The sequence below is a fragment of the Rhinolophus hipposideros genome (assembly GCF_964194185.1).
Source record: "Rhinolophus hipposideros genome assembly, chromosome: 12".
Lineage (NCBI taxonomy): Eukaryota > Metazoa > Chordata > Mammalia > Chiroptera > Rhinolophidae > Rhinolophus > Rhinolophus hipposideros.
The window spans coordinates 64,130,463-64,202,551 of record NC_138058.1 but is presented as its reverse complement, the minus strand read 5'-3'; the positions used below and the strand labels follow the sequence as shown (position 1 = coordinate 64,202,551).

General features: G+C 36.6%; 1 protein-coding gene and 1 pseudogene across 2 annotated transcripts; one reads left to right on the top strand and one right to left on the bottom strand.

Moving 5' to 3' along the window:
- Positions 1–23,910: 23,910 nt before the first annotated feature.
- Positions 23,911–24,801, bottom strand: LOC308505881 (large ribosomal subunit protein uL18-like; annotated as a pseudogene). The gene has a single exon. The product of its transcript is annotated as a large ribosomal subunit protein uL18-like (transcript).
- Positions 24,802–31,212: 6,411 nt separating this feature from the next.
- On the top strand, positions 31,213–54,770 carry TDRD15 (tudor domain containing 15; the record flags this gene model as incomplete). The annotated part of the gene is given in 21 exon segments (XM_081068857.1): positions 31,213–35,637; positions 35,641–35,790; positions 35,794–35,825; positions 35,827–35,914; positions 35,916–35,975; positions 35,977–36,064; positions 36,067–36,083; positions 36,085–36,198; positions 36,202–36,252; positions 36,256–36,461; positions 36,463–36,553; positions 36,555–36,633; positions 36,636–36,745; positions 36,749–36,878; positions 36,881–36,933; positions 36,935–37,186; positions 37,190–37,386; positions 37,388–37,437; positions 43,819–43,873; positions 54,684–54,697; positions 54,700–54,770. Coding segments are annotated over 21 exon segments (6,333 nt in total).
- Between the last annotated feature and the right edge of the window lie 17,319 nt (positions 54,771–72,089).

Genomic DNA, 72,089 nt, shown 5'->3' with positions numbered 1-72,089 from the left:
CTATATCCTTTTCTTTCCTTTGCCATCCTTTGAAGTCCCCTTGTGGGGGGTCCTTACCTCCTACCCGGTAAATGGCAGGAGAAGAACTGGCTTCAAAGGGCAGTCACTGAAACATCTCTTCAGTAAGCAGCCCAGCTTTTCCAACAGGCCAGCACTGCTGGCCTGCAGGAGTGATCACACTGCTCCTGCCCAATGCTGGACGTTTAGTTTTAGAACCACAGAGCAGGGAATGCAGAGGTGGGGAGGGTACTCAGTGATGATCCCTGTAAACCAACAGTGTCACTGTGCAGATGACAAAACTGAAGCCAGAAGGGTGCCAATTCTTTTTCTTTAAACTTTCAAGTTGGACATTGAAGCAAGATAAAAAAGGCAAGGGTGTACCCATTAATCCCAGATTCAGAGAGCCATCATTTGTTAGTAGGCCTGTCTTCAGATGTCCCATAGGGTCTGCAAAGTTTACAGAACAACTAAAAATGAATCCAAATCCGGCATCGTCCCAATACATACATGGAGGTTTTTAAATGCCGAGAGAACCGGGCTTAGCACTTAGCTGATCCTTATTCTCACCAGAACTGTCTTCTGAGCCCAGATAACTTCACAGAATGTTAGAACCACCCTCTGAAGATCTGCCTCTTCACTTCTGCAGGGCAGCTGGAGGCTTCTATCAGCAGCCCTAATCAGTGCAAGATCAGCACAAACCACAATCACTCTGTTTTCACCCACTCTGGGGTGCTTTCTCTCAAATGTAATTGCCTGAATTTTTGTGTCTGTCATAAGAACTCAGGGGTAATATCACACACACCTAGAATCTCTCCACTGATTATGTGCTGTGCTGGGCAGGTGATGACAGCAGGATCTGGCCACTTCGGAGGACAAGGTTTTCTCTCACTGCCAGGGTCTTCGCAGAGAATGTCGTGTGGTGCACAGTCTCATGAAGCTGGCTTGATTTCACAGTTTTTCATATCCTATTGTAATATACTACCTATCTCAAGCAAGGAAGGTCCCTGTCTAAGTGTGCTTTGATGTCTTATGTCATAAGTTGCAAACATTCAAGATTTAAACATCAAAAAAGGAAAGCCACATTTTCCCTTTTTATTCTGCAAGGTTTACCATGTTAGTTTTATCTTTACTCGCAAAGAACATGGTCAACAAAATGTACTATGGTTGGATTAAATGTATTGTGGAAGGATTGTGAAAACTTTTTTTTTAATAGTTTTTTATAATTACAAATTTTCTACAATGAAAATTTATTATATTTATGAATCAGATAAATGTTTTAAAGAATCTTCCGTGTAGTAGGGACCTTTGGGCCTCTGAGGGGGCTTTGTGACATTGGATGGGAGTCACTCCCTCACCTCTCCCATGACGCAAAACACTGTGACCTCCAGGTTGCTGGCCACATGGACATTTATGCCTCCATGAAAGGTCTGAACTCATCATCATTCAAAATGGATCTGTAGGGCCTGAGGGATGATTTTTCATACTAGTTTTATTGTATAAAAATCCCAGATTTGGAGCTGGAATGCTCCATGAAATCTCTACTTGAGGAGTTGAAGAGAAGGCAGTTGGTCCTCCAGGAGGGGACGGGATAGGGAACGTTATGAACACTCCCATGGTTTCTGCATCTTTGGTGTTTTCCTCAGTGTGACTAATATGCTCTTTGTTCTTTGTTCCAGAGTCAGAGACATCCCTGCCACGCAGCACATAGATTTATAACTCTGGGCAAAGGTTTCAACAAATACGATTTCTTCACTCCAAAGTCCCCTGTCTGTGTGTTCCGGAAACACAGAACAGTACACTTCTGTCTGCTCGTCTCTAATCCCAGGAGCCTCAGCAGCAGAGCCAGGAGGAGTTCCAGAAATGTCTTCTTATAGCTCTGGAGGTAATGACCAACTCACGCAGGCTGGTGCTGCATGGGGACACCCATGGACTTTAGTGCTCTCTTTTATTTTTTCAAACTGATATTAGTGTCAGCACTGACACAGGCAATTCTGAGAAACAAAACTGTGTCTATTGTCATTTTTACTTAAGGGACACAAATGGAAAGATGATTACCCACAGATTTGGTGAAAACACATTTCTTATCCAGAGAATCCATTATATATTGCAATTGAAAAGTTCTACTCAGAAAAAGAGAGGGAGATTTAAAAAAAAAAAAAAAAGAAGACAAGATCTGAGATTAAGTCTGATCTGGAATATGCAAAGAACATAATAAAATTTCTGATTCCATATCTGGGATCTGGGTACGTGATCTGACACATAAATCAGAATCTTCAAAGGCTGTTGTACTCTGCCCTCACCCCCACCCCTCTCATGAAGACAGGCAACAGAGAAGGTGCTTGAATTCTTTTAGGCCTCATGGGTGTCACTAAGCAATTTGTTTCTTTAGCATCTCATATAAGCATGGCTGACATTGTTATAAATCTCACCTGGGGCCCCACTGGCGGAGTGCAGTTCAAGTGTCTGACCTCCATGTGACAATGCCATCTGAAAAACATTTGAATTGAAGCCAATGTAATGACACTGAACTCAGTCTAGTGAGCACTTTTGTATAAGACATTCAGTTTGGAGTGCCGCCCAAATACTGGTGGAACTCAGTATTACATTACAATGTGTCTTACCACAGGGTCTTGCTGCAGAGTTCAGGTATGTAGTTAACCTTTGAATTACCTAATTTGGGAAGGAGCCAATCGGCCTATGGAACATCTGAAAATGAAACTCAACCCACTAGAGATGGGAAAGTATGCCTGCCTTCGAAGCTCTGATAAGAGTCCCCTAAAAACTGAAAACCCCACAAATGCCAACAATGTCAGTGTTCTTGAGAAGTTTACTGTCTAGTGGGAAAAGCTGATAAAAAATAACAATCTTCCAAAAACAATTTAAATGTTATACTGAGAGTATGTCCAGGGTGCTGTCAGAACGCAGAAGAGGCACACCTCACGCAGACAGACTGTGAGGGACCGGGAAGACTGCCACTATATGTAGTTAGAAGAAATTTGGAGTTCAGTTGACGCATCTTGTTTTGAAGATGACACTTGTCCTCCAAGTAAATAAGACTCTTCCAGGATTGTTCCAAAAGACTTAGCTTTTCTCATACAAGCTCTATGTATTTATTCATTTGCATCCTCAGTGAATGGAAGGAAGGTAAAAAATGTGGCAATGCTCAGACACAAGCTGGGGTCCCTGCTTTTTACCTCTGGTCCACTGCTTGGTCTACTGACTGAGTTACTCAATCGATATTCCTCCCTATACTTTTTTCTTTCAAAAGCCAGTTCTTCCCTGTCTTCCAAACTGAGTCTTCACTTTTCTTTTCATAATTCTTAACAGATCTCTATCTAACCACTTAGACAAGCTGTTTAACTTCATGAGACATTATTTCTTCCAGAAGATAAAAGCATAACTGCCTTAGATGCATTCCTTTTTGGTTTACATGATGCAAAATCTCACCTCATTTGCTATTTGCTATTTGCTGTCTTCTGCGTATTTCAAGTTCTTCTGAGGAGTCTGTGTCAAGCAGCATAAGCCTGACAGTATCAGCTCTCATTTTAGAACTCAAAAAATACACACATATTCACTTCCTATATAGTTATCTGAGTGGGATGAGCTGAAAACTGGAGAATAGGCACTCGCTGGGGGCTACTTGGAGAGCCCAAGGTCCTAACAGTGAACATCTAATTATCTGACGAAGCTGTTTCTCTTCTGTGGCTTAGCACTCCAGGACAGGGTCTGACCAACCTGACTCATGACAAAATTAGGCTGGATATTGGCATTGTTTTGTCTTTTGATCTTTTCCCATTGAGAGTGTTCATGTGTCCATTGTTCCTCTGGACTAGAGAGGCCAAAGGGGCTCAGGAATTACAAGGATGGGCCTTTTCCATTGCAGGCTGGGATTATGCCAAGAGTACTCATTGTCTTACAGTGTGTCTCCTGGAGTGGGATGATATGTTGTTAATTAAGGACCATACTCAAGGATTTTCAGCCTGAATTTGGATACAATGCAGTGTCCCTTCAATTATCTTGAAAATATGGGTGGTGGTATCCAGGGGAGAGACTATTTTGGAATAAGATAATAACTTTATCTTTTAAAGCCACTTTCAGTTCAAAATAAATATTAGGCCTCAATGGATATGATCGTGCAGATTTTCTTGTTAGATTTGTTAATGTGGTGAACTATCCTGACAATTTTTAATCTGCTCTTTTGAGATATAATTCACATACCAATTCACCTAATTACAGTGTATAATTCCACAGTTTTTAATCACAGAATTATGTAGCCCTCAACAAAATTTAATTTTAAAAGATTGTCATCATATCTGAAAGAAACCCAGTAGCCATCATCATCCCCTGTGTCCATTTCACCCCAATCCTAGGCAACCATTAAATGTACTTCCTGTCTCTATAGATTTATCTATTATAGATAGTTCATATAAATGGAATCATACAATATGTGGTCTTTTGTGACTGGCTTCTTTCATTTAGCATAATATTTTAAAGGTTCTTTTGTGGAGACATATATATGGTCTAGCCTTTTGGTCCTAGGCTACAAATCTGTGTAGCGTGTTACTGTACTGAATACTGTATGCAATTGTAACACAGTGGTAAGAATGTATGTATCTACACATACCTAAACATAGAAAAGGTACAGTAAAAATGCAGTGTAAAAGATAAAAAATGGTACACGTGTATAGGCACTTCCCATGCGTGGAGCTTGCAGGACTGAAGTTGCTCTGGGAGAGTCAGTGAGTGGGTGGTGAGTGAATGTGAAGGCCTAGGACATCACTGTGCACCACTGGAACTTTATAAACACTGTCCCTGCTTCCTTCCCACAAGGTCAGAGGTAGAACTTGGAAGCTGTCCATGCTGCTCCATGAACAGGCATGTAGGCTGGATTGATTGGAAATATTGAGGAGAATCTGGCTGGGTAAGGAGTAGATCACCATCATAGCGACTGTCAGGAGGGAGTAAAAGGTGGCCTGAAGACCAGGAGGAATAAGGAATAAAACAGGGAGGTAAAGGAGCGTAGAGTGTTGTCACGGCAGCATGGTTTTGGCTCTCCCATGGTGCAGCAGTGTACAGAGTAAGATACTCCGTGATGTTCATAAAAAAAGAGGGTGTTTAATATGGAGAAGATGTAGAACTGAGGACTCAATATTTTGACTTTGGAAATTTGTTTTTGATTCCATCAATCCTGTCTGGCAGAAAGGACTGTCTCTGACATGGAAATGATGGAAGAAATAAAACATATCTATGCTTTACCTCATTGCAACCTGAAAATATTTCCAAAGTACAGGGACAGGCTGGCTCCCCACCACCACAGAAAGCTTTTACTAAACTGGCCATGGCACTTAATCCTTGTTAAGGTAGCTCCAGTGGACCTGTGTCCTTGTGCAGGATCTTAGGTCCTCAACAAAGAATTTACAGCAGTTTATTCTGAAGACCACCATGCTGGACCTGGGAGGGCTGCAGCGTCCTCTGCACACGTGGCACTGTGGGGACAGGCTCCCCCGTGCTGAAACAGGTCAGTGGCTACCTGATTGGGATGTAATCTGTGTGCTCAAAATTGAGGTGCTCTGAGTGGAAGGGAGTCTATTGCCAAGTCCCGCAGGTATTACTCTCATCAGAGGAAAAAAATTCTCCTGAACCACACATTCTTTCATTTCTTACAGGAAATTCAGCTCCATTATAATCTTATGGGATCACTGTCATATATGCAGTCCATCAATGACCGAAATGTCGTTAAGCAGGACCATGTGCACAGAGCAGTCTCTACAACAATTAGCCATCCAAAAATGTCCGTAGCGCTAAGATTGACAACTGTTCCAAAGCAATGATGTCCAAACCTGGCTAGCTTTTTATCAGAAAATCAAAAGTATCACCTGTCCAGCTTTTTAATAATCTATGTTACCTGAGTCCCACCTCTAAGATCCTGAGTAAGGAAGTATGAAAAGAACACAGGGATCCATGTTGTACAAAAACTTTCCACGTGATTCTTATGACTGGCCAGATTCCAGAACTGTTGTGTGAAAGTCGACTGACTCTCAGCTCCTAATTCAGAAGAAAATCACCTTGTAAACCTTAGTAATACTCCCAGAATAGATTAATGGCTCCAAGGCCATTACCTCTCCTGTTTATTTTCACCATTACTTATCTTTCAATTAATTAATGGGCTCATTAAGCACTTAAGACTTGCATTAAGTTCCTTCCTCTTTTTTTTTAAACTTCTTTCATTCTGTGTAAACCCTGTTTACAAAGGATTACATCTTGTTAAGTATTATACATTTTCTGTTTACAAACAGAACAAATGATGTGGAAAATGTTTGGCAGCTATCTTTGTTCACTGGGAAATAGCTGAGCAAAGAGGTTCACTGGCCTTGTCAGTGTTGTGGCATGACGTGGTAGTGTCCATCCTTTGCTACCAACTGACTGAATGCGTGCAAGTGGAATTCATTTTAATTTGTTTGAAGTGGCATACTTTCAGGTCACTATAATGCTGCTGAACTTAGAGAAGTGTAAAAATGAATTAATTTTAGCTTGAAGACATTTTTTTCCCACTTTCCATCACTCTGTAATAAATTACAAAAATAGTCTCTGCTCTTAAGAAACTTAAAAATAGTATCATGTGGCAAATAGAAATGAGACATAAACATGAGGAACTGTAAGAAAAGCTGTTAAATATTTTAGGAGGATACCCATTAGAGAAGAAGAGATTCTTCTGGCTGGAGAGAATGGGAAATTTTCATGGAAGTAGCCACAACTGCTGCTCATGCATATCTGATGCTATATGCAGCATATTAGAGTTGGGAATAATCCCCCTACAGTCTCATGGAATTTCATTTCCTGGAGACGAGTCAGTCCGTCAACTATTATTCATTGTGTGCCTAGCTTACAGACAGGCAATGATGACTCAGAATGATTAGTGTTAAGGTATGAAAGGACATGGTCCAATTAATTACTGACTGGATTTTTATCACACTGAATCCTCCTCTCTAAGCGCAGATATCTCTCCAGCTTCATTTGCAAGGCCAGGATCACAGGGCACTAACTCACCCTTAGCAGTAATTTAATCCTGACATTAATTTAGCAGCAGCTGTTGAGTAAAAAGTTGCAATCATCTAGTGGATCACTGGTGTTAACTCCAGCATCGTCCACCCACTGACATAATCCTCAGTTTGTTAAATTTTCTGAGGAAGTGTTCTGATAGAACTGAACCTAGTAGCAGTGTCAATTGTGAGATTATTCAGAAATATGGTCACTAGACAGTGCCCTTTGTTGTATGAAGATTTATAGTATGGTTGGCTTTGTTTAACCGCCAAATAATTTAAAGTTATAATACATTTTAAACATATCAAAACTACAGAAAATAATATAACAAACATCTACATATCCTCCCCTTAATGCCTAATAAAAGACGATAATATTTTGCTTTCCTGGCCTTTAGATCTCTTTCTGTCTCTTCATCATTTTCTCTGATACAAACTAAAGAAAACATTGAAGATATAGCTAAAGTCCCCTTTGCACCCTTTCACCCCATCCTTCAAGCTTCTTTCCTCCCAGAGGAAACCGATATCTTGAAGTTGTGAAATTGGCATTCTAATTCTCATGTATTAAATGAGAATTTAAAATTGAAAAATGAAATTATAAATTAAAAATTTTTTTGTACATATGATTGCAGGCATAAGCAACAGAGACTATTGTTTGTTTAACATTTATACAAATGGGCAACATTTTACATATCCTTTTACAACTTGTTATTTTAATTTAAAGTTACATTTTCAAGATTTTTAGTTATATGTAGATTCAGTTTATTCATTTCACTGCTGAATAGGAGTCCATTCATTCAACCTCATCTGTAGTTTAGGTCTTTTTTCCTTGTAATATTTCTTATGGGCCTTTCCTTCTATTTTCTTCATTAGTCCTGCAAGAAGTCTGTCCGTCTTACTAGTTTTTTCAAAGTTATGGATCTATTGTTTTTTCTATCCCATTAGTTCTTGTTCTTTATTGTTTTCGAATGCTTAAAAGGTTCCATCTTTATTTTTTGTCAGTTTCATTGAGGTACAATTCACATATAATAAAATTCACAGATTTAAGTGTATGATTCAATGAATTTTGACAAACGGATACAGTGGTGTAATCACCAACCCAATCAAAATATAAAACATTTCTATCGCGCCGAAAAGTTCCCTCATTACCATTTGCAGTCAGTTCCTCCTGCCTACCTGTGAGTCCTGGGGACTACTATTCTGTTTTCTGTTATGATAGCTGTTTTTTAAATTTCATGTAAATATAAGTAAACAGTATGTAGTAAGTACTTTGTGTATGCTTACTTTCAGTTAGGATAATGCTGCTGAGATATACCCATGTGGTTATATGCATCAGTAGTTTTTTCTTTGTAGTGCTGAATGGTATTCCATTGTCAAAAGTGACTCTACTTTGTTCCATGGATCCACTGACCTTTTTAATGTCTACTTACAAATTTTTTACTCATTTTATCTTTTCCAGAATGTCATATAGTTGGAATTATATAGTATGCATTCTTTTCCTGTTGGCTTCTTTCACTTACTGATATGCATTCAGGTTTCCTCCAGGTCTTTTCATGGCTTGATTCTGTCTCTCTCTCTCTCTCTCTCTCTCTCTCTCTCTCTCTCTCTAGCTCTCTCTCTCTCCCCCTCCCTCTTTCCCTTCCTCCCTCCCTCCTTCCCTTCCTTCTTTCTTCCTTCCTTTCTTTTTTTCTAAAGATTTTTATTAAAATATAGCTAATATACAATATTATATTATATTAGTTTCAGGTATACATCCATAGTTAGTCAACATTTATGTACCTAAAGAAGTGATCACCATGACAAGTCCAGCAACCATGTGACACTACCGCGCTATCACAATATTATTGACTATATTCCCCATGCTGTGCATTATATCCCCATGACTTACTTGTTTTATACCTGGAAATTTGAACCAATTATTCCCCTTGACCCCTTCCCCCTTTTAATTTTTCAATTATATTTGACATTCAATATTATTTTATATTAATTTCAGGTGTACAGCATAGTGGTTATAAATTTATATAAGAAGTGGTCACCCTGACTAGTCTAGTACCCACTTGGCACGATACATAGTTATTAGCATATTATTGACTCTATTCCCTATGCTGTACTTTACATCCCAATGACTATTTTGTAAATACCAATTAATACTTCTTAATCCCTTCAACTTTTTCACCCTGACCCCAACCACCCTCCCAAATATCATTCAATAAATCTAGTACCCATCTAACACCACACATAGTTATTACAATATTGTTGACTACATTTCTTATGTTATAGCCTACATCCCCATGACTAGTTTGTAACAACAAACTTGTACTTCTTAATCCTTTCCCCTTTTCATCCATCTCCCAAACCACCTCCCATCTGGCAACCATCAAAATGTTCTCTGAATCTATGAGTTTGTTTCTGATTTTTTTTGTTTGTTTTGTTCTTTAGATTCCACATATAAGCAAAATCTCATTGCATCCGTCTTTCCCTGTCTGACACATTTCACTCAGCACAGTCTCCTCCAGGTCCATCCATGCCACCACAGATGGCAAGAACCCATTCCCTTCTATGGCTGAGAAATAGTCCATTGTACATATGTACTGCCTACTTTTTAACTCTTCATCCATTGACAAACACCCAGGCTGCCTGCACATCTTGGCCTTTGTAAACAATGCTGCAAAGAACATGGATTCACACATCCCCTCAAAGAAGAGTTTTAGGTATCTTCAGATAAATACTCAGAAGTGGGATTACCGGGTCCTTCTTTGTCTCTTGTTATAGCCTTTGTCTTAAAGTCTATTTTATCTGGTATAAGTATTCCTACCCCAGATATTTTGTTTGTTTGTTTCCATTTTCATGAGATATCTTTTTCCTCATCCCTTTATTTTCAGCCTGTGTATGCCTTTTGATCTGAAGTGTGTCTCTTGTAGGCAGCATATGTAAGGGTCTTGTTTTCTTATCCACCAGACACCCTATCTTTTGATGGTAACATTTAATCTATTCACATTTAAAGGAATTGTTGATAGATATGTTGTTATTGTCATTTTATTATTTGTATTTTTGACTTTTTTGTCTTAAAGAAGTCTCTCTAAGATTCCTTGTAATACTGTTTTGGTGGTGAGGAACGCCTTTAGCTTTTTCTTGTCTGGGAAGCTCTTTATCTGTCCTTCAATTCTAAATGATAGCTTTTCTTGGTAGAATGATCCTGGTTGTAGATACTTGCTTTTCATTACTTTGAATATTTTATGCCAATCCCTTCTGGCCAGCAAAGGTTCTGTTGAGAAATTAGTGGTGAGTTTCGTAGGATCTCCTTTGTAGGTAACTTATTGTTTTTCTCTTGCTGCTTTTAAGATTCTCTCTTTGTTTTTAACCTTTGGCATTTTAATTAATGTGTATCTTGGTATGGGCCTCTTTGGGTTCATCTTGTTTGGGAATCTCTGAGTTTTCTGGGCTTGTATATCTATTTCCTTCACCAGGTTAGTGAAGTTTTCCATCATTATTTCTTCAAATATGTTTTTAATTCCTTGCTCTCTCTCTCCTCTCTTTCTGGTACCCCTATGATATTGGTACGCTTGATATTGTCCCAGGGGTCCCTTAAATCATCCTCATTTTTTTGGACTCTTTTCTCTTTTTGCTGTTCTGATTGGGTGTTTTCTACTACCTAATTTTCTAAATCACTTATTCAATTCTCTGCTTCATCTAATCTGCTGTTTTTTTCTAATATATTCTTCATTTCAGTTATTGCATTATTTACTTCTGACTGGCTCATTTTTATGTTTCCTATCTCTTTGTTGAAGTTCTCCCCGGGATTACTGAGCATTCTTATAACTAGTGTTTTGAACTCTGTGTCTGTTAGATTGCTTGTCTCTATTTTGTTTAGTTCTTCTGGAGCTTTGTTCATTTGGGACATGTTTCTTTGTCTCCCCATTTTGGCTACCTCCCATGTTTGTTTCTATGTATTAGGTATGGCTGCTATGCCCCTCATTTTAGTAGAGTGGCCTTATGTAGGAGGTGTCCTGTGGAATGCAGTGGCACAGTCTTCCTGGGCACCAGAGCCAGATGCTCCAGTTGTGTCCCTTGTGTGGGTTATGTGTGTCCTCCTGTTGTATTGAGCCTTGGCTGCTGTTTGCATGTCAATAGAAAAGATTGACATTCAGGCTGATTAGCTGTGAGAACTGGCCATGACTACACTGGGGCAGCTGTGGTGCAGGGACAGAGCAGGATTCCCTTTAGCAGGTCTCTGGTGCCTGTCTAGCCTATCCTTTGGTTGTGTTCTTTTTGGAGGTGGTCAGGTGATTCTCTGGCTGGGTCTGAAGCTGGCCAGTGGGTGTGCCAGCCCTGGAGCCTCCTGTGAGGGGACATGCTGCAGGCCAAGTTCTGCTGCAGCCTGTGCCCTGCCTGGGGCCACCTGGCATGAAGCACAAAGCAATCCATAGATGGTCACCACTCATGCTAGGCTTGGAGGTGCCTTGGGAGTTCAAGCTGTGAACTGAGGCTGTCTGTTGCTAATGCTGGGCTTAGGATTGGACTTAATGCTGCTCAGCCAGAGGTAGATGCTGCGTGTTTGGGTTTTGTGAACACGAGAGATTTTAGGAAAGTCCAACACAACCTAAGACAGGCTGTTTGTATTGAAAAGCCTCTGGAAGCAGCTTGGGTGTGCCCAAAAGTTGGGTGTGGTGGGGTCTCAGGTAATCAGCAGGGCAGAGAGAAGGAGAGGTATTAGCCAGGTTAATGGAGACTCTGATATGGCAGCTGCCTGCACCTGCATACCAGAAAGGGGGATGGCTCAACAAAGAAACAATGGCTTCCACCAGTTCCTCTGGTTGGGAGAAAGCTGCCCTTGCAGCCCTCACTGGGTAGCCAGACGATTCAGTTCCTCTCCATATTTTCTGGCTCCTTTCAAGCTGATGTGCCCATGCTGGAGCTCAGAGCAAGTGAGTCCACCAGTGAGTAAGTCTGTATGCAGGTACTTTAGGAGGAGCATCTGAGAATGCAGCCACACTGATTTCTCTGAGCCACAATCTCCACTGGTTTTCACAGCCACAATTTATGGGGACTTCTCTTCCTGGCACTGAAACCCTGGCCTGGAGAGCCTGGTTTGGGGCTGGGACCCCTTGCTCCTGGGGGGAGGTAGGACCACCAGAGCCAAGATATCCCTCCTAATTTTTAATGGTCACACACAGGTTTGGGACCAGCCTGTCTTGTGCCTCTGCCCATCCTACCAATGTCCAGATGGCTTCTTCTGTATGTCCTTAGTTGTAGAACTTTGGTTCAGTTAGACTTCAGGTGATTCTCAATGATGGTTGTTCCGTAGCTTATTTGTAATTTTGATGTGCTCATGAGAGGAGGTAAACACATTTACCTACTCTAGCATCTTGACTGGAAATTCTCCAATAGCTCTTTTTTTTGTCACTGAATAATATTCCATTTTTTGGATGTACCACGGTTTATTTACCGATTCAGCTACTGAAGAAAATCTTGGCTACTTCCACATTTTGGCATTTATGAATAAAGCTGCTTAAACATCTGTGTGCAGATTTTTTGTAGACATAAGTTTTCAGAAATTGTATTTTTATCTCTAGAAATTCAAGGAGTTTCATTTAAATCTTCTATTTCTTTCCTCATATTCATGTTTTTGTTTATCTTCTTAAAATATGGACTTGATTTTTAAAAGCTATTCTAACATCCTTATTTGTTAATTTTATCATCTGTCATTTCTGAGCATATTTTATTGATTTTTTACCCTCTGGTTACAGGTTGTATTTTCTTGCCTACTTGCATAATTGAGTTTTCATGGGATTCTGGTCACTGATGAGTACTGGGTTTTGTCATATTTCTTACATATCTCAAAGATAGAGATAGCTTTGGGCTTTATTCTGTAGTTAAGTTACTTGAAATGAATTAGATATTTTCAAGGCTTGTTTTAAATCCTTGCTTAGGTGATTTCAGAGAAGTCTTTAGTTCAGGGTAAATTAGCTCCCACTGCTGAAGCAATACCTTTCTGAGGATTCTATGTGATGCTCCAGGTATTAGGAAGTCTTCTCACTCTGGTTGGTTTGCCCACGAACTATTACCAACCCTAATTGTGCAGAAAACCTAGACAAGCCTTTAATATTAATCATATTTTGTTACAAAGATCTGTTTGGGTGTCTGCATTCTTCACCAAGCTGAACTTAAGAGAGCTTCCAACTATTGTTCACCTTACATTCCCCTGGCCCTTACATATTTTTAGGTACATACATAATCAATACATGTTTGCTAAAACTGTAAATAAAACAGCAAATTGGAAGGTAGATATCAAGAATCTTGAAGGGTCTGAGATTTCACCCTACTGCAAGCTATTAATAACAAGTCAGCTTGCCACAGTGTCATAGATGCTGAAAGAAGGCATGAGACTCCTTGAGTCAGACTAAAAAAACTATTACTCACAGCAAAAGCAGTAGCTAGAGTATCAGCATGGTTGCAGTGGTTCCTTGAATTCTAATCCCATGAGGTAGTGCAGGTGGTTCTGTCCATACTGCACATATAATGGGTTGTATTATAGGAGAGGAACAATGAGCCTGGGAAAGCTGATTCTTTACAGCAGCCTTGGTCTGGGAGCAGAGGTTACCACATCTCTCAAGGTTACTTGCTGCAAACACAACCTTGAGAGATGTCCAGATAAAAAGTAGTCAGGGACTTACATTTTTGGCATAACCAGTAAGACATTTAGGAGCTTAAGAGACCAATGAAATAGTGTTTCCCAACAGTAGAGAGAGTAGTTAGATGCAGACATGGTGTCTTGTACTGTTATAACAGCAAAAGAATAAAAAGCAGACCCAAGAACTCTATCATTTTCCCTTGCTGGGGCCATTTATTAAAGGGGTTAAGAGTCCCCTCCTTGGCCTCCACTGTACCATGCTGGAAACTCATGATGAAGATCTTGAATTATCCAGTAAAAGCTAAACCATTTAAGAAGACAGGAAACGTATAAAAGTACAAATACCTTTAATAAAAATTCTATCCAAAACTGCTTAAAGATTTTATTCTTAAAGAAATAAGGTTCATAAATCTAGGAAGTTATATGGAACTACTCTGTTGTTGATAATGGTGGATAAAAATGTTTCAAATCACTTGTGAGATTTAAGGTAATGACATGTTGCCAAAGCTGATGTGTATCCATATAAAAATTTTGTTTTTCCTAAACTTGCCAGATGCTTATGTATATCTCTGGCTACTGAATGCCATACTTCCAATACATTTGGTATTTTATTCACCATGACATTTTTAGAAGCTAGTAAGATTAGCAGCTAAGGTAGCTGCTCTTCTGCCTAATCATCAGTAATGTGACCAATAGCAATGATTATTTGTACTTAAAGCAATCCTTTGTAAGAGACACTATAGCTCTGATACGAATGTTAGACATGTTATTTTTCAACTTGTTATTTTTCACAGTTCAATTTCTGACTTCTAAAATAATCCTGTCCCACAAAGATTACAATGAATTTCAAGCAAGATTTTAAGTTCTGATTTAAATAAGTTAGAAAAATGTTTACTTGTAGTCTGCCTTATTTTTCTTCTGTTTTACCACTCTGCTCTAAATCATAGAGCTCATAGGAAATATTTACTACTTTTTAATTTCCACTTGAGAAATTCACCAGTTCTATAAATCCTGTTCTGTGAATTATAGCTCACTTCCTACATGTTTACAGAAATTGGCTTGCCACATATTTGTGGCTATCATGAAAAAAATGAACACTTTAACCTCGTCACTGTGGGAGGAATATATCTGGGTGACATTTATATTTGCTTTTTAAATACCAAACAAGATATTTGAGGAAGCTGTACTTAACAGGTTGAATGGAGAGAAAACTTCCGTCCGAAGTGAGGAGGGATAAAAGAGAAGAAAGAAATAGGGACAGAACATAACAGAGCCAGCATATAAAAAATTGAAGGGCCCAAGGGAGAACATTTGCTAGGCTGGTGAAGCAAAGGCTAAAGCTTCAGGATCAGAGGCAGTGGCAAGGGGAAGGGTACTGGGGCCTTCCATGGAAGCGAGGGGTGAGAGTTATGCAGGTTAGAAACGATTAGGAAAGACTTCTCTAAGGGATATGTGCCAGAAATTGATAGAACAGAAATGTCTAATGGGAGTTTTGGAGAAGAAGCAGAGTTGGGGATTTCAGGAAATATTATAAAACAGGACTTGAAGGCAGTGAGACCTGGCTGCCAGACCGAGGAGGGCTGTGCTGGCAAATAGAAAATAAGCTGGACCCACGATGGCAGGCCAAAGCCTGGGTCTTGGAGAAGGAACAGGACAGGGATTGATTTAAATTGTCCTGTGTACCACATCTTGTGATATATGTGTATCATATTTTTGGAAAACATTTCAACAATATCATTTTTAACAGCCACATAGTATTCCATGCTATGATCTAAATTTCTTATGGTTTACACTATTTCTAGTTTATGTTATTATAAGCAATACTGTATTGAATGTCCCTATAGCAAGATCTGTGCTGACAGCCACAATAATTTCCTTAAGAGAAATTACTGGGGGTGGGAGAGTGGTTGTGGGAAAGGGGAATGCCAGAACAAAAGATTGAACATTTTTAAGGCTTAAGATATGTAGTTTTTAAATTGCTCCATGAACACTTATACCACAAGTATACTGCAGTTCTTCTCTTCCACTTCCTCATTACCACTAGGTATTATTTGAAAAAGAAAATGGTGAGGTTTAATTACATCTTAAGCAGAAATGACATCTTCCCTTAGGGTGTGACAGAATGTAAATGTACAGGCCTTTAGAATGAGAGTGTCATTAAGTTTGTGCTGCCTCCTCCTGGTGGTACCTAAAAAACTGACAAGACAAAAAATAGTCAAACTGAAAACAATCTGAACAAGTCATAAATGTTTATTTATGGCTAAAATTCTATAAAGTGGGTGGCAGAAACAGAAAAAAATGGACCTTACTTTAGGACATTGGATTTTATGGGAAGTAGAGGGAAAATATTACCCACAAGTATTGCACCGTGGCAAGATGTACATTATGTACTCATAGATGGTTTATTGAACTGAATTATAACACAAGAAAATTCATGTTTAAATAGTAAGTTTTGCAGAGGGATCACATGCAGCTTCCTTGAAGGGACAATGGAAACTACTGTATTTTATGTATTTAATATCCATTTCTCCTACAAGGTGGTGAAGGCAGTGAGGCACAAAGACATGAAGATACTTGTCCAGTATCAGTCTTCTAGAGTAATTGTTTCACTTGAAAAGAACACTCTTAACAGTAATTATGTACTCTGAATCTTAGATTGGTTTGGGGAAGCAGGGTTATTTTCACTTTTGTATTGTTCCTGTGTGCAAACACTATGCTCCCTATTAGGGACAAAGGAGTAAAGGAAAAGGAAGGCAAAAGCTCCAAAGGCAAATGCCTGAGTTGTTGCTGTAAAACAAGTTGTTAATCCCTTGCTGTTTTCCAGAGTTCCACCTTCTGCTCTGCTCACATGTTCCCGGTAATCTCATCTGCTCCCAGGACTGCAAATACCACCTGCATAGTAATGCATCTTCTCATTCAATCTTTCATTTAAGATTCACTGAGGAAAACAAGATGCTCAATGTTGCTTCTATGAGACTTGACATTGCAAGAGAAACAGATATCAAATTGTCACATAAATAAATATATATTTGCATTTTATAAAGAAGGGAAAAAATTTGCATTTTATAAATAAGGTTGCTATGAGAAAATATAACTTAGTAGTTCAGTGGTTCTTAATTTATTTTTCCTTTCATACCCTAATGGCTGATAAATTGAGGACTGATTAGCTTTTTCAATCTAAATATAAGGACACAGAAAGTTAGTAGGTAAAATGATAGAAAAAGATAAATGAAGGCAAATATCAATTAAATGAAAGTTGGCATGGCTAAACCAATATCAGGCAAAATAAGAGTTTAAACCAAAAATTTTCTGAACATGAAGCAAGTTATTACAAATTGACAAAATGGTAAATTCACCAGGAAGAAATTTTAAAACTTTATGTACTTTATAAAATAGATTTAAAGTATAGAAAGAAATAATGAGTAGAGTTATCAGAAGCTGACAAAAATCAGTTTCTATACCTGACACAGCTGACAGAAACATCAGTAAGCACATAGAGCATTTGAACATAGTTAACAACTTGATCTAATGGATATATATTTTAAAAATGACCAGATACTAGGCCATGAAGCAAGTCTCAAGAAATTATAAGTAATCGGTATCAGACCACATTTTCTGACTACAGTGCAATTAATGCAAGTAAGTTACAAATGAATGTAAAAAAAGCTAACTAACAATATACTTTCATGTATCTGGACATTAAGAAAAATTATCTTCCACCCATAGACGACAAAAGAGATCTCAATAGGAGTTAAATTTTTTTTAAATTAAGTGATAATGAAAATATTCCATAAAAACATAAGGGATACAACTAAAGCAGTACTTACAGAAAAATTCATAGCTTACATACATAATGGGGTACCCAAAAAAATGGATATACATGACTTGTATTCATCTTTTGTCATCGGTATATATTACTACAATTTTAATACAGTGTAAAATATGTATACATTTTTTGGCATCCTCTGTATTTTAGGAAATGAGAGGTTAAAAATATAGACGGTAAATAATGGGAAAAGTTGAAAATAAGTAATATAATTAATTCAAAGAAATTTTAAAAGAGGAAAGAATACAGATGAAGAAAAGAATATGAAACAGAAAACAATTTGAACACAAAATACCAATAGAGAATATTTGTCAAAAAAAGTGAGAAGATATAAACAAAATACAGAGTAAAGGAAGAAATGGTCACACATAGATTTTAAGATAATATTTTGTATTATTAAAATTGTACATTAATAAATTTAAAAAACTAGGGTAAATAGATCAATTGATAGAAAAAATAAAATGACAAAATTCATGCAAGGAATAGAAAATCTGACTAGAGCTGAGCATGAAAGAATTTATGTGGAAGTCAAAGAATTTTTCTTCCCCCAAATACCCATGCCTAGATAACTTTATAGCTGAGTTCCTATTCTTTTGAGGAACCATAATTACTGTATAATATAAATTGCTACAGAATATAGAAAAATAGAGCTGCTTAGCTCATTTTATGAGCCTATTGTAATTTTTAAATTAACTTTTTTTCTTTATTTTTTGAAATAATTTCATATTTACAGGAAAGGTACAAGTAGAAAGAACACAACACTCTAACTTGAAAGTAAATTTCTGACAACATACCCAATTACCCCCAATACTTTAGAGTCTATGTTGCGGAGGGTGATCTGCGCGGTCTCTGCTCCCACTCCCCCATAAAAATGCAGGACATGGTGAGGCCAAAAAGGAACACCCACGGAGCCATAGGTAGGGGAGTCATACTACTATATTCTCACTGGCGGCTAGGTTGGAGAAATAAGAAGCAGGAGCGACACTGTTTGCAACTCTCACTGCACCGTTTGCAGGCTCAGCTACCATCTTCTTGCTAGCCCCCATCTTCTGCTAGCATAGCCACAGCAGTTCTGTTAGTGGCCAATGGCTCACTGGTTACAGCTGATGGCCAACTAGCCACAGCAGATGGCCATCCAATCACAGTTGATGGCCATTTACTACCTGAGCCAGCACCTTTCCACGTGAGGCTGAGAGCCTGGAAACTGCAGTCCTGGCTCTGTCCACACAGTCAATATTCTACAAGCAAGGGCTTTCTCCTAGTACCCCAATACTGTCATTGGGATCAGGAAATTAGCATCATAAATTACTACTATCTAATGCATAGATCCAATTCAAGTTTCTCCAAAGTGCTTATACAAAATACTTATACAAAGTACTTATACAAAGTAATTATACAGAAATATAATTAGATGCAATAACATACATAAATAGCTGATTAACAGGTGTTCAAATACTGGCAATTACTTCCACTAATGTGTATATACACTGGGGCCTCCTGGGTTTCTATTTTGGGCAGCCATAATCTGTGCTCTGTAATCCTTTGCACAATAAGACAAGGGGGTGACCCTACCTCAATGTCCCACAACCTCCTACAAACTATACATCCTTTATCACCCTAGCCCTGCACAGATAGCCACCCCTCAATCCATTCCCCCCAAGGCTCTAATCCAGGCGGTGTTTTCCTCAGAGACAAGGCTGTGACAATGCCCACCTGGAGCTTGGAGCTCAGATTGGGCACCGCCCTTCCAGGTCCTCAAGCAGCCTAGCACCTCAGGGCGGGAGAAACTGCGCCCAGCTGCAAGCCTGCAGCTCTGCCCTCGGCCCCATGCTCTGCGCATGCGCCTCGGGACCTGCGAGGGGCGACAACGGGCATCATCTTTGCCGCCATGTTGGCTCTTATAGTCTTACAGCTTCGGGAAGAACGGCCTGACCTGCGCTGGGGGCTCTCGGTAAGTCCAAGCTCTTGTTATGTATGGTCAGCTTGCTCTGGGTGGTATTATTTTCAGTGGTGTTGTGACCCTGCCCCCATCCCTTTGTCCCTTTAACCATCGTGGCTGTGGCTTCGGGAGTGGGCCCTGCCCTCCGCAGCCTGCAGTGGATTCCCCTTGGCTCCCGCTTCCCTCCTTACGGCCTAACGGCCTCTGCTGCTCAGCCTCCCGGTGGGTACCGGGTTTCCCGGACCTGAAAAATTGCGGGGTCCAGAGGTTATGCCCCAGGGTCGGTTCAGTGATGGCTGATACAGTTGCGGGTCAGTTTTACCTGTGGAGATCAAAAGACGTAAATTCAGAGTATGGGAATGCTCAGAAGAAATTGACTTTTGCAGAGTCAATTATTGCAATACTTGAATACACCTTCAAAACTAACTTTTTACCTTTTGGAATTTAAAATAGACACACAAGTCCTTTGCTGCATGTTGGCTAAATGGAAGGTAAAGTAGTAATTAAAAGAATTAAAGAGCTCTATAATTTATTCTAATATCCCACCATTGATAAACATTTGGCTTGTGTGGGACGTGTGTGTTTTACAGCTTATGTATAATTGAAGTACAACAATGTGCACATTAAGTGTACAGTTGGTGACACTTGACACATATATGCCCCCATGAAAGCACTGTACTCGAGATAATAAACATATCCATGACCCCCAAAAGTTTCTCCTGCCCTCCGTTCCTGCAATACTGATCTGCTTTCTGTGACTATAGATTAGTTTGCATTTTCTAGAATTTCGTATAGAGGGTGTTAGCCAAAGAAGAGATACAGACTAATAAAGAACAAAAGGCATTTGAGCAAAAGGAGATGGAACCCAGGAGACACAGATTCAGGTACCAACTCGAACTGCACTCTGGAGAGAACAAAGAAAGGGTTTATAAAGGCAAAAGCCACAAAGTATATTCTTTCATGCAAATGAAATATTGCTGGCTATGTTAACAGGATTGATTAGTTCCAATATGCAAACAAGGGAGGTGAAAACTACTAGGAAGGAAGTAAAGTCCGTACGTGTTCACTGCAGCAGTGCTAGAATGTTTATAGCTCATCATTAGCTGAATTTAGTAACAGGTTTAGCAAATATACAGCTCAGCTCTGAAACTGAGGCACAAGATGTGCACAGACTCCACTTCTTTAATGGCTTCCTGATTCTATTTTAAGTGACTCTTAGCAATGCTTATTCCATTTCATTTTTTCCATTATCAATGGAATACAGTGTATATTTTCTCTCAGCTTTCTTTCACTCAGAATAATTATTTTGAGATTCATCAATGTTGTATATCAACACTTTGCTGCTCCCTTTTATTGCTGAGTAGTTTCCATTATATGGCATACAACCATTGTGTGGTCTCATTGTTACTTCAGTAAAAACTATGGTTATTCAGATTTGGATATTTCGCAGACAATTTTTTTTGGTGGGGGGGATGAGTAAAGCAAGCTTGACACTTTAAGAGAAACAACTGACAGTGTTTGTCAATGATACAATTCAAGCCTTAAAAAGGCAAAATTAGAAAGTCAGAAAACTTGTGCCTCTTACTGCAAGCTTGGTGGCTTCCCAGTCGCTGAGTTTTCTGATGAAGTTGGTGGTGATATTAATTTGATTTTGAGATGTTCGGTAATGCAATATATCAATATATGGAAGCTCTTAATAATTCTGAATCAAAATTTTCAAATGAATGTAATTTGGCAGGCGAGAACCCTACCGCCGCACCACTGGGGGAGCACTAAATGAATGTAATTTGAATCAATGTAATGTCTTTAAAATAATTCATTTTAGAAATGCCATCAAAATGCAAGATAGACCAAGGGATTTTAAGGTAACAGTACCAAAATTTCATTTATATGGTTTAATATTTCATTTTGTAATACCTTCTAAGATATTATCATTCATTGAGTTTTTGTGAATATCAAAGAAGAACATCCTCAGTTATGTGAAAAAGTTATTAAAATATCCCTCCCTTCTTTAAGTACATAACTGTGGGTGGTCAGATTTCATTCACATACTCTACCCAAAACAGCCTATTGCATCACATCGAATGCAGAAGCAGCTATGAGAATCCAGCTATTTCCTGTTAAGCAGACATTGAAATTTACAAAAATTTATAAAACCACGTAAATCTTCTCACTAATTTTTTTTTCGGTTTTGAAAAATATAATTATCTTTCATGAAAATATTTGTTAACATTTATAGGCTTACTGTTATTTTAAACAATAAATATTTTAAAAGTTGGTTTTATTTCAAATATAGTAAATGTTGACCCCTAGAAGCCACATAAACACTCTTTAGGGTCGGTCTTAGCTTGGTTGCTGTAACAAAATTTTTAAAACTAGATAGCCAATAAACAATATAAATTTATATTGCACAGTTCAGCCGTCTGAGAAGTCAAAGATCAAGGTGCTAGCTGATCAGGTGTTCTGGTGAGAGCCCACTTCCTGGCTGATAGATGACGGTGTTCTTATATCCTCATATGGCAGACAGCAGAGAGAAGCAAGCTCCCTTGTGACTGTTATAAGGGCACTAATTACATTCTTGAGGGCTCCATCCTCATGACCTCATCTAATCCTGATTACCTCCCAAGGCCCCACTTTCTAATGCCATCACATTGGGAGGTAGAGATTCAACATAAGGATTTTGGAGGGCAAACACAAACTTGGTCTATAATAGTATCCTCATTAATTTTTAGGAGTATAAAAGGGTCCTGAGACCAAATATTTGAGAAGCAGTGGTTTAATAGAACTCTTCCAGTGCTACAGAGAGAGATTAAGGAGGTGCCGAGAGAACACTATTAGGTTGGTGCAAAGGTAATTGCAGTTTATAAGGTTAAAAATAATTTGCAGAAACGAATTACTTTTGCACCACACTAATAAATTAGGGGAAGCTTGCAGTTTTAGATAGTGTGGTAAAGAGAATGCTTCACCTAGAAGGAAACATTCTGACAAAAACATGAAGGAAGTGAGAGAGTAAGCTGTGCTCTGGGAGCAAAAAGCCCAAACCCAAAGATAAGAAGTTCAAGGAACAGTGAGGCACTTTAGCTAAAGTAATGAGGAATAAGGTAAGAGAAAAGGGGGTGGGGATGTCCTGATGACAGTGGTAGTGGTTAGATCTTTACGATTTTATAAGCCTTTGTGATGGCTTTAGTTTTCACTTGGAATGAAATTAGAAGCTACTGAATGTTTTGAGCTGAGAATAATCGTGGGTATGCATAGGGTAGGGTTAAGGATAGAAGCAGGAAGACAAAGGAGTAATCTGGTATTACAGACGACAGAGGAAGGTAGTTTGGACCTGGGTTGTAGCAGCAGAACTGGAAGAAAGTGTCCGATTTTTCATATGTTCTGAAGATGAACCCAGTAGGATTTCCCGGTGGACTGTGTGCAGGATGCAAGAAAGTGGAGCCAAAGGTGATTGAATATATTTGGCCTGAGCACATTTTTTGTGTGGTAGATTATATTGGTTTTAATTTTGTCGTAGCTTTATGTTTTTGATTCAAACATTTCTAATTTTCATTTTTTTTTGGTAGCCTCTAGGTTTTATCTCTTGAAGAAAGCCTTCTTCAATGTAAGACAGAAAAAAAAATTGTCATATTTTCTCCTAATTCTTTTAGGTAGTTAAAAAAATTGGTTCTTTTGTCTGTCTGGTATTTGTTTTTGCTTTCAGTGAAGCAGTTTCTCATCTTATGCACTACAGCCATTTTGAGAATTCTTTCTGTGTGGGAGGCTCTTCTGTGCACGTTTAGCAGCATCTCTGGCCTCTACTTATTTTGTGCCAATAACAACCCCTGCCTCCACCCCGGTCCAGTTATGACAGCACATAAAGCTCCAGACATTGCCAAATATTTCTGGTGCAACAAAATTGCCTCTGGGTGAGGACTGCCTTAATAAAGAATGTCAACAAATTGAAGCCCTCATTTTGAAATATGAAGATTAAAAATATTCTAACTTATTTTATTTCAACTGCATCAATATCCTTAAGGACCTGAATCCAGAAACTGCTCTGAATATATGGAGACAATAGAAGGGTGAAAACCAGGGGAAAATGCTCAACTTGAGTCAGTCTTTTGGAACATGGTAACCTTATCATTACTAGTCAGAGTTTCACCAAAACTATCTTAAATCTTGGGAAAGGAAGAATTAATAAGTTGATTCTATTCAAGGAGGGTGCTTTGCCTATTTCTGTTTGTTTGTACTTTTGTTTTTGGATTAGTATCTTTCACTTTTATTTTAGTTCTTGTTTAGTTGAAAAAGCAGTGTGAAACAGTGGGAGTAATGTATATAGAGAACTGGACTCAACCAGAAAACCTAAATTCAAGGCCCTGAATCTCGTTTATCTTCTATGTTTTTTTCTGAAAAATGAAAATCTTTTTTTTTTAGTTGCTTAAGTTTATTATTGCCTATGTGAAAAATCTTCATAGAAAACTTGTTTGGTTTATTAGCTCTCAGCAGCCCGTTCCTGAGCTCTGAGGAAGCTTGCTTTCTTCTGCGCTACCCAATCTTTCTTCTGGGCAAGTGACATTTTGGGACGGTTCCACCTCTTCTTTTTAACTTCTGTCTTAGGCTTCTTTCTTCTCATAAACTAGATTCTCCCATATAGCAGCATGAGCTTTCTTATACATCTCCTCCATCATGTCTGGAGTTACATTGTTCTTTATGTATCGACAGGATTGTTTCTTGTAAGTGTCTTCATCTTCTTCCATTAGATAATGCATATAATCTGCAACATTCCGGCCCATGATGTGTTTCTGATGTACTGCTGCATTGAATTCCTTGCTTTCTGAATCATAACCAGGGAATCGTTTGGTACTGTGAGGGATAGACAAGCCTCCGTCCACAGCTCCCTTCAGGGCCCCAAAAACTTTATTTCCAGAGGATGCAAGCCCTGCATCCAAATAGGAGGTGAAGACACTGGTTGACCATCAATGCTTTCCATATTGTATTCATCTCCAGTCACCTCCACTTGACCTTCATAGATCTTGTCCATGCCAAACCTATTGAGAAGCCTGCGGGCCAGCAGCAGGCCAGTACAATATGCTGCAGCATAATTTGTCAGACCAACGTTCACACTGTACTTGGGGAGTTCATGAGCATAAGCTGCACAAACTATCATATCTCCTTCTATACGGGCATAAGCAATCTGACAAATGATATCTCTGTTGGCTACCCAAACAATCATCTTATATTTGGGTGTGTTGTACTTATCTTTATACTGGATTACAAAGAGTTTCTGGGCATAGTAATCAGTTTTACCCTCATGGAGTCTTCTAAATTTCACTTGGTATCTCTTGAAGTATGCTTTATTCTTGACAACTTGAACAAATCCCATCCTGGTGAACAGAGCCCCGCGTTACCACAGAGGGGAGAAAAGCTGAAAAATGAAAATCTTAATGTGAAGATGTAGCTAATGAACTGTAGTGAAATCTTTGAAAATTTTTTGAAGCATTATAAGGAGCTCTGAATATAAGAAATTTAAATTTCTTTTAGAACTGAAGTGAAATCTTTAAAAAAATTTTTGAAGCATTATAAGGAGATCTGAATATAAGGAAAGAAATTTAAATTTTTTTTAGAAAATTTAAAATTATGTGTATAAGTGGGATTCATTCCTGGTATGCAAGGTTGGTTCAATATCCACAAATCAATTAATAGGATACACCACATTAACAAAATGAAATCTAAAAATCATTTGATCATATCAATAGATGCAGAAAAAGCATTTGACAAAATCCAGCAGTCATTTATGATAAAAACTCTTAAGAAAATGGAAATAGAGGGACCATATCTCAACGTAATAAAGGCCATATATGATAAACCCACAGCTAACATCCTACTCAATTGGGAAAAGCTGAAACCTTTCCCTTTAAGATCAGGAACAAGGCAAGGTTGCCTACTTTCTCCACTTCTATTCAACATAATTCTGGAAGTTCTAGCCATAGCAGTCAGACAAGTAAAAGAAATAAAAGGTATCCAAATTGATAAGGAGGAAGTAACATTGTCATTATATGCAGATGACATGATACTATACATAGAGAACCCTAAAGATTCTACCAAAAATTATGAGAACTGATAAATGAATTTAGTAAAGTAGCAGGTTACAAAATTAATATTCAGAAATCAGTTGCATTTGTATATACCAATAATAAAATATCAGAAGGAGAAATTAAGAAAACAATCCCATTTACGATTGCTTCAAAGACTATAAAATACCTAGGAATAAATTTAACCAAAGAAGTAAAAGATCTGTACTCAGAAAATTATAAGACACTGAAGCGAGAAATTAAAGAAGATACAAATAAGTGGAAACACATACCATGCTCATGGATAGGAAGAATTAATATCGTTAAAATGTCCATACTGCCGAAGGCAATATACAGATTCAACACAGTTCCTATCAAACTACCAAGGACATTTTTCACAGAAATAGAACATATAATCCAAAAATTTATATGGGACCATGAGAGACCCCAGATAGCCTCAATAATCTTGAGAAATAATAACAAAGTGGGAGGTACCATGGTACCTGACATCAAATTATACTGCAAGGCTACAGTAATCAAAACAGCATGGTACTGGCATAAAAACAGACACATAGATCAATGGAATAGAATAGAGAGCCCAGAAATAAATCCATGCCTATGTGGTCATTTAATCTATGACAATGGAAGCAAGAATTTATGGTGCGGTAAAGATAGTTTATTCAATAAATGGTGCTGGGAAACCTGGACAGACACACGCAAAAAAGTGAAGCTGGGTCACCTCCTTACACCATATACAAGAATAAATTCAAAATAGATTAAAGACTTAAATGTAAGACCTGAAACCATAAAACTCCTAGAAGAAAATATAGGAAGAAAGTTTACAGACATTACCCCGAGTAAGGTTTTTACTGATATATTCCTTCGGACAAGGGAAGTAAGAGAAAAAATAAACATGTGGGATTACGTCAAACTAAAAAGTTTTTTCACAGCAAAGGAAACCATCAGTAAAACAAAAAGGGATCCTATTGAATGGGAGAAGATGTTTGTCAATGATATATCCGATAAGGGGTTAATATCCAAAATTTATAAAAACTCAACTCCAAAAAAACAAACAACCCAATTAAAAAATGGGCAGAGGACATGAAGAGACATTTTTCTAAAGAGGACATACAGATGGCAAACAGACACATGAAAATGAGCTCACCCTCACTAATCATTAGAGAAATGCAAATAAAAACCACAGTGAGTTACCAACTCACTCCAGTCAGAATGGCTATCATCAATACATCAACAAACAACAAGTGCTGGCGAGGATGTAGAGAAAAGGGAACCCTTATGCACTGTTGGTGGGATTGCGGATTGGTGCATCCACTATGGAAATCAGTATGGAGATATCTCAAAAAACTGAAAATGGAACTACCTTATGACCCAGCAGTTCCACTCCTAGGTATCTATCCAGAGAAATCCAAAACTCTAATTCAAAACAATTTTTGTACCCCTATGTTTATTGCAGCACTACACACAATAGCCAAAACATGGAAACAACCAAAATGCCCATCGGTAGACGACTGGATTAAGAAACTGTGGTACATTTATACAATGGATTATTACACAGCCATAAAGAAGAATGAAATCTTACCATTTGCAACAATAGGGATGGACCTAGAGAACGTTATGCTAAGTGAAAGAAGTCAGACAGAGAAAGACAAATACAATATGATCTCACTTATATGTGGAATCTAAAGAAAAGAATAAATGAACTAATCAGAAACAGCCTCAGAGATATAGAGGAAAAACTGAGGGTTGCTAGATGAGAGAAGGGATGGAGATGAGGGAGAAGGTGAGGGGGTTAGAAAGCACAGTCGGTAACCACAAGATTGCCAAGGGGATATGAAAGTCAGCTTCGGGAATACAACCAATAATGTTATAAAGATTTTGTAGGGTGTCTGACGGACACTTGTCTTATTAGGGAGACCACTTCAGGGATAGTGTAGATGCCTGATCACTGCACTGTACACCTGAAGCTGAAGCTGAACAATAATGAATGTCAACTATATTATATATATATATATATGTATATATATATATACATATATATATATACAAATATATATATATACATATATGTATATATATGTATGTATATATTCACAAAAAGTGGCGTACAGCATTAGGAATAGAGATAGTGGAAATGTAACGGCTGTACTCTATGTCAGAGGGGTAGTAGATTGGGGGAGGGGAGTTATCACTTTGTGAGGGATATAAATGATAAATGTGTAACTATTACATTGTTTTGTATCCCTGAAAGTAAAAAAAAAAAAAAAAAAAAAGTAAAAATAAAATAAAATGTGTATATTCAACTATATTTCTGTTGGACCCCACTGGTCTAGGCTTATTAGGTGTGAATTCGTAGAAGACAAATCCCAAAACAGTAAGAGTGACATTATCTGTTGTATGTATTCTGTAGAATCGGGGAATTTTAATATAGGAAGGGTTTTTCATATGAATTTTAATAGTGTTGTAGATTGTATTATCTGCAAACCTCATGAGAACTGTGATTGCTGTGAAGTTTTTATTTAAATTCAGGAGTTTGTGAACTATTGATTGGAATTTAATTTCTTGAAATATATAGTCTTATTTTTTAAAAAAGAAATAAAACATTCAAATATGATATACTAAATTTAAAAACAAAGGCAAGTACTAACTTGTGCCATCAGATTAACCTTTTTATTATTTAAGTTGTGGCTCTACCGTATCTTTATTGGAAGCTATCTGTGTTGGATCATGTATAATAGAGAAACTATTACATATTTCTGAGCCTGATTTGCTCAATACTGTGCTACCAAATACAATAATGCAAATTATATGATGAAGCTGCTATAAGACTGTGTTCATCTGAATGGTTTTATTCTCACTTATTGGCTTTATAATAAGTAAATGGTATAAATTTATGAAATTATTAGAACACTGCTTATGAATCCAATTTATAGATATTTTATGTTTCCTATTCTTTTGCATCTTATATTAGGATAAGAAGAATTTTTGTTGCTGCTGCTGCACCTTGCTGCTGCTGCATAAAGGATTGTTTGAAAATCCCTAATTTAATTCAACCTTCTCATTTTACAGATTTAGAATCTGATTCTAAGAAAAAACACAGTTCCCAAATTTCACACAATTTATTGAATGTCAGATAAAATTCAAGTTTTCTGATGTCTCAATCTTGTACACACAGAGTAAGTACTTTCTATGAATACAGTAATATTCTAAGGAATATAATATTGAGTAAAGATTGTTGGATTCGGAACATCTTGATTTTAAGTTGTGTCTTTAGATAATATAATTGTGCATAGTACAGAATAATTGGTTTGGTTTTAAAATCCCTGCTTATGTTTTTTCCCTAATTTTTCTGACTGGTTGCAGTCTGATATTCAGACACAAAATGGTAGGAGCTTTATCTACGACACTGGAGACTTTCTTCATGATTCTATTGAGCAAGCATTGGAGAGGCAGATGGAGGAGGCTGAGTGACATCCACAGAATAGGTGGCTCTGTCGACCTGAATAAGAATGTTTTCCACAGGCCCTTGGCTGAGCATCACGTGGGACCTACACATTTTCTTTTTATTGGTCAATTCTTAGAGGCTAATCCACATGTTTCTTCTTCAGACTTCTTTGTAATAAGTCCTCCTGTCTTGCTTCTTCAGAATTACTAATCATCCTGTAGAAACTATTAGCTATTGCCAGTTAATATGCATAGTTTCTTAACTCAAGCAATTTCTTTTTGGGGGAAAGTAGATGCACAGGTAGAGGTAGTGAAAATAGTGACTAGTTCCTTTTTTCCTCAGACAAGGCCTCCCCTAGGTGGGGATGCAGTGCTTCAGCAGTCTCTTTATGGAGGTTACTGGGATTAGGTGAGAGCATGTGCAAACCAAACTCTGTTTTTTTCACTTTCTTCTGTGAAACTCCCCATGAGGCCATTTGTATTGTTTGAGGTGAGGGATACAGGGCAGAGGAGTAGGCTTCTGGTATTTGAGTAACCTGATCATGCAACTTTCCTGTATCTTTGGGTTTTCTTTGGCTTATATTGCATATACCACCTTCATTTAAAGGAAGACCCTTTCAGGCTACATCTGCTTTCTATTCTTAAAAAGAGTGGTGTGGCTCCTGAAGGACTTATCCATTTTTTTTTTTTTTTGCTTTTCCTATTTGCTCAGGTGGATGGTCACATGACCCTTTGGGTGAATGTCAAAAAGAATGTTCTTGGTATAATCCAGCATGGGATCCTTTTTAAAGAGGACCTGGTCTTCATTCATGTAAGGAATTAGAGGTTTATAAACTGGCTAAAGTCTGGAAATTGAGTAAAGGCCTGTGACTTGAAGAAGGCCCTTCTTGTCCTGAAATATTTCGGTTTCTTCTAATGAAAGTCTTGACTGTGTTCCTCATTGATTTTATTCTTAGAGACTCCAGGATCAAGTAAGCAGAGCATGGAATCTCTGTAGATCAGACTATGATGATTAGCATACCAAATTCTAGGATGAAATAAAAACCATACTACCCAGATGTTCCTAAACCTCTTTCTCTAGTTGCCTAGTTCAGTTTGTGGAGTTGGGTATTAAGTCTTAGAGAGGTCTCCTGTTCTGTTGTTTTATCTCTGAAATAACATTTATACTTTGATAAGATTTTATATTCCTGTCCTCCATACTCTTTCATCTTTTTATTCTTTTCCTCAGAATTTTGGGGTATTCTCTCAAAATTTTCTTCTACTCCATTTATCTTTATTTTGTGTTAACTTTCCCCATGCAGTTTTAACTTTCTTCTTTGTATGTAGTTCTTCCTAATCTCAGTTGTGGTATCTTAATAACTACTTAGCCATATGAAAATGCATTATTCGCTTTTGACCTTTTTGACCACAGGAATCAGACCTTTGAAAAACAATTCTTTGCTGTTTCTTCAGTATGTTTAAAACTCCTAATAATCTAGAGAAAATAAACAGAGCTATACAGTAGAGATCTTTGCCTCTGTGCTATTGTCCTTTTCTTCTCTCTCCATACTTTTTAGGCCTAGATGTACCTAACCTGTCTCAGGGTCTTTCAATGACTGGCTTTCCTTAGTGCTGTCCAGGACTCAGTCTGTTGCGCTTGATGAGGGAAGAATCTTGGAGTTGTGTAATGAAGCTGATCGGGTCCAAATAATGCTAATTGACACAGAGTGGGGAGTGGAGATAGCAGTGTCCCCTGCTGGTTCTTCATTTGCCCTTGTTTATAGCACTCACCCCTCTCTGAGTTATGGGTTGTTGGAAAAAGTCTACAATGAGGGAAAGTAGTTTTCTCACAGGAGGAGAAGGAGGTCACTAGTGGGCTTTTTTTGGCTTCCTTCTGTTACACCACATTGTCTAATGTCTAGTACAAATTTGTTAGTTTCTTGAAAATAAAGATTGTTCTTTGTTTTACAGTGACTATATATATATATATATATACACATATGTATATATACATATATTCTCCCTATTTATTATGTTCTCTTGGTTATTTCAATAGAATTTTTTGAAAGTGGAAAGGCAATGAACAGTTAGATGCATTTTGTTTATCTCTCCATCTTGTCCAGTGTATTTAACTTTTATTACCATGTTCAATTTGATAAATACAGGCATAGAATTATTTTTAAGGTTTTTGTTTGCATACCAAATTTATATAAGGCTAATTTCATTTAATTTTGACAGTTGTCTGTGCAGAAGCTAATTAGTACTTACTTTCCTTTTAGAAAATGGACTCTGCATCTCTATTACCAACATTTTCAGATGTGGATTTGACAATATCACATATAGAATGTCTTCCCAAGGACATTCTGGTGAAATTTCAAGGCAGAAATAATATTGAATGTGAGTTTGACTACCACATACTGCAACGGGAAATACAATATATTCCAAAATTAAAAAATAATGTGGACATTGATGAATTTTGTTTGGTAGAAGAAAGAGTATCTGGAGAATGGCAGAGAGGAAGAGTTTTGGAAAAGAAAAATGAACTCTATACAGTACTCCTCATAGATCGTGGAGAAAAACTAAGAGTTGATAGTACGCAGGTTGCTTCAGCCTGTGGCAACTTATTTGAACTACCACCACGTGTAGTAATTGGTGTTTTTGCCAACATACTACCAGTTGGGGAAAAATGGTCTCCTAAGGCATTGAATTATTTCAAGTCATTAGTAGGACTACAAACGAAAGGTTGTGTACAAGCTATTTTGCCTTTTCAAATGATTCTTCTTGAAGTGCCAAAAATTATATCCCAGGTTCTTGAATTACAGTTAGGAAGACTTATTGATGGAGATTCATTTTGTCTTCTTGTGGAAATGTTAAAAGAATTCCCACGACAAATGCCCTATTTATTGCACCATAAGAAACCTGAAGTATCAATAAGTAATAATGATACTTTACAAGATATCCAACATGTTCTGGATAATTTGCAGCCATCTTTGTCAATAGGTAGTATTGAAAGTGTAAAGGTATCCTCTGCATTGAGTCCAAGCAAATTTTATTGTCAATTAATTAAATGGATTCCAGAGTTGGAAAACTTCACAGTGTGTATGAATTTGCATTATGATATTATCAGTCAAGAAAGTAGTCCTACATATGATAATTTTGGACTACTCTGTGTTGCCAAAAGGAGAAGTGGACAGTGGCATAGAGGAATCCTTCAGAAGCTCTTGCCCAATAACCAAGTGAAAATTTGGTTTATGGATTATGGCAGTAGTGAGTCTGTACCCTCAATTCATGTAAAGAAACTTAAACAGGATTTTATTTTAGTACCACTATTTTCATTTCCATGTTCTCTGACATATTTACATAGTTCAGATGAAGATGCAAGAAAACTTCAACTGAGTATATTTAAGCAAGCTTTGTTAGGACAAATAGTATATGCACACATTGATAGGTTCAATAAGGATGAGCATTTGTATTATGTAACATTACAAACTCAAGAGTCTACAGTTAATTCTAAGACTCTGTTGAAGACTGTAGGCACACAAGTACTTTGTCCAGTGTCTGATTTAAAAACCTCCACTATGCTGAGAGAGACTAGTGCTTCTGATGCAAAGAGTTTTGCAATTGAGAGTTTTATTGGAAATACTAAACACTTGATAGACTCTCTAAATAAAAAAGATACTTTAAAAGTAGGTTTTCCTATTAAAACTGTAGAAATGGAGATAGAGACTGCCTACATAGTTTTAATAGCATATGTATTAAACCCATCCAATTTCTGGGTACGCACCAAGGAACATCACAAGGAATTTCAAGATATAATGAAAAATATAAACAGACTTTATGATTTGTGTGAAAATGATGAATTGATTCTAAGAAATCCAGAACCTGGATTCTTTTGTTGTGCAAGATACAGCAAGGACAGATGTTTTTACAGAGCTATGATCACTGAAATTAATGATTATACAATTAATGTTTATTTTTTGGATTATGGAAATACTGATTCTATACCATTTTTTGATGTAAAAATTTTGCTTCCAGAGTTTTGTGAGTTGCCTGCCTTAGCCATGTGCTGTTCACTTGCACATATATTTCCTATTGAAGATTTATGGGTGAAGGCAGCAATTGATTATTTTAAAAAAATTGTCTTGAACAAAGCAGTTTTGCTTCAAGTTATAGCAAAAAAAGATGACAAATATACTGTAAATATTCAGAATATTGAAGCCTCAGAAAATAGTGATGTTGTCTCTCTTATGGTAAAAGCTGGATATGCGGAATATTGGGAAATGGAACCAGAATGTTATCCAAAATCTGCAAGTGAATATTCAGTATTAAATTTAAAATCTAAAAACAAAGTTAAGAAGGTCTTATCTGCCATTCTTGCAGGACCTAAACCTAAAAAGTATCATTCAAATAAGCCAAAAGAAAGTAATTTGTCTTTATTAAAGTCTCCATCTGTTAATTTCTCAAATTTAAAACATCCTTTCACCTTGTCTGTGGGACGTGAGTCTCCATGGCCTTATAAAGAATATATGTTTAAACCAGGAACAGTTCTTGAAGTTAAGTGTTCTTACTATTATGGTCCAAGTGACTTTTCATGCCAGCTTCAATGTAAGTTAGAAGACCTAAAATTGCTAATGGAACAAATTCAGAATTATTACAGTATTCATTCTGATCCTTATCAGATTGGGCAGATTGCTTGTGTTGCTAAGTATTCCAAAGATGGGAAGTGGTATAGAGCTGCTATTTTGACTCAAGCATCAAAAAAAGAAGTTGACGTAGTATTTGTTGATTATGGTTACCAGGAAAGAGTTTTTATTAAAGATCTTTGTGCTATTAACCCACATTTTCTTTTTTTAGAAGGCCAGGCCTTCAGATGTAGTCTTAACCATTTAGTTGAACCCATTAGTTGTAAATTATTAAGTTGGAAAAGAGAAGCATGCAGAGAGTTTGGGAATTTTATTTCTTCATCTAGAGGGTTATTGACTTGTGTCATTTATGCCTTAGTTCTTATAGAACCAAACAATTTATGTAATTTAGTGAATTTACGATCTCCATTTACTAGTGCAAAAGAATTTCTTATTAATCACGGTTCTGCACAATATAGTACATTTTCAAAGCCATTTCCATCTTCAGCTAGTCTTTACAGTTATTTTTATTCCTCCTTTAATGTAAAAATTGGAAGTGAGGAAGAAATATATATATCTCATATATATAGTCCCCAAAAGTTTTATTGCCAACTTAGTAGAAATAGTAAAGACCTAGAGATGATAGAAACAAAAATCACAGAAATTAGTAACCTCAAAAATTGTCCAGAACATTCTAGTAAAATGAGATTGTGTCTGTCTAAGTACGTGGAGGATGGTCTTTCTTATAGAGCTTTAGCAATGCCAACAGATTCATTATCTGACTTTCTGGTCTATTTTGTGGACTTTGGAAATACGCAATTAGTAGAAGAAAGTATGTTGAGGGCTATTTCAGATCAGTTTCCAGAGTTGCTATTTACACCTATGCAAGCTATTAGGTGTTTTTTGTCAGATCTTAGAGATGTATATATTCCAGCAGAAATCAATAGCTGGTTTGAAGATAATTATTTGGGAAAACAATTAAGGGCAATAATATTGTCCAGGGAGTCAGATGGCCAGCTTGGTATAGAATTGTATGATGGATATCAACACATAAATCAGAAAATTCGAATGTTGCTTCATGCTTATGGAAAAAAACACTGTGACCAAGTACACTGTGTGGAAAAGAGTCATAAAATAAATGAGAAGAGACTTGCTGTTTCTTTGAAAGGCAAAACAGAAAGCAACTATCACCATAATATGATAAATAAAACTAGTCTAGTAACGTATTCTGAAAGCAAAATAGATCAATCAGTGAATCCCAAAAGTCTATGTGGCAGACTTTTGAAGCCTTCGGTTTGTTATAAAATAGAACCCGTGTCCAAAAACAAAATGAAGCAATCTTTGAATGATAGATTTAAAGGTGTGAAAATTGTCCCTGGATCTTTACATAGTCTTGATGAAAGTGATGTGGGTGAGAAATCAGTAAGGATTATGTCACAATCCTTTATCAGAGAATTCAATCAAGCAGCCCCACAAAACCTGTATAATCTTACGAGACCACAGATCAAAGATCTTCCTCAACCCATAATTTACTTGAATGCCAAAGTTAAAGGATATGTTTCTAATATCAATAATCCAGCAAGTTTCCATATTCAGCTTGCCGAGAATGAAAACGTAATCATCCAACTTGCAGATGCTCTAAATGAAAAAAGAGCATATAGAGTGAATGAGAGAAAATCAGTTAAACTGATGGTGGGAGATCTTGTAGGTGCAGAATACTCTACTGACAATGCCATTTACAGAGCAGTTATAAAGAAAATTTTGCCAGGAAATTCTTTTGAAGTGGAATTTATTGACTATGGTAACACTGCAGTAGTAAACACATCTAAAATGTATCAACTTAAGAGAGAATTCTTAACTATTCCTAAGCTAGGAATCCATTCTTTTCTTAGTGGAGTAAAGTGGAATGTGCCTGATGAAATATGGGACAGCAAAACTGTGGATTATTTTGCTTCAAGAGTAAGTAACAAAACAGTTTCTTGTGAATTTTTGAAAAAGCATGGACAGAAATGGGAAGTAAATATAATTTGTGATGAAAAATGTGTCATCAATGAACTACTAAAATGGACAGCACGTTCAAAACTATAGAAAACAGTGTTGCAAATGCCTCAGGTTGTCTTTCAGAAGGTGAGCCCTGGTGATAATGAAATGAAGAAAGGGAGACCAAATGAATATGAAGGTTCTGTGATCCTTCGACCATCATCCTACCAACAGCTGGTTAATATTCCTTTTGAACAGTAAAAACCTGGACAACTTGAAAAGGCTGAAATGCTTTGTTTCAAAAAGTGGGACATTTTATGTGAAGTTATCAAAAAATAAAAAATTACCAGATTTAACAATATTAATTACTAAAGAAGTAAAGCCAACACCTCTTTTTTTTATCAATGGAAAATATTGAAAAAGGCTTAGAATGCTTGGCAAAATATAAAAAAAACTTTGAAGTGGTATCGATCAAAAGTAGGACAAAAGTATATGGATAAGAAAGTGCTTTGTTTTTTTCAGTATTGTGATCGTATGAAGTAGTGCCTTTACTGTAATCCTAAGGTGCTTAATGATGAACTCAGAAGGATTCCAAGACAAGCTGTGCCTTGTAAATGGATTTGGTTTGAAAATTTTGGTAACATGCCATTTGAATCCATTGTGTGTTAATGTGCACATTTGGAAATAAACATCCTTTTTTGGAAATATTTAGACTCTGCCTAGGAAGCAGGAATTTTGGTTGATGGCCTTTTCCTTTTGGAATATTTAAATTTAAATATAGTTCATGTTGAAGAAAACAGACCTAGATCTTCAAACATTGTTTTCAACATGGAATCTAAGACTCCTATGTCATCATGTCCAGTAAGATCATTTACTTGGGCACAACTCCAGAATGGTAGGCAATACTGTGGTAGTGTCACTGCTGTTTCTGCCATCAGACTTCAGTGTTCAGTTAGAAAATTTCTTTGACACAGTGAAATCTCTCTTTACGTTGCTTTCTGATCTACCAGAAAACTTAAACAAAAGTGCCTCACGAGCGCACAATTCCTGGTTCTGGTTGTTTGTTCAAATATGAATTGGGAGATCAGTGGAATAGAGTGGAAATTCTCAAGTCTCTGATCAGTCTTTACTTATTGTGTTGATTGACTATGGATTTTCCATTTACATACCTTCTTCCATTATAAAAAATCTTAAACTTGTTCCTGAGGGACTTTAGAGTTTGCCAAAGCTAAGTTATCCTTGTATCCTGTATGGTATCTTACCTGCTAAAGGGAAACATTGGAGTGAAGCAGCCAAAGGTTTTTATCAAGACCTAAGTAAACCAGCCTTAGTTTTTCAGTTTAGGGAAATAGTTTGAAGCTGAAAGTAGATGTCATTTATGAGAAAAACAATTTGGCAGATAATGTTAGTTGCATCTGCTCTTGGAATGTATTCTAAAGATTCAGATCATCTTGATTCAGTTACTACTACTAGATCTACTAAAAGGAATGTAAATTACAGTCAGCCTATTTGCCCATTGTCAGATCAAAATTGTTACAAAAGAGAAAATGTAAAACGTACATGCACTGAGAAACAGAAGCTAAAAAAGCAGGAAACTTTAAAGAGGAAAGATGTCTATGAGAACCTCTTAAAGAAAAGCCGTATTAGTAAGAGATGATATTCTAGAAATTTCACGCTGAGGAAGAAGGTTGATAGTGGAAAACATAATCTCCAAAGTACCATTACATTTGATAAATGTTCAGCAACTTTATTTTGGGAAATACCTAATAGTGTGAAGAATAATGTCAATTGCGTTGAAAACATTTTTGAAAAGCTACCAACTGAAGGAACACGGGAAAATAGCACAATAGTCTTGAGTCAAAGCACCGCCTGTTAACGAAAAAATATCAGAACAACACTTAAAAGGTAAGTAGCCATTTTTGAAAAGTAGATTCTATTTTTGATTCTTTAAAAGTTTGCTATACTGTACTAAAATTATCCAAATTGAAAATACTGTTTGGCAAGAAAACTTAACTAGAAAATGTGAATAAATGGATTAATTGAGAGTGATCATCATTTGAATGATAAAATGATGCTTTGCTATCTACCTTTTTTGAATGGTAACCTTCGCAAATGTAGTCAGAGTGTTAAGGATTTTAACCATATGTGCAAGTATATGCATGACATTTTACAAATAATTTCAAGGGTTTCCCAAAAGTCCTTATGGTCTATAGATCTCAAATTAATAAATCTTGCTACTGTTACTGAGCTTCCTGGGCTCATTTTGAAGAATCAATTTTCTATTTTCTATTTTTCTTATCAGATGAAATATATATTTAGGTTTTTTGAATGTGCTGGTAGCATATTGCTAATGCAGTTAAATTTATAGAATCAACGGACTAGCATATTTCCTCTTAAAACTTTTAGACATCAAACTTATTCTACAATATAAAATTTTAATATTTTGTGTGCTATAACATTGTCTGATTTTGCTTATGCACAGTATATTTCATTTTCTGTACAGAATAGTTACTGAGGATTTTATAGGCTGTAAAGAATGCTCCCTGCTTAAATTAAAGAATGTTTGCTCTGACTTTAGAAATGTGTATGTTATTCCTTGTTATAAACAATAACAGGTTATGTTCTTTCAATGAGTGGAGGTTTCTTGTTTTTATTGATGCATTTTAGAGTATTACATTTGAATTCATATTTAGAAATGTGTATGTTATTCCTTGTTATAAACAATAACAGGTTATGTTCTTTCAATGAGTGGAGGTTTCTTGTTTTTATTGATGCATTTTAGAGTATTACATTTGAATTCATATTTACATGTTTTATAGTGAATTGATAAACTCTTTAAAATTGGCCTTTTTACCTTTTTTTTGAGTCTGTTATTTTAGTAGCTGTTACAGTAGAATGCTTTCTATGTTTCAGGTACTGTGCTAAAAGTTTTATATGTATTATCTCATTTAAAGCTTATGACAGCTCTTTAAAGTGGTTAATACTAAGGTTTAAATGGAGTGTAATAATTAGTATCCAGGTTCTTCTACTGAATTCTAAACCACTTTAGAGATAGACAAGGAGCAAGACCATTGTTGAGCAAAATAATCACTTTTAAAATAAACCCCAAAACAGTATTGATGAATGTGGTGTATGTCCATTGGCAAATAGGTTTATCAGTACTGAATCATTTGTCTTTGTCTGACTTATTTCATTTAACCTAATACTCTCTAGGTCCATCCATGTTGTCACAAATGGTAAGATTTCATTTTTTATATGAATTCACTTACATGTGGAATCTAAAATACGACCGAACAAACAGCAGAAACTCATAGATACAGAACAAACTCATAGTTGCCAGGTGGAAGGGGAACTGGTCTTGGTAAAAAAGGTTAAGGGATTAAGAAGTACAAATTAGCAGTTGCAAAATAATCACAGGGATGCAAAGTACAACATAGGGAATATAGTCAGTGATATTGTAATAACTATATATGGTATTGGGGGTACTAGACTTATGGGGGGAATCACATCGTAAGTTATATAAATGTCTAACTATTCTGCACACCTGAAACTAATATAACATTGAATGTAAACTATAATTGAAAAATTAAAAAAAGAACTGAATTATTAATTTAGACTTACCCACATAAGCAGAGAGAGCTTCTTTTTTAAATTTATTGGGGTGACAATTGTTAGTAAAATTACATAGATTTCAGGTGTACAATTCTGTGTTACATCATCTGTAAATCCCATTGTGTGTTCACCACCCAGAGTCAGTTCTCCTTCCATCACCATATATTTGATACCCCTTACCCTCATCTCCCTACCCCGACCCCCCTTACCCTCTGGTAACCACTGAACTATTGTCTGTGTCTATGAGTTTTTGTTTCTCTTTTGTTTGTCTTGTTCTTTTGTTGTTTTTGGTTTATATACCACATATCAGTGAAATCATAGGATTCTCTGCTTTTTCTGTCTGACTTATTTCGCTTAGAATTATACTCTCAAGATCCTATATCATCTTTCCTTACTGCCGAATAGTATTCCATTGTGTATATATACCACAACTTCTTTTTTTGGGGGGGGAACTTTTTCATTCCCAATTTGGATGCCTTTTATTTCTTTCTCTTGCCTGATTGCTCTGGCAAGGACTTCCAACACTATGTTGAAAAGCAGAAGTGATAGGGGCAGCCCTGTCGTGTTCCTGAACGTAGAGCAAAGGGCTTCAGTTTTTCACCATTAATTATGAGATTAGCTGAGGGCTTGTCATATATGGCCTTTATTATGTTAAGGTATTTTCCTTCTATACGTATTTTATTAAGTGTTTTAATCATAAATGGATGTTGTATCTTGTCAAATGTTTTTTCTGTATCAATTGATATAATCATATGATTTTGGTCCTTTATTTTGTTTATGTGATGTATCACATTGATGGATTTGCGGATGTTGAACCATCCTTGTGCCCTGGGGATGAAACCAACTTGGTCATGATGAATAATCTTTTTAATGCATTGTTGTATTCAATTTGCTAGAAGTTTGTTTAAGATTTTTGTGTCTGTATTCATCAGACATATTGGTCTGTAGTTTTCTTTTTTTGTGTTGTCCTTACCAGGTTTTGGTATCAGCGTAATGTTGGCCTCATAAAATGAGTTAGGGAGTACTGTCTCTTCTTCAATTTTTTTGGAACAGTTTGAGCAGGATTGGTATTAGAACGTTTTTAAAGGTTTGGTAGAATTCACTAGTGAAGCCATCTGGTCCCGGACTTTTGCTTTTGGGAAGATTTTGGATGACTGATTCAATTTTCTTACTGGTGATTGGTCTGTTTCAATTTTCCAGTTCTTCATGGTTCAGCCTTGGAAGGCTATATGTTTCTAAGAACTTGTCCATTTCTTGTAGGTTATTGAATTTGGTGGCATATAGTCCTTCATAGTATTCTTGCATGATCCTTTGTATTTCTGTGGTGTACGTTGTAACTTCCCCATTTTAATTTCTGATTTTGTTAATTAGTGTCTTCTCTCTTTTTATCTTAGTGAGTCTAGCCAAGGGTTTGTCGATTTTGTTAATCTTTTCAAAGAACCAGCTCTTTGTCACATTAATTTTTTCTATTGTCTTTTTGTTCTCTATTTCATTTAGTTCTGCTCTGATTTTTGTTATTTCCTTTCTTCTGCTGACCTTGGGTTTCACTTGTTTTTCTTTTTCTAGTTCTTTAAGATGTAACATGAGGTTATTTATTTGGATTTTTCTTGTTTCTTGAGATAGGCCTGTAATGATATAAATTTCCCTCTTAAAACTGCTTTCGCTGCATCCCCAAAATTTTGGTAGGATGTATTTTCATTGTCATTTGTTTCTATGTATCTTTTGGTCTCTCCTCTAATTTCTTCTTTGACCCAGTTGTTCTTTAAAAGTATGTTGTTTAATCTCCATGTATTTGTGTTTTTTCCTGCTTTCTTTTTGCAGTTGATATCCAATTTCAAAGCTTTGTTATCAGAGAATATGCTTGGTATGATTTCAATCTTCTTAAATTTGCTGAGGGTGATTTTATGTCCCAATATATGGTCTATCCTTGAGAATGTTCATGTACACTCGAAAAGAATGTATAGTCTGATGTTTTAGGATGAAGTGCTCTATGTATGTCAATGCTGTCCATTTCATCTAATGTGTCATTTAGGGCTGCTATTTCATTATTTATTTTCTGTTTGGATGATCTATCCATAGCTGTCAATGATGTATTTAAGTCCCCTAGTATAATTGTGTTTTGGTCAATTTCTCCCTTTAGTTCTGTTAGTAGTTGCTTGGTATATTTCGGTGCTCCCTGATTGGGGGCATAAATATTGATGACTGTTATGTCTTCTTGTTGTATAGTCCCCTTTACCATTATGAAATGTCCATCTTGTCTCTTGTTATCTTTTTCACCCTGAGGTCTGTTTCATCTGATGTCATTATGTCTACACCTGATTTTCTCTGGGTACTATTTGCTTGGAGTGTCAATTTCCTCCCTTTCACTTTGAGTCTATGCTTGTCCTTGTAGCTGAGATGTGTCTCTTGGAGATAGCATATGGTTGGGTTTAGTTTTTTGATCCAGTCTGCTACTCCGTGCCTTTTTATTGGTGATTTCAGTCCATTTACATTTAGGGTGGTTATTTATATGTGAGGATTTCCTGTCATTCTATCTTTAGTTTTCTGGTAAGGCTGTGTCTCCATTGTTTTTTTGCCTTTTTGTTGTTGTCTGTTATTTCTGTGTGGTGGTATTCTATGATGTGTTCCTCTGTTTCTTATTTTATTACTGTATATATTTCAGTTCTGGATTTTTTTTTGAATGGTTACCCTTAAGCATATGTAAAATGAAGTTTGATATTTAGAGTATTCCATTTTCTTCAGCACGCTTACTTTCTCCATTCCCATATTCAGTTTCAGGACTTACTCTCCCCCTTTTTATGTTTTGGTTGCCACAAATTGTCCCTGTTTATGGTGGTCGAATAGCCTCCTTTAGTATTTCTTGTAGTGCAGGTCGTGTATTAGAAAATTCCCTCAGCTTCTGTATATCTGGAAAGGTCTTTATTCCTCCTTCATATCTAAAGGATATCTTTGCTGGATTCTTGTCTCATATTTTCTCTCTTTCAATAGTTTGAATATTTGATTCCACTTCCTCCTGGCTTGTAGAGTTTCTGCTAAAAAGTCTGATGATAATCTAATGGGCTTTCCTTTGCAGGTTACCGTCTTCTTTTCCCTGGCTGCCTTGAGGATTCTTTTTTTGTCGTTGATTTTAGACAGCTTCAATACAGTGTGCCTTGGAGAAGGCCTGTTGGGATTGAGAAGTAGGTGTTCTATTTGCTTCTTGGATCGAGGATCCAGTTCTGTCCACACGTTTGGGAAGTTCTCATCAATAATTTGTTTGAATATATTCTCTGTTCCCTTCTCTCTTTCTTCTCCTTCTGGCATGCCCATTATTCTTATATTGCTCTTTCTGATGGATTCAGAAAGTTCTTGTAGAGTTCTTTCATTTCTTTTAAATCTCAAGTCTCTTTCTTCTTCCATCTGTGTAATTTCCAGGTTTCTATCTTTGATGTCACTGCTTCTTTCCTCCATCTGGTCAACTCTACTACTACCTAAGCTGGTTATTTCACTCTTAATTTCTTCTATTAAGTTCTTAATCTCCAGAAATTCCATTTGGTTCTTTTTTAAAATTTCAATCTTTTTTGTAAAATGCTCATGTTGTTCTTTGATTACATTTCTGAGTTCATTAAATTGCCTTTCTGTGTTTTCTTGCATCTCGTTGAGTTTTTTCAGAACTGCAATCTTTAATTCTCTGCATTTAAGTCACATATTTCCATATCTTTAAGTTCCTTTTCTGGAGACTTTTCACTTTCTTTCTGAGCTGTCTTGTTGCCTTGGTTATTCATGGCATGGTTATTCATGATTATTACTGGTTTATTATTTCTCTTCCTAGACTGCCTTGGTTATTCATGGTATGGTTATTCATGGTTATTACTGATTTATTATTTCTTTTCCTAGACATCTTTAGGAATGGTTTCTGCAACAGGTTGATAGGAAGAGGTCTTCTGTTTTCCAGTACTTGTTGGTAGAATGTTTTATTTTCTCTCTGACTGCAGCCTTTTTTTTCCTCTCTCACACAGTAGTGCTATGTTTTTTCTGCACTATTCCAGCTTCTCACACAATGGGGAATTCCCTGGGAAACGGGCTTCTCCTCTGTTAAAATTACGCCTGGGTCATAGGGCGCCACGTCCCTTTAGCTGAATTCAGTAGTGGACCTGTTCGTCTTGCCTGTGTGCTGTGCAGGGAGTATTTTGTGGAGTTATTGTTGTTCGATTAGTTGTAAATTCCACGGGAGCGTTACAGAGATTCACCTCATGCCACCATTTTGATGACGTCTCCCTAAATTTCTATTTTGAAGATAGGATTTATGAATAAGGGAAATTATATATGCAGTTTTAAATAAAGACTAGAATAGGTTATATGTATTTTCCAAATTGGACACATATTTCTAATTTTTTAAGAAAAAATGTTTTTAGTGTACTATATGTATAATTATACGTACGAGTATATGTTTTAGTGTGCCATATTTATGGCATATTTATGGCATATTGAGTGTGCCATATTTAGTGTGCCATACTTGTGCCATGTTTTATTTTTTCTGTACTTTTTGTATTGTGACTTCTAGGAATTAAGTAAAAAGAAATTCTGTTTATAGTAGGACTTTTCAAAATAAAGTCTCGAGTAATTCTTAATGAAACATACAATGCTTTGAAAATTATAGTACACCATACTCATTAATTTTTGCTTGTTTTTTAGGAGAGGGAGATGAAAGCTCAGATCGTTTATGCATCTGTTTGGCAACAAATGATACGTAGGATACCCAGAAATTACTGTTTTGTTTTAGATGTTCCAGATACATAATAAAAGTGGTAAGCATAGGGCAACTTTTAATATTAAAGCACATTGAAGGAACCTAGATTGTTGAGATTATTTCCCCAGGAGATAATGATTGGAAACCTACAGAAATTTTATGTGACCAGGAATTATGATGATTTGATTTGATTTGAAAAAACTTGCTTAGGAAATGTGGCTCATCCCTAACGTATAGTTGACCCTTGAACAACACAGGTTGGAACTGTGCAGGTCAGCTTACACATGGATATTTTTTCCCCAACAAATATAGTTAACCCTCGGGATCCTTGGGTTTCGCATCCTTGGATTCAACCAACCTCGAATTGAAAACAGTATTTTTGTACTGAGGTTGGGAATCCACGAATGCAGTGTTGCTGCCGCAGACTCAGAGGGTCCTCTTGCCTGTGTGCATCCAAGCCAAACAAAACATGAGCAGGAGTTTGCAGCAAAGAAAGTAAAGGTTTATTTAAGGAATTGGCACCAAGTCAGGAAACACCGATGAGCCAGTGCTCTCAGAAACCTGGCTCCCCCATGGCTTCTAGTGGCTACACTGTAGTATAAGGGAAAATCACTCATCATGGGAGCTAGGGCTAGGGCCTCTATGATTGGTGGGGGCTAAGGCGGGGAGAGTTGATCATAGCTTCAGGTCCTGATGTCAGTTCTAGCATTGTTCCAGCCCCTGGTTTCCAGAGGATCTGGTCCGTGGGACTCTTCGGCTATCATGAGTCCAGAGCTGAAATGTAATTGGGGCCAAGGTGTTAGCTTTGTTGTATTAAACCTTTACCTATGGTTTGAGGTTTAGTTATTATACCCCAGTCATGGTTGATAGACCTGAAACTTTATTCTCGTGAATTTGGTGTTGACCAGAACCCCATGTCCTAAGGGCTTAATGATTAGGATGGACGTAGAGTATAAGTACAGGTAGGAGGATCTGGGTAAAGAATTCAAGTGAGTTATAGTTCTATCTGTCTAAACCAAGGGGGCTTGGATTAAGCAGAATGCATGCCAAAGAAATGAAGTTCATGTATAGTTACAATAATGTATGCATAGTTAGTTGTACGCCATTTTATATGAGAGATTTGAGCATCCATGGATTGTGGTATTTGTGGTGGTCCTTGAACCAATCCCCAGTAGATAATGAGTGACTGTAGTTTAAGTTTCGGGGGAGTCAAAAGTTACAGCGCAAGGTCAGCACACCTAACCCCCAACTTGTTAAAAAGTTAACTATCTCTAGAAAACATTTTATTCGATAAACTTTGCATGTGGTTTCAGTCATTAGATATAGTTTTACCATTACCTTCTGATTTTTTTCAGGTGTCTTTCCTAACTAAAAGTATTTGTTTCGGTTGCTACTTCGTAGAGTTATAATTGTAATCATGGAAAATACATGGAGAATTAATGCTATATAACCATATTTCCTGGAAAATATAGGTATTTATAGGACTGACATTTATTAAAAGGATATAGAAGTCAGACTTAATCCCCATCCTTCCCTCTGTTTAGCTCATACCGTTATATTTTTATTTCTTTCAATTTTTTGTAGTTATATCTATTTTTAATTTGGTTTTATTTTTTTGGTTGGTAGCTGTGGATAATCAAGAACACTGCTTTCTAGTTGGAGGGGGTTAGATATTTTGTCAGTGCATTTACCTGTGAATTGGAATTAATATTACAAGTAAACATTGAGCAAATTATGAGTATTGTGTTGGTGCAAAGATAAAACCAAAATTATACAAGTATACTTAAAAGTCAGTGTAAGACAAATAATTTTGAAGAACTAGAGAGTTGGTGATTTAAAGAGTATTTGGGAAAACTTAGAAATTTCATAAGGTAGCTAGGGACAATCAGTTTTATTATTTGTACATGTATATATTAAATTTATTGAGGTGACATTGGTTAATAAAATTATATGGGTTTCAAGTGTACAATTCTACAATAACATCATCTGTATATTGCATTGTGTGTTTACCACCCAAAGTCAAATCTCCTTCCATTGCCATATATTTGACCCCCTTTACCCTTTTCCAATTTCTCCCATCCCCTTTCCCTCTGTTGACCACTATACTGTTGTCTGTGTCTATGAGTTTTTGTTTGTTTTGTTCATTTGTTACTTTTTGTTCTATATCCCACATATGAGTGAAGTAATATGCTTCTCAGCTTTTTCTATCTTGACTTATTTCACTTACCATGATATTTTCAAGATCCATCCATGTACATGTGTACTGAATATGTTGATATTGTTGTCATTGTTTTTGAGGTTAGGAAATAATTTCCAGAAATACTGTTATTTATGAATGTGTATTTGTTTAAATTTGGTATCTTGAAAGTAAATTTTATTCAAGACGAGGACATCTTATGTATAATTTTTATATTACAAGTTAATTTCTAGTTTGTGGTTATTTTGAACAGAGAATGTACATTTACTCTTTGTAATATTTCTTTGAATACTTTTTTGTCATATTCCCCCAAACTCACCAGATATGAAGATTATGTTCTACAATTTAGAGGAATGCTCCTACTGGAAAAACAACTCACTTTGCACAACTTCTATGACTGTTGTATCACTGTGTTGCTTTTGTGTTTTGCTTTGATACCATAAAATATGGCAAAGTTAATGATTTCCTTAGTTAATAAGAGAAATGAATTTGAATACCAAAGTAAGATAAAGTAGTAGCAATGAATTTTTTATATACCAATTTTATCGGGAATGGCCCCAGATCTGTTTAGTTTTCTGTATTTTCAACTTCAGTTATAGGTCTTGATGTGTAATATTTTATGTTTGGAAATGATCAGAAATGACAAACTTCACAAATTTATTTGCAGCATTTAAATTTCTGTTTTAGTTTGGTGGTATTTTCATTTTCTCTCTGAGCTGCCTTGTTACCTTGGTTGTTCTTGGTAATTAATAGATTATTTCTCTTTCTAGGCATCTATGGGCAGCAGGTTGATACAAAGAGGTCTTTGTTTTCCAGTAGGTCACTATGGAGTGTTTTATTTTGCTTACGCTGTTCCAGCTTCTCTCAGTGGAAGATTCCTTGGGGAGGTGGTCGTCTCCTCTGTGACCAGGTATCACCCCCATGGGAGAATGTGGTGGGCGATAGGGTTCTGTGCTCCTAAAATCCCAGTGCTGTTCCTGCAGCCAGATTCAGAACTGCACTGCCTCAGCAGTCTTGGGTGCCCCTACTGGAATCAGCCATGAAAGGTGGGTGCACGGTGGGCTGGGAGAGGCTGCTGGTGTTTTTGACTTTGGTCTCCTCCAAGTTCTGGTGACTACCAGACCATGCTGCCTCGCCCCTGTATCTCCACCCTTGTCACTGGACTTAGCTGCTTTGTTTGAATGAGTGTGCACCTGCCGCTCAGGAAATGTCTGTCCAATTCTCAGGTAGATAGATGTTCTGCTCTTTAACCCGCTCACTACTACTGTTTCTTCTGGGATCTGCTGCTGGCTCTCTCGAGGGTGCAAGGAGTTGGGTTCTGGGAAGGTGGGAGGAGGCAGCTAGGCTTCGTGGCTTTGTTTTCTGTCTGGCAGTGAGGAGTACTAGATCATAGCTGTCACACATCTTTATTCAGTCTCTACCCTGATCTCTGGGTTCAGCCATATTATATGCTGATCCATCATGCAAGAATGCTCAGCACTGCAGTCTGAGTCCTCCTCTCTCTTGGAACCACAGTGAGCCCCGAGTTGCAATGAGCTCCAGGCTGTGTCTGCTGCTCTTATCTCTGCTCTTCTCTATTCCCTCCTCCCCTTCGCTGTGATTCATTCACCTTCAGATGTTTCGATGAGTGGATCTCAGATGTGTTTTACAGGGAATCCTTTGTTGAATTATAGCTGTTCAGCTTGTAACTTCAAGGGAAGAGATCAAGGGGGACCCCTCATGCTGCCATGTTTCTGATGTCACTCCCCATCTTAACCATTTTTAAGTGTATAGTTCAGTGGTAGTAAGTACATTCACATTGTTGTGCAACCGTTATCACCATCCATCTTTAGAGCTCTTTTCATCTTGCAAAGCTTAAACTCTTAACTCCATTAAACAAACACTCCCTATTCCACCCTCTCCACAACCCTTGACAACTACCATTTAACTTTGTATTTTTATGAATTTGACTATCGGTACCTCACATGAGTGGATTCATATCGTATTTGTCCTTTTGTGACTGGCTTATTTCACATAGCATAATGTCTTCAGAGTTCATGCATGTTGTAACATGTGTCATAATTTGCTTCCTTTTTAAGGCTTAATCTGGATCTAAAGTGAGTCTCTTGTAGACATCACTTGTTGCATCGTGTTTTTAAATCCATTCTTCCAATTTCTGTCCTTTGATTAGAAAATTTAATCCATTTACACTTAATTACTTGTAAGGGGGAAATTCGGTCATTTGCTATTGTTTTATATATGCCTTATGCTTTTTTCCCCTTATTAACTTATTGATGTCACAGAATAACATCTCTATACACTGTATGTCCAGTAACATAGAATAATAAATTGTGATTTTATGTACTAGTCTTCAAATCATGCAGGAAAAAAGTGGATTTACAAACCAAAGTTAACATAGTAACTTTTAGATTAATTATTGTTTTATTAAATGCAGTAAACACTGTAGAATACAAAAAGCAAAGTTACAAACCAAAGTTAGAACAATACTAGATTTTATATTTTTTCATGTATTTACTGTTTTTGAGATCTTTAGTTTTTCATATGGCTTCAAGTTATTATCTAGTGTCCTCTCATCTCAGCTTGAAGCATTCTCTGTAGCATTTTTTACAGGACAGGTTTAGTAACAGACTCCTTCAATTTTTATCTGGGAATGTTTTTTCAATTTCTTCCTTACTTTTCAAGGACAGTATAGCTAGGTATAGGATTCTTGTTAACAGTTTTTCTTTTTCTTTTTTTCTTCCTTGCAGCACTTTGAATATATCAAACCACTACTTTCTGGCTTCCAAGATTTCTGATAAAAAATCTGCTGATTTTCTTATATCTTGTATATGATGACTTGCTTCTCTCTTGCTACTTTCAAGATTCTCCCTTTGTCTTTTGACAGTTTGATTACCGTGTGCCTCATTGTGGGTTTCTTTGGGTTCATCCTACGTGGAGTGTTGAGCTTCTTGGATGTTTGCATTCATGTGTTGCTTCAAATTTGAAGTTTTGGCAATTGCTTCAAATAATTTTTCTCTTCTGAGACTCCCACAGTATGTATGCTTGTGGTCTTGATGATGTCCCACAGATTCCTTAAGCTCTGTTCACTTATTTTCAGTCTTTTTTCTTTCTGTTCCTTAGATTTGATAATTTCAATTGTCCTGAAGTCAGCTTCACGAATTCTTTTTTCTGCTTGCTCAAATATGCTTTCAAATCCCGCTAGTAAAATTTTCATTTCAGCTGTTACACTTTTTGGCTCCAGAATTTTAATTGGTGTGACTTCGTATTTTTTATCTGTTGTTTCCATTTTGTTCATACATGATTTTCTTGATTTTCTCCACATTTTCCTTTAATTCTTTTAGCATCTTTAAGACACTTGTTTTAAAGTCTTTGTCTATTAGGTCCACCATCTGGTCTTTCTCAGGGGTGGTTTCTGTTTGATTTATTTATTTTTCTTTGAATGTATCATGTTTTCTTGCTTCTTTGCATACTTTGCTATTTTTTTTTTATTGAAAACTGGACATTTGAACCTTTTAACTTGGCAACTGAAAATCAGATTCTCACTCTTGCCCAGTGTTTGTGCTGTCTCTGTGTAAGGGATCACTCTGAGGTATAAATGTAATGCCTTTTCTGAGCCTGCATATATAGTGGGCATGTACAGGGACTTTTTAAATTCTCCTGTATATGTGGTTGCTTCTGAATGCCCTAGTCCTTAAATGTTTGGTCCCCAAAAGGAGACAAAGAGAAAGGTGAAAAGGGAATAAAAGAAAATAAAAGCTCTAGCCATTTAAATTTAGAGGACACTTCAGCTGGAGGGGGGGGAGCTCGTATTACGTTGGTGCAAAAGTAATTGCAAGTTTTGCAATTTTTTTTAACATTTTAACCACAATTACTTTTGCACCAATCTAATAACAATGGCTTCCCACTTCTGTGTGTGCACCTCTATGATTTGAAACTGCAATCAGTGATCAAAGCACAGATCCCTGATATTTGGTGGACATACCTTATTTCCCTGAAAATAAGATATAGTTGAATAATCAGCTCTAATGCATCTTTTGGAGCAAAAATTAATATAAGACCTGGTCTTATTTTACTATATATAAGACTGGGTATTATGTAATATAATATAATATAATACCCTGTCTTATATTAATTTTTGCTCTAAAAGATACATTAGAGCTGATTGTCCAGCTAGGTCTTATTTTCAGGGAAACAGGTAAGTACTTATCGCCCACCTTATCTCCTGAGAGCTGCATGCAAGTTGCTCCAGGAAATGCACAGGGCTGGCTACCAGGAGGGAGGGAGGTGGAAGATGGGTGGCCATTACTGTGCTAAGAACTGATATTGACTGCACTTAACCACGTTTCATCAATAATTCACCACCAAGTCTTTCTCTGGCAGTTGCTAGCATTCAGTAGACTCTCGGGTTCCAAAACAGTTATATCAGACAGATTTGGTATCAGTGCAATTGATATTTAAATAAGGAGATGGATTCCTGGTGCTTCCTACTACACCATCTTCTGAGAATCCTCTCTAATTTATTTCTTCTTGGTCACACTAATGATTTGTGTTATTGATCTTTTCAAAGGAGTTTTATTTTTTTCCCTATTTTTCAATTTCCTATTTCATTATTTCTGCTTTGATTTTATTATTTCTGCTTTGATTTTATTATTTCTTTCCTTGTTTCGCTCTGTGTTTGATATAATTTTCTTTTTTTCTAGGTTCTTGAGGTGGAGACTTTACTTTTTTTAGGTTTTTCTTAGGTTTTTCTATTTAGGTTTTAAATAGAAGTATTTAATGCTATAAACTTACTCTTAAGCATTCTTCAGCTGCGTCCCATAAATGTTGAAGTGTTTCATGCTTATGTTTTTTAATATCCCTTTATTATTAGTTTGGTTCTAATAACAATGTATGTTCTCAGCTTTTATTTTTCTGTGAATTTTTTTTGCCATTATTTAAAAAAATAACTTTGTGATGGCATATTTTCATATCATGTAATATACCCTTTTCAAGTGTATAGTAATATTTTGGTAATTTTAACAAGTGTGTAACCATCACCATAAATAACTTTTACACTTTTATCACCCGATATAATTTCTGCTTCACATTTACTGTTAATCCCCATGTCCTTTCCCACCTCTACTCCCTGCCTTCAAGCAAACACTAATTTTTGTCCCTATAGCTTATCTTTTATGGACATTTTATGGAAATGGAATCGTACAACATATGGTTTGTTGTGTCTGGCTTTTTTGAGCGAAATGTTTTTGAGGTTCATCCATGTCATAACATGTATCAGTAGTTCATTCTTTTTTATTCAATGAATATACAGTTGACCTGTGAACAACGTGTGGGTTAGGAGTACCAACTGCCTATGTAGTTGAAAATCTGCATATAACTTAAGTCAGCTCTGTTCAACTGCCAGTTGACCCTTAAACAATGTGAGTTTGAATTACAGTGGGTCAGTTGAACTGCAGTCAATTGAACTAGGTGCGCCAATTGAAAAATATCTGTGTATATTTTTCTGCAGTCAATTGAACTAGGTGCACCAATTGAAAAATATCTGCATATATTTTTCTGCAGTCAATTGAACTAGGTGCGCCAATTGAAAAATATCTGCGTATATACAGGAGTCCACTCCTGTATAAGTGGACTCGTGCAGTTCAAACCTGTGTTGTTACAGGGTCAACTGTATTACATTTTGGTTGTTTCTAAGTTTGGTTATTATGATTAATGCTGCTAAAAACATATGTGTACAAACCTTTATGTGAATCTATGGATTCATTTCTCTTGGAATCATACCCAACAGTGGAATTACTGAGTCATAGGTAAATGCATGTTTAACATTTAAAGAATTAACAAACTGTTTTCCAAAGTGACCACACTATTTTTACATTCCTACTGGCTGTATGTAAGTGTTCCTGATTTTCTGTGTCCTTGTAAATACTTCTTATTATTGCCATTTTTATTTTTGCCATTCTAGTGGGTGTGAAATACCATCCTCCAGTTTTAATTTGCATTTGACTAATGACTATTAGTGACATGGAGCATTTTTTCATGTGCTTATTAGTCATTTGTGTATTTTCTTTGAATAAAAACGTTCACATTTTTTCACCGTTTAAATTAGTTTTTGTCTTTTTTATTGTTGAGTAGCAGTAGTTTTTTATGTATTCTGACTACAAACCCCTTATCTTATATATGGTTTACAAATATTATCCCCCACTCTGTGGGTTGTCTTTTCACTTTTTTGATGTCCTTTTGAAGTGCAAATGTTTTTAATTTTGGTGGAGTTCAGTATATATATTTTTTCTTTCGTTGCATTTGCTTTATATTTTTCAAATATAAGAAATCATTACCTAATTCAAGTTCATAAATGTTGCACAGGTTTTTTCCCCTGAAAGTTTTATGATTTTAGCTCTTATATTTAGGTCTTTGATGCACTTTGAGTTAATTTTTATATATGATGTGACTTGGGATCTAACTTCATTTTTTAGCAGGTAGATTTCAGTTTTACAGCACCATTTACTAAAAAGAGACTTTTCTTTGTCTACTGAGTTGTCGTGGAACATTTGTCAAAATCAATTGACCAAAAATGTAACGATTTATTTGTGGACCCTTAATTCCATTCCTTTCATCTATGTGACTGGCCTCGTACCAGTACTTCACTGTTTTGATTACTATAGCTTTGGAGTGTTTTTGTAGTCATAAAGTGCAACTTTCATATTTGTTTTTTTCCCCAAAATTGTTTTGGCTCTTTTGTTTATTCTTGTTTATTTTGTTTATTCACATATGTTTATTCTTATCTTTTGATAAGAATTTAAAGATCATTTTGTAAATATCTACCAAAAAAGCCAACTTGAATTTTTATAGCAATTGGTTGAATCAGTATTAATTTGCAGAGAGTTGCTATCTCTAACATACTGACACTTTTGATCCATGAACAGGGACTTTTTCTCTCTTGTTGATCTTTAGTTTCCCTTAGCAGTGTATGTTATTTTTAGTGCACGAGTTTTGAACAACTCTTTTCATATTCTAAATATTTTTTCTGTTGATTCTATTATGAAAGATACTTTTTTTTCTTTTTCCAGTTGTTCATTGGCCATTTATAGGAAACATTTGATTTTGATTTTTGATCTTATGTCCTGTGACCTTGATGTACTTGTTCATTAGTTCTAATTGTGTGTATGTGTGTGCGCCTGTGTATGTGTGTTCTTTTGGATTTTCTGCATTATAAGATTGTCATATGCAAGATAAGTAAAATTTTAGTCCTCCCTTTTTAATTTATATGCCTTTTTTTTCTTGCCAGATGGCAGTACTTAGCATCTCCAATGCAATGTTGAAAAAAAGTGGTGTCTATTTTAAGGGAAAGACCTTCTGTTTCTCATCATTGAGTAGGATGTTTGTGTAGGTGTTTTAACCCTTAATCACACTGAAGGAAGTTCCTTTCTATTCTAAGTTTATTGAGAGTTTTTATCATGAATAAATGTTTGCTTTAACTAATCATTTTCTTGGTTATCGATCACTTTTTCTTGCTTCTTTCCTTTTTTTTTATTACATGGTAGACAATGTGGATATATATTGTAGTATCTTTGGGTTATGTTATCTTCCTCTTAAGATTTTTAATTTTTGTTCTGGTAGGCAGTGAAATTGCTGATGGATCACTTGGGTTCTATTAAGATCAAATTTAAGGGCAGATCTATTTCAGCTGAGACAAATATGTATGTATGTTGCAGCCATTAGTTCTTCCTCCTGTCATTATTGTTGACAGAAGCACTTTGGTATTCTTCACCATTTTTTCTCGATAAACTGGTGTAGAAGATTTAATTTCCCCAAATGGCCGCAACACTGTCTCCTGTCCTCATTCTCTTCTTCAAACAGAATAGAGTAGTGATACTGTGTGACTCCCAAAGCTGGGTCATATAAGTTTATACATCTCTAACTTGTTCACTGCAATACTTGTGCTTAATGCTGAGTTGCCATGTAAGACTAATTACCCTGATGTTGCCATGCTGCGTGGAAACCACGCCACGTGGAGAGGCCATGTTAGGTACTTTTTTGGATAGTAACAGCCAATGACTATTTGAGTATCGCTAGATGAGGCCCAGACATTGTAGAACAGAGACAAGCCAACCTGCTGTACCCTGTCTGAATTTCTGCTTCAGAATCTGTGAGCATCATAATATCATTTTTATCACTAGGTTTTGGAATAAGTTGTTATTTGTAAATAATCACTGGAGCAGATTTTGGTACTAGAAGTGAGATGCTTACATAATTTTTGGACCAAGAGCAGTGGGCAGAAACTGGGAGGACCTTGAAGAGAGGAAACCTGACAGGCCTGCAGGAGGCTATCAGTGAGGGCCTTGAGGAAGTTGAGGAAAATGTTGGAACCTGGAGAAGAGAAGAATGGAGACCTTTGTTAAATATAATAAAGGAAATTTAGCTAAATTGCTACTGCCATAATATGGAAAGTTGAAAACGTAGCTAGTGAACTGAAGATTCGGACTATGGAGATTTCTAAGTGATTACTCTGTGCTTCCTGGTTCTCCTGGTTTTTGGAATGAGAGTGCCTATGAAGTGTGCTTGTCCCACGATTGTGTGTTGGATGGCTGTGGACTAATGTGTCACTTTATTTCATAGATCTTCAAATCAAGAGGACTCTACTTGAGAAACCACTTTTGGGGAGCCAAATCTACACTAGGACCTGATTTAGAGGATGAGGTCTGAGACTGTCCTGATGCCATAATGGATTGAGACTTTGGAGATCTTGGGGAGGGTGTAGTGTATTCCACATAATGGGAATGTGAATTGTTATGGCTGGAGCACAGACTATGTTACATTGTATTATCCAGTGATTGTCACAGTAATTTCTCATCTCACATGCTCTTATTCTGTGTTACCTTACCATTCCCCATCTAGAGATCTGGTGGACTTGGGCAGCTTGTGGATGCTTTGACTAAAGCATAGGGTAAAAAGTGACATCATGTGACCCTACAAAGCTGGGTCATAAACAGTGATGCAGCTTTCACCTTCTTTTCTGACACACTTGTACCTGGTGCCCTTGACCATCATGCAAATTCCAGCTACCACATCCAAGCTGTGAGGAAATCTAAGCCACATTGGGAGGCCATGTATAAGGACTCCTGTCCAGTTTTATACCCTAGCCAATTGAGTCATCTTTGCTGAGGCTGTGGGCATTATCCACAGACAAGCCAACTCCATCCTGCCATTCATGTCTAAATTACTAAGCTATAGGACCCATGAACCTAATAAAGTAGTTGTATTTTATATACAGCTTTGAGGTAGAAACTGGAGCAATTGGATATCTTAAAAACCATATTATAAGAATCAAGCTGTTTGGTGTAGACAGTAGAGAGACTTGGTAATAAGTATGAGTTTCAGTGAAAAATTTTATGACACACATTTTTAGCTGCCTAATGGCTTATTTATTCATTTATTTGGTTTTTGCATACAAAGTCATGTTGCTACATCTGAGTTCTAGATAGTTGACGTGCCACTGAAATCAGTTTGTACTGGTTTATTTGTAAACATTCCATTTAATTTGCATTTTGTTCTATTTTATTAAAAACTTAATAAATTTAATGATTCTTTCCATATGCCTCTATGTTTTACACATAATAGATAGGAGATTAATGCATATCGATTGACCAAATAGTTTATCATCTTTTTAGTGGGCATAATTCATGAGTTTTAAAAAATAATGTGAAAATGTTATAGATGACTTAGGAAATAAGGAATTACATGTTTATATTAACCTCTTTATTAAGAGTTATAGCCTGTCTTTTAAGGAACTTCATTCCTGGTAAACTACCTTTAATTTGAGTATTTTTATTCAGTAAAGATTGTAGATAAAAGAGCAAATTTTTCTAGCAGTTAATTGTTTCTATATTTTTTTGGTGTTTTACTGACATCTAGTGGCATTCATTCGTATATGTTTTAAATTCCTTTTAGCTTTATTTCTACTCATCTTTCTACTAATATGTTCTCTTAATTTTTAAGACTTTTTTTAAAGGAAAAGATATTTCAGGTACCTAAAGTGAGGATAGCAATTTTTTGAGGATGTATAGCTATATATCTCATATGTAATTTAATATAAATGAATAAATATAATCATGCCATTCATTCTTAAGTATAGTTTTTTCCTGCACTCTTGCTTCATTTGCTTGGCTTCCCCTACCTTCCTCATTTTTCCATTATATAATTCTTCTAATCCTGTCTTAAGGTAGGTCATGATAACAACCTCGATTTTCTCCATGTGGGTGCATTTCAGTGCATGAGTGAATATAATTATGTAAACATATAAATACAATGTACACATTTTTGTTATGTTTTAGAAAAATAAGATCATAAACAATTTTCTGCATTTTGCTTTTCTCATGTAGATATGTCTTTGAAATCTAAAGTGAGTAATGCAGTTCTATTTATTCTTTTAAATGTATGTAAAATGTAAAAAAATTTATAAGTAGGGATGTATTTTAATTTTCAGCATTTTCTCTATTGATAGCCATTTATCTTTGTGGTTTTTGCCACCTTGAATGTATAGCTGTAGTACACATCTGTGACTTTGTTAGCCTGAGATAGCTTTTTAGGAGTGAAATTGCTGGGTAAAAGAATGTATTTTTAATTTTGATATGTATTGTTATGTAGCTTTTAAAAACAGATAAAATGTCTATGAAACATGTACGAGAATACCATTTCCTTACTCAACGTTAGTAAATTTTATACTGTTTTCAGCATTTTTGCCTGCATGAGGAGTATAAATGATTTATTAATTTGAATTTCTTGATTACTAGAGAATTTGAACTTTTTATATTTAACACTGAATTATTCTGTGAATTTTTAAATTTTAACTTTCACACTTTCGATGTTATCCCTAGCTTATCCAACTTACAAATATTTTGTATGGAAAAAGATTTTACAACAAAGACTTAACTCTTCATGCAATGAAACATGTCTATCTTTTGTTTAGGGGACTGAGGTTCCCAGATGTAATAGTCTCCCTCCAACATGGATTGGATTTTTCCATGTTCCTTGCACATCATCTTTTTTTTTTTTTACAAGCTTTTTATTGTCTGAGTTTTACATTTAGGTCTTAATCCACCTGAAAATTAAATACTTTAATAAACTTATTAAACTGAAGGATAACATATGAAAGTAAAGTGCAGTATTGAAGAATTATCACAAAGTGAGCAGAGCCCAACCGGTCATTCAGAAAAATTCTTGTTTCTGCGAACCAGACCCAGGCATGGTGGTGCCCCAGCTTCACCCAAGAAGATAGTGACAACATGCCAGGGCAAGGATTGGCAAACTTTTTCTATAAAGGCCGAGGAAGTTAATCTTTTGGACATTGTGGAAGGTGTGGTCTCTGTGGCTGCTAATCCGTTCTGCTATTTCCACCGGAAAGAGGTCATCGGCAACATGTAACCAAATGGCTGTTTTAGTGAAACTTGATTTAGAGAAACAGAGAGCAGAACTATGTGGAACCCTGCCCTAGGGGATAGAGGGGCAGAGGATGGAGGAACAAAGCTTTGTAAAGAATCTGGTCCTAGGAAGGACCATGAGGAACAGGGCCAGCCCTAACACCTTGTTCTCCTAACATCAGGGCCGCCGTGTAAGAGAGAAGCAACCTCTTCTACTCTTTAAGCTGTAAGTGTGTAGGAGTCTTTGTTACACAAGCTTGTCTGTACCCTGATAAATTGAACCAATAGGAAGTCAAAAAGTGAAATAAAAATCAAACAGCTTCTTAGGAGAGCTTCATGATGAACCAGATCAATGACTAAAATTTGTGCCATAGGATCTCTAGGACAACCGTATCTATACCCACTAGTATCCACTATGATACCTAGAATGGGCCATGCTCATAGTTAAGTCTTTAAATTATGCCGTATGTCTGTTTTATTATTTTATATTATCTCCAAAACCACTGTTGGAACAGCTGATGCTCCAAGCAGCATTCATCAGACTGTGCTTGGAGAAAGATAGTGGCGTGGCCCATGTTTGGGTCACAGAGAATGGTAATTCGGTTGCCCATGTTACACAAAATGTGCAGAAATCATAGTGGTAGGGGACAGCTATGCCAAATGAAGTGTGGTAGAACTGAGAATGGTCAGTCTGGGAAGACAAAAAGACCAGCTCTATCTTCGGCTGGCCAGAAGGAAAGAGAAGAAAGATTTACTTTGAGTGGCCCTACCAGATAGAACGAGGTAGAACTTCCTAAAGAGAAGTAGATTTTGCTCCCTGATACAGTGGTTGGCATAAGAGGTAGTCCACACTCTCAGATATGCAAGACTGCCTCCTTGCTTTGTTTTCGTAACAAAATTTAGTTTTCATTTCTTTCCTCCCTCCTCTCCCCCCCCCCACCACACACATTGAGTGGTGGAAACTTATTTTCAGTCAATTCTGTCACTCCTTCCACAGGCTGTGTGTAAGTTGGTTGCAGGTTTTACCTGTTTCCAAGGCTCTGGGTATGTGGGGATGGGGTTACCTCATCCTTGTATTGTTCCATCCACACTGACCAGTTTTATATTAGTGAAAGGGATATATTATATTCTATTGTGTTGAAATTGCATTTGTCTGTTTCTCTTTAGTTACTGTTATGTTTATATATTTTGGAGATGAAATGAAATAAAAAGAAATTAATGAACTCACCCAGCACCGAAATCTTGGTGTCTAATACAACATTTTCAAATAAAAGAAACCAGAGCTCTTTGGAGAAATGCCTGGTTCTAGGACTGGGGTAGGGAATATATATATATATATATATATATATATATATATATATATATATATATATATATATATATATATAATGCAATTGGAGCATGTTCTGGTGTCAAAAAACAAAGAAAAAAAAGAGAGATGTCATTAGGTGCATACACATTTGAATTGTTATATCTGCCAGATGGTTTCACCCTATTGTCATTATAAAAGACTGCTTTTTACCTCTAGTAGTGCTTCTTGACTTACTGGCAACTTTGATATTATTATAGCTATACCAGGTTGGGTATAGCTATACTTTGGTTAGTATTTTGATGATTTTCCATGTTATACTTTTTTTTCTCCTTTTTACATTTAAATGTACTTTGTTTTTCTGTTTAAGCACATATGTCATTTGAAATTTGTAGTTATTTCGCCCAGTCTGATACATTTTTCTTTTAAATGGAGTGTTTATTCCATTTATATTTATGTAATTAGGGACATATTTAATTCATACTTTTATCATTTATTTTCTATTTGTCCTACCTATTTTTTTTCCCTTCTGGGTTTCCAGTGCTGCTTCTGCTGCTTTTGGTGTTGTGGATGGAGGAGGTGTCCCCAGGGCCACACTGGGGGCTGGGCTAGGGGTAAAGCTATGTACTTTATTTTGTTGCTCAAATAATTCCAGCTTTGGCCACTGGGAGTTTTTTCGGTTGACTTCTGTGTGCCTATGATATAATGAAATTTAATGAAATATAATGCCATTGTTTTATTTTTGAGTTCTTTTTTTTTATTTCATTAAATTTCTTATTTTTATTCTTTTTAATTTCTCTGGGTTTAATTTGCTGTTCTCTTTCTAACTTTTTGAGATGGATATATGTTATATTTTCAATATCATTCAGCTTAAAATGCTTTCTAATTTCAATTTCCATTTCTTTTTGAACCTTGAATTATTTTGAATATATTTGAAATATATTACTTATATACAAGAATAAACTCAAAATGGATTAAAGACCTAAATGTAAGACCCCAAACCATAAAACTCTTAAAAGAAAATATGGGAAATAAACTCTCAGACATTGCCCTTAGTAATATTTTCAGTGATCTATCTCCTCAGGCAAGGGAAACAAAAGAAAAAATAAACAAATGGAAGTACATTAAACTTAAAAGGTTTTGCACAGCAAAGGAAACCATCAAGAAAACAAAAGACATCCTACTGAATGGGAGAACATATTCGCCAAAGATACATCTGATAAGGGGTTAACATCCAAAATTTATTTTAAAAACAGACAGAAAAAAAACCTCTTACAACTCAGCACTACAAAAACAAACAATCCAATTAAAAAATGGGCAGAGGACCTGATAGACATTTCTCCAAAGAGGACATACAGATGGTCAATAGACATATGAAAAGATACTCAACATCACTAATCATCAGAGAATGCAAATAACAACCACAGTGAGCTATCACCTCACACCTGTGAGAATAATAAATCAGTAAATCAACAAATAACAAGTGTCTGTGAGGATGTGGAGAAAAGGGAACCCTTGTGCGATGTTGGTAGGGTTGCAAATTGGTGCAGCGACTATGGAAAACAGTATAGAGGTTCCTCAAAAGAATAAAAAAGAATAAAACTACCTTATGACCCAGAAATTCCTTTCCTGGGTATTTATCCAAAGAAATCCAAAAGACTAACTGCAAAAGATATTTGCACCCCTATGTTCACTGCAGTGTTTTTTTACAATAGCTAAGATACGGAAACCAAAATATCCATCAACAGACAATTGGATGAAGACATACAATGGAGTATTACTCTACAATCAAAAAGAATGAAATCTTACTATTTACAACAATATGGATGGACCTAGAGGGTATTATACTGAGTGAAATAAGTCAGACTATAAGTCAGATAAATACCATATGATCTCACTTACATGTGAAATTTAAAGAACAGGATAAACGAACAAGCAAAACAGAAATAGACTCATGGACACAGAGAACAAACTGATGGTTGCCAAAAGCAAGGAGGCTTGGGGGATGGGTGAGAAGTGTGAAAGGATTAGGAAGTACAAATTTGTAGTTACAAAATAGTCATGGGGATGTAAAATGCAGTATGGAAAATATAGTCAATATTGTAATAACTATGTATAGTGTCAGATGAGTACTAGACTTATCAGGGGATCACTTCATAAATTACATAAATGCCTAACCACTATGCTGTATACCTGAAACTAATTTTGTTTGGGACTCTGCACTTCCTGGCCTGTGTGTCTACTTCTTTCACCAGGTTAGGGAAGTTTTTAGTCATTATTTCTTCAGATAGGTTCTCAATCCCTTGCTACCTCTCTTCTGCTGGTGCTCCTATGATGCATACGTTATGCTTGATGTTGTCCCACAAGTCCCTGAAACTATCTTTGTTTTTTCACATTGTTTTTTCTTTTTGCTGTTTTGATTGGGTGTTTTCTACTACCTTATCTTCTAAATTGCTGATTCAATCCTCTGCTCCGTCTACCGTTCGTTCTTTCTAGTGTATTCTTCATTTTCATTATTGCATTCTTTATTTCTGACTGGTTCTTTTTCTGGATTCTATGTCCTTCTTTATGCTTACTATCTTTTTTGTTGAAATTCTCAGTAAGTTCCTTAAGCATTCTTGTAAGGGGAAGAATGCTTTAAACCCTGTCTCTGGTAGGTTTCTGTGGGTAGGTTAGTTGCCTCCATTTCATTTAGTTCTATTTCTGGAGCTTTCTCCTGTTCTTTTATTTAGGACATGTTTCTTTGTTTGCTCATACTGGCTGCCTCTCTGTTTTGCTTTTATGTATTAGGTAGATCTCCTATGTCTCTCAGTCTTTGCTGGGTGGCCTAATGTAGTATGTGTCCTGTGTGGTCCCATGGTGCATTCTCCCTGATCACCTGTACATGTGTTCTAGGAGTGTCCCTTATGTGTTGTGTGTATTCGCCTATTGTAGTTGAGCCTTGATTGCTTTTGGCGAGTCAGTGGATGGGGTTGACTCCCAGGCTGACTGGCTGTGCAAATTGGCTATGCCCTGCTGAGTGGGGGCTGACTCCTCGAATGGGATTCACCCTAGTGGGCTCTTGTGGCTGCACCTTTATGGGTGCTGCTTGTGAGGCTAACGGGGTAGTACTCTGGTGTGGTCTGAAGCTGGCTTCTGGGTGTGTTGTTTTTGATTTCTCTTGGGAGGGGCCTCCATGCAGGCCAATTTCTGCCTTGCCTATGACTGGCCCAGGGATGTCTGGTAGGAGCCACAAAACTATATGTGGTTAGTTGCTTCTTGTGCTGGACTTGGGTGTGTGTGTGGGTGGTCTCGTTGGGAACTGAGGCCTGCTGCCAGCAGTATTGGGGCTGGGACAGCTTAGAAAAAGGCCAAGGGCTCCCCTAGGCCTATTCCCATTTGCTGGCTTCCGGTAAGTCTCAACCTTTAAAAGAGCCTCCTTATGTGCATGTGCCAGGCTGGTTAACTTGGTGTTGAGACTGACCCAGTGATGCAGCACTAGCTGGGCGGGGCAGTGTTCCAGGGAGTCATGGGTTGTGGGCCTTGGTTTTTACAAAGTTAATTCAGATTTGGTTTCTTGCACCAGTGACCACCTCACAAAATGCCCTGAAAACACCGTGGCCTAGCACTGCTCACCTGAGGGCCACAGGTCCCCGAGAACCACCCAAGAGAGGCTCAAGTTATAGCTGACTGCCCACCACTGAGATTTCCCCAGGCCACTGTGGGCCATTCGCTGCTGTAAAAGCCTTTTCCAGCTTGTGGGGTGGGGCTCGTTGCCCAAGAGCTGAGAGTGCCCCTGGGGATGCAGCACTAGTTGTGTGGGGCAGGGTTCCAGTGAGTTATGGGGCGTGGGCTATGGTTTTTACAAATTCAATGCAAATTTGGTTCTTGCAACGGTACCAGGCCTGTTAACCACCTTGCGAACACCCTGAGAATACCTTGGCCAGTCACTGCTTCCCTCTGGCCCACAGATCCCTGAGTGCTGCCCAAGAGAGGCTATAGCTCAAGTTGTGGCTAACTGTCTGTCACTGAGAGTTCCTCAGGACACCGTGGGCCATTCACTGCTGTAAAAAGCTTCTGTAGGTTGTGGGGCAGCACACCCCACAACTCACACCCCAGCTGTGAGTGCCTGGGGTGATGTAGCACTAGTTGGGCGGGGTTGGGACCCAAGGTGTTACCAAGATCTCAGATGGTCTCAATGTGGTCTCAGATTTGGCCCTTTGTGGGAAGGTTCAACATAAAAAAATGGCTCCCTCTTGTAGGCTACATGTGAGGCAGGCTCCACAAAGGGAGAGAGCCCTCAGCCTAAAGCCACACAACTCAGTCTTTCTTCATTGACTCTGGCACCTCTTGAATTACGCCCCCTTCACTGGAGCCCAGGTGAGTGTTTGCAAGTGAATGAATCTATGTGTGGGCCCTTGAAGAGGACATTTGGGTTTCCAGCCTGCCTTCTGTCTCACTGGGAGGGACAGACAGAGTCCTTGCTGCTTTTCACTGCCAGATGTTGCAGGGACTCCTCTTCCCGGTACAGGATCCCTGGGTTGGGGAGCCCAGTGTGGGTCTGGGACCCCTCCATCTTCAGAGAAGACCTCCACCACCAAGGTCCTAGTATTCAACCTCTACCTGTGTGTTTGGGGTCTGCTCATTTCACGTCTCTGCCCCTCCTACCATTCTTGATGTGGCCTCTTTTTTATATCCTTAGTTGTATGGTTTCTGTTTAGCTAGTCCTCGGGTGATTCTTATGGTTGATTATTCTATAATTTAGTTGTAATTTAGATATGATCCTGGCAAGCAGCATGCATAGTGTTTCCCTAACCCAACATCTTGCACCACCTCCTAGATTTTCTTAGCATGACAGTTGTTTCAAATCAGCCTGGAATGCTACTGCCAGCTGTTATTTTTACCTGTGGTATAAATAAGGAATACAATTTTAATTAATTTTTTGCAGATAAATGCCACATTTTTCCTGGAAAGCTTATTAAATTATACTTTTCCTATAGAATTCAACTATAACCATTGCAGCATATTGGATCTTATATACAAAGTCTGAAAATTATGTTTGTGAACTCATCCTAGAAAAAGTGCTACATATCTCATTGCTGAATGTCACTATGGTCACCTTCAAAGTACTCCCCTTGGGAAGCTACACACTGATGCCAGTGCCTAGTCCACCCTTCAAAGCAATTGTGGAACTCTTTTCAGGAATACCTATCAGAGCTGTTGTCATACTACCCTTGACGTCCTGAATGTCATGATGAAAATACTTCCTTTCAATATTTCCTTTATCTTCCGGTAAAGAAATATGTCGTTGGGGGCCAGATCACGGTATTAGGGAGGGTGTTCCAATACAGTTATTTGTTTACTGGCTAAAAACTTCCTCACAGACAGTGTCATTTGAGCTTGTGCATTGTCATGATGCAAGAGCCATGAATTGTTGGTGAAAAGTTCAGGTTGTTTGACTATTTAATGCAGCCTTTTCAGCACTTCCAAATAGTAAATTTGGTTAACTGTCCAGTTGGTACAAATTCATAATGAATAATGCCTCTGATATCAAAAAAGGTTAGCAACATCGTTGCAACAAATTCACAAACTTAATTGTCATACCTCGTATTCTGGACTTTGTTTTTGAATTTTCTCTTCTGCTCCACTATTCTATTTATTTCTATATAAATACCATTTCTTTTTCATGGTTTACAATATGTTCTGCTTTCCAGTAAGGCAAGTCCTTTGCACCCATATTATTCTTTCTCATACTTTTCTTGAGTATTTATTCTTCCATGTAAAGTTTAAGATTATTGTTTCCATTTTAAGAAAAAAAAAACTTTTGGTGTTTTAATAAAAATTATGTTGAATGTGTATAATATTTTGGAGAATAAATATTTTTGTGATATTAATTTATCTCTTCCAGTGAACATGGAAGCTTTTTAAAGTTTTCGTAGCTGGAAGGTTGGTCCAAAATAAGTCAGGATGCTACTTTCTTTTCATCTTATTAGATATTTAAATAAGATTTCATCCTTATATTTATGTACATCCTTTACCTTTCTTGTTAAATTTAGTTTAACTAATGAAATGCATTCTTCTTCTTATGTCTGATTTTAGGGTTTTTTGTTGGATTAAAGCAAATCTGGTGGATTTTTTAAATATATAATTATATTTTATTTTATCAGTGTATTAAATTACTTGATTGGTAACTTTTTATTCCCTAGTTATAAATATTTTAACCAATAAAAGAAATATCTTAATATATTCTTTCATTTATTTAATTTTTCTTTCTTATAGCATGTCTTAAAATTTCTAAGAATATGATGAATAATAATGACTATAAGCACCATTCTAAATACTGATTTAAATTGGAAAGGATTTAGTTTTAAACATTCAGGATGATACTTTCCTTTAAAAATTATTTATGTATTTATTTTTCAGTTACAGTTGACATTTGGTATTATTTGAAATTAGTTTCAGGTGTGCAGCATGGTGGTTAAACATCTATATAATTTATGCAGCGATTCCCTCCCAATTAGTCTAGTATCCACCTTGATGTTGGTTTTTCAATACATAGTTTTTATTTATATTTAGTTTTTTTCAACTTATACCTTAGAGTTTTCATTATGAAAGGCTGCTGAATAGCATTAAATACCTTTTCAGCATCTATTGATTCAATCATGCTAATTTTCTTTTAATTTGTTGATCTAGTCATTTATATTTCTTTTTCTTATAGTTAGGGCTCGTGAGTGTTTGTGAAGAAAAATACTGAGGATAAGTGTTATTCTCAACACATTATATCAAAGGTACATGCTGGATTTTACTTAATTATAGTTTTTTAAACTTTGTATTTTGAAATAATTTTAATGAAATGAAATAAAATGAATTGATTTGTTTCAGGCATGTAAAGATTCAAAATCAGGAAATAAATGAAATGATTTCTCTTAACTCTTCACCTAGATTTTCCGGTTCATCATATTTGCCCTATTTCCTTTTTCTCTAAGTTTGTATGTATTTTATGTCTGTATGCATGTATTTGTATGTATAAATGTATCTGTGTATAAATATATATGCATATAAATAAATAACTCAGCTGTGATCCCGTATATATCAAATTTCCTTAGCCATTTGAGAATAAGTTGCATACATTATCCTTAAGACACTTTAGTGTATATTGCCTGTAAACGAGGACCCTTCCTGAATAAAATAAGGAAATAGACATACAATCCTACCATTAACATTTTGCCAGTTATCCTATCAGTGTGCTTTCCAACTGCTCTTTCTTTTTGATCTTGGATTCAATCTAAGTGATGTGTTGCCCTGAGTAGTTATGTCTTTTAGCGTCCTTCAATCTAGAGCAGTTTCTCAATTTTATTGATATTCATGACTTTGATATTTTTGAAGAACACTAGCCAGTTCTTATTGAATGGCTCAATTTGCATCTGACGTTTTCTCCTCATTACATTCTGGTTATGCATTTTGGCATGAACTCCATATGAATGATGCTCTGTCTTCTCTACTTGTATCAGTAGGCACACACTATTAGTTTGTCTCATTATTGATGATACTGACTTCTATAATTTCCTTAGGATAGTGTCTTCCAGATTTATCTGTAATAAATTTTATGCGTATTGATCAATGAGTAATTAAAAACTATTTTGTCAGGCTTTGTAAATAGCCTCTTATTCATCAAATGTTCACCTACTAGCTTTGGCATCATTGATAATTCTTGCCTAATCAAATATCACTGTAATAGTTACCAAAAGATGCTTTTCTAATTCCATCGTTCTTTCTACATACACGAAAATTTTTACTCATTTATTCATTATGTATTCTTATTTTATTTACTAGCGTATAATCCATTACTACCACTATTTATTTTTATCCCTAAATTGTCACAGTATTGGCCACTGTTAACCCCTTCAAGCTGATTTCTCTATTTTGATATGTGACCATAATTCTTTGAACCCCTCCTTACTTTAGGGTACCCCAGTCTTGGAAATCAGCCTTTCCTCCAAACAGCTCTGCTCTTTTAGTGAAAAATAATTATAAACCGAGATCTGGGTCTCAATGTGCTCATTTATACTTGTTGTCTTCTAAACCTTTTCACTAGACAGAGATATAAATATAAATATATGTAAATACATTCACATCCCTTATTGATATATGTCTACATATATATTTATACCCATATATGTCTATATATACATTTGTATCTTTTTTTTAACTTTTATTTATTTAAGTGTGTTTTTCCAGGACTCATCAGCTCCAAGTCAAGTAGTTGTCTCAATCCAGTTGTGGAGGGCGCCGCTCACAGTGGCCCATGTGGGGATTGAACCAGCAACCTTGTTGTTAAGAGCACCACACTCTAACCAACTGAGCTAACCGGCTGGCCCCCCTTCCCCATTTATATCTTTTTATATACATCCATCTCTATATATTAAAAGTTGTAAGTTTATACAGAACTCCAATTCTAGCCTTCCTCTTTCATATTTCTCTAATAATAGTGATTTATATAGTGAATAATAATTCTCTAATAGTGAGACACTTGGTTCCCATAATCCTCAATGTATTTACTTATTTGTTCAATTCCATTTTAATTAACCAATCACTTGATTGGTTAATTAACCAGGTCATCTTCACTACCTTAGTTCTTCTGACCTACTTCTCCTCTGCTCACTGTGGCTGTATTCCATTAGTTTTAACAGGCATTTCTTAGATTATAAATTAGTCAGACCTTTGGCTTATTGGCCATTTACTACTGCTTTTGTAAAAATTCCTGTTCCTTTTATTTTCCCCCTTTTTGTTGGATTGTTGTCTTTTTCTTACTGGTTTTGGATACTAATACTTATTAATATGTGTTGCAATTATCTTCTAGATTCATTGGTGCTCAAATTTGTAAATTAGTATAATTTGTAAATCTGGAAAATTCTTGTCATAATCTTTTCCAATATTTTCTCTGCTCCATTATCTCTTCCTTTGGGAACTTCATTTAGATGTAAATTAGATGTTCTCATTCTAGACCCTATTTCTTTTAAACTGCCTTCTATATTTTTCATTTCTTTGTCTGTGTTCTGTTGCGGATAATTTCTATCAGTTCTGTCTTTTTGTTCACCAGTTCTTCCTTTACATGTTAAAACCAAGCCATTCAGTTTCTGTCTCCTATTTAACAAATAATTTGACTACTCTGTTACCACAAAGATAATCTAGGGTTTTTCCCTAAAAGCTTTATTGTACTACCTTTGACATTTAGACCTGAAATAAAGTTTTTGTGTGCTGTGAGGTCAGGGTCAGGATGCATGTTTTGGTATATGGGTAGCCAGTTGACCAGTACAACTCATTGAAAGGTCGTCCTTAATTGCATTACAGTAAAATGGAGTCAATGAACTGTATCTGTGCATTTCTGCTACTGGACTCTCCATTCTCTTCAACTGATCAGTTCCTCTTGTTGCTAATACCATAATGAATTAACCAGTCTATCTTTTTAATAGATCTTGGTAACTGTTGTAAAAGTTCTCCAGCTTTGTTCTTGAAGTTGCCTTGGCTATTGTTGAATCCGTTTCCATTTCTAGGGTTTCTACTTGGTTCTGTTAAAATCTGCTTGCTATTTATTCTTCTTTTTGAGATTCTCTTTTCTTCCTTTTGTCCTGTCACAACTGTCTATTTCTATCTCTCACCATTTCTTTTTGTCTGCTGGTTTCCATCTCTTCCCCTGTCTCTTCCTCTATCCCTCCATTTCCTTTCCCTCACCTGCCCCTTTTCCTCTCCTTTTCCCACAAATGATGCTTCAATAAATGTTTTCTTACATGTAACAGGGATGGATCTTTGTGATTCTTTTTATTGTATACCAGTGAATGGAATTTTGGTGAAAGAGAATACATATATTTCATTTGAAAAGTGTTAGACTGCTTTCTAGTATGGCTGCAGCAGTGTACACTCCTACCAGCAGTGAATAATCTGCTTCCATGTTCCCACTATTTCTTGCCAATGCCCAACTTTCAGTTAGTATTAATGGTATAATAGTGACATAATGTTTTAATTTTTATTTATTACTACTTTTGAATGTGTTTTTAATGCTTGTAGTCTGTACATATCCTTTTCCTATTTTACTCTTGGGCTCCCCCACACACACCCCTTACTGATTTGCATGAGTTCCTTATATATTTCTGGATCAGAAGTATCCAATAGACCTTTCTCTAATGATGAAAATATGTTATTCTGGTATGTCCAGTACAGGGGCGACTAGCCACCTGTCGCTATTGAGCACAGTAACTATTAGCTACTGTGATTGAGGAATTTACTTTTTAAGTTTTCATTAATTTAAATAGTCACATGTGGATAGTGGCTCATGCATTGGATAGTGCAGCACTAATTGGATAGCACTAAGTGCAGTCATTTTTGGGTACTGCAACTATCTTTTGCCTTTTGATGGTATCCTACATTGTACAAAATTCTTTTATATAACAAATATATTTTGCTTTATGGTTTATGCATTGAATTTTCATCATACATGTCTCCTTTAGTCCTTTAGTAAAGATTCTCTAGTGTATACACACATGAATGGGATTATAGGAACATGGAGTATGAACATACTTAATTTTAGAAAATATTGCCATATTGCTTTCCAAATAGCCGCACCAGTTTATACTTTTTATGATAGAGTTTTATTTCTTCTATGTACTTGCTGGCCTCTGACATTATTTTACTTCCTAATTTTTGCTTATAAACATACTCTAGTTTCCCTCTCTTTTTATACAGAGAGCTGATGGACATTTGAAGGGATAGTTCAAAGTCATTAAAAAAGTTTGCCTTTTTCCCTTATATCCCATTTTAGATAGATTTTTGTTGGGAAACTGAGGTAATTTGGGCCTTTTGGGCAGGTGCCCACACACAAGCACACACACCAAAACAAAACAAAACAACAACAAAAAAACAAAACAATAAGCAAAGGTTTATTTGGAGAGAAACTTTGGACCAGTAAGCTTTCATGTGAATATTTCTGGATTGCCTGAATCAGGAATGCAAGAAAAAAAATATTAGATGCCCTGATTGCTTTATCTTTGTTCTCTAGACTGAACTCATCATGACAAGATTCCATAATCCGTGGTGGGTAATATCTGCCCACTGATAAAAACAACAACAACTCTTCTCCCTTATACTCTGAATGTCACCCTAGACTGAAGGAAGAGGCTCTATTCCTTATAAAGGACTAATCATCTTTTTTTAAAATTGACTGTTTATTCAGCAAACATTTATTAATTGAAGTCCTATCCCCACCTGTCGTGCGGGGCGGCCTGCGGGGTCTCTGGTCCCGCTCCCCACTTAAGAACGCAGGATATGGTGAGGCCAAAAAGGAACACCCATGGAGCCATAAGTAGGGGAGTCATATCACTATATTCTCACCGGCGGCATCCGCCTCTCTGCAATCCGCTCTTTCTGCTAGCTTAGCCACGGCAGTTATATTAGTGGCCAATGGCTCACTGGTTACAGCTGATGGACAACTAGCCACAGCTGATGGCCATCCAATCACAGTTGATGGCCATTTACTACCTGAGCCAGCACCTTTTCACGAGAAGCCGAGAGCCTGGAAACTGATTTCTGGGGTTCTGTCCCCACACCACCCTATCCCAGGTAGTTCTCAGACGCTCATAATTTATTTAATATATCTGATTATATGTTTATTTCTTGAGGACAGAGACTATCTCAATTTTTTAATAGTTAAAAAACTATCACCTCAATTTTTAATACTTAACATAGGGCTCAGCATATAGTAAACATTTAACAAATATGTGTTGACCTAAACATTTTATATTAGCCGCAATAACTCTCATTCTTGAAAAAACTTAACTTACTTTATCTCCAAAAAAGAAATAATCACACAGAATGCTTAGATTTTCAATGTATGGCAATATGCAAGAATGAGCAGGACAAACAGGAAGAGAATCAGTGGCTCTCACCAGGAAACTTGTAAAGTGACACAAAGGCCCAAAGACAAATGGTGGGGATATGAGCAGAAAGCTAAATTATACATAAACAAAACTTAATGTCATCTTGTTTTCCAAAACCAAGAGCTTGTATCTTGTTACTTTTTATTAATTTATCTTGTCACTTTACCAGAACGAAAACCTTCTATACAGTGACAAACTTATTTTCCTTACACATCATATTATCTGGGATATTATGGTCAGCACATAGAAGGAGCATTGAAACTAATCAATTGTAAAATTTATCCACATGTTCTGAATTATTCTGCCATCAATTTGACATGTGTTTAACTCATTATGGTAGATTGTCTTGAGTGAGCCATCTGCATTTTCTCAGTGATCAACGACACAAGTAACAAAACACATGTTTGGGGTTTATAGCTCCATTTCTTTCAGTACCCCTGAATTGCAGACCCATATATCCTCCTACATCCTTGAAATTTTCAACTGGATGCCTAATAGCCAATTCAAACTTAACAGGTTTAAAATTAAATTCTTGTTTTTCCTTCCAAACCTGCTTGTTCCCCAGTGTTTTTCATGTTAGTAATTGGCTTCCTGTTCACCCGGTTGTCATGACAAAAACCTGATGTTATCCTTTATTGCTCTTTTTCTCTCATACCTCAAAAACATCTTTACTGGCACTCTCTTTTAAACATACCCCTCTTATTCTTTACTCATTGCACTGCTGCCGTCAGAGCCTAAGCCACCATTATCTCTTATCCAGACTGCTGCAGCACACATCTACCTGGTCTCCTTGCTGCCCCTTTTGCCCTCCTTGCACACATACCCAGTCTGTTCTTCCTATACCTGTCTGAGTGAGCCTATTAAAACACAAATCGGATTATGTCCAAAACCTCCAATGGCTGCCTCTCACAGTCAGAATAAAATTCAAAGTCCTTACGGGGCCTGTAAGGCCCTGCATGATCTGGCTGCTGGCTGTCTCTCTTACCTCATCTCCCACTTTTCCTGTTACTCACTTTCTGATCCTTATATATGTTTTTACCTCAGGCCCTTTGCATGTACTATTTCTTAGTCTAAAATGCTTTTCCTTAGAAATGCACTTTATTCCAGTCTCTTAGTATAGAGGCCAATCTGGACCACTGTCTTTAAAGTAATATGTTCTCATCTCTTTAACTCTCTACTCCCTTATTCTTCTTTATTTTATTTGCTAACATTGATGACAAACTGATGTTATGGCATATATTTGTTTGTTTATTTTTCTCTTTCCCCCACTAGAATGCAAGCTCTTTAAAAGGAGGAAATTCGCTTACCTTGTTCACTATAGTCCCTGCACATAGGGCAATTGTTGACATACTGTGTGCCCGATAAGTATTTGCTGAATAATACATAC